Source organism: Melanotaenia boesemani, chromosome 19, assembly GCF_017639745.1.
Source record: "Melanotaenia boesemani isolate fMelBoe1 chromosome 19, fMelBoe1.pri, whole genome shotgun sequence".
Lineage (NCBI taxonomy): Eukaryota > Metazoa > Chordata > Actinopteri > Atheriniformes > Melanotaeniidae > Melanotaenia > Melanotaenia boesemani.
In genome coordinates, this window is record NC_055700.1 from 23,666,308 (window position 1) to 23,738,396 (window position 72,089).

General features: G+C 38.9%; 2 protein-coding genes and 1 long non-coding RNA gene across 3 annotated transcripts; 1 reads left to right on the plus strand and 2 right to left on the minus strand.

Annotated features, from left to right (window-relative positions):
- Positions 1-12,858: 12,858 nt before the first annotated feature.
- On the minus strand, positions 12,859-17,803 carry LOC121630459. Its single transcript, XR_006008531.1, has 4 exons — positions 17,728-17,803; positions 16,740-16,873; positions 16,325-16,388; positions 12,859-13,071 (listed from the first exon to the last, which is right to left on the minus strand). It is a non-coding gene; the product is annotated as an uncharacterized LOC121630459 (long non-coding RNA).
- A 2,956-nt stretch (positions 17,804-20,759) lies between these two features.
- tsc1b (TSC complex subunit 1b) lies at positions 20,760-58,141 on the minus strand. Its single transcript, XM_041970022.1, has 22 exons — positions 57,842-58,141; positions 49,187-49,402; positions 48,038-48,141; positions 47,627-47,779; positions 46,789-46,933; positions 45,394-45,548; positions 45,221-45,294; positions 44,944-45,122; positions 44,278-44,396; positions 39,198-39,363; positions 38,983-39,104; positions 38,632-38,725; positions 37,998-38,105; positions 35,110-35,743; positions 32,960-33,003; positions 28,745-28,911; positions 28,294-28,476; positions 28,055-28,165; positions 25,352-25,474; positions 23,420-23,607; positions 23,049-23,228; positions 20,760-21,823 (listed from the first exon to the last, which is right to left on the minus strand). Exons 2-22 carry the CDS (start codon positions 49,293-49,295, stop codon positions 21,142-21,144), a joined length of 3,840 nt encoding a protein of 1,279 aa, XP_041825956.1. The 5' UTR covers positions 49,296-49,402; positions 57,842-58,141; the 3' UTR covers positions 20,760-21,141.
- A 6,170-nt stretch (positions 58,142-64,311) lies between these two features.
- On the plus strand, positions 64,312-71,969 carry gfi1b (growth factor independent 1B transcription repressor). Its single transcript, XM_041971029.1, has 7 exons — positions 64,312-64,762; positions 65,103-65,203; positions 65,474-65,647; positions 65,745-65,974; positions 68,057-68,194; positions 70,939-71,104; positions 71,552-71,969. The coding sequence occupies exons 2-7, from the start codon at positions 65,110-65,112 to the stop codon at positions 71,728-71,730; spliced, it is 981 nt and encodes a 326-aa protein (XP_041826963.1). The 5' UTR covers positions 64,312-64,762; positions 65,103-65,109; the 3' UTR covers positions 71,731-71,969.
- The last annotated feature ends 120 nt before the right edge of the window (positions 71,970-72,089 follow it).

Sequence of the window (72,089 nt, forward strand, 5' to 3'; positions counted from 1 at the left end):
TTTCCTGTTCTCCGTCCTCCCCTTCTGCTCTCTTTGCTTCTTGCCTCTCCTGTGAAACTTTTTCTTTTGGCTCTTCCCTTTTAATCTCTTGCTTTTTTACCATTATATTTTTCTCATTTTCTTTCTTCTGTTTTTTCCTTTTTGTTTTATTTGGCCCTACTTCCCTCCCCATCATTTCATTCCTCAATTCGCTACCCTAGACTTTTCCAGTCTGTTTATTTAAATCCCCCTTTTCTGTTTATTTAGTTTGTACCTAATTTTATTTCAGCACATTCATTTAAATTGAATTTTTTTAATTCTTTTAATCTCAACAAGTCCTCCATTGTCATATCCGTTGTTTGCCCATACTCTTAAATACACTTCATAATTCCTTACTGTCAAGTAACGCCCCCGCAAGTAAAACAAGGGAAAGACGCCTCATGTGAGCGTTTCCACATCGGAGCAGACGTCATCGTTGAGTCCATCGTTTAACAAAACACAAAGTCCTCATAAAGAGGAAGGGAGGGTGTATGTTTGGATGGAGCAGCTCATTGCACTAATCACTATCACTTGGTTCGAGTAAGAAAAGGATCATTTTTCTTCTTTTCTTTATTTTACAGTGAGACTGTCAGTCATGGATGCAATCTTTACCCTTCATATGCAGTTTATCCCATGACCAGAGGAGGCTGTATTCTTTGAACATAGACCTAATTATAGTCTGTATCTGCCTACATGCACATACTCTACATAGGCATGTTTGTGTAGGAAGATCTTTTTTTTTATCTCATTTTCTGCTTTCTTGCTTCCGCTCACTTATTTCTCTCTTCAAAAAATGGTTCCTCTTATCCTTGTCCCCTTTCCTCACTTTGTTTTATTTCCATTCATCCAGTTTTGTCTCTTTTAATCTACCTTTCCTTCCTCGGTTGCCTTTTTATCCATTTCCCCATTTTTATGTGCCCCTTTTTCCTTAATCTCTTCTTTCTAATGAACTATTTTAATTTTTTTTTATTTCTTTCCCTTTTCTTATTTCCTTTCACCATCATCTACTTTCTATTTTTATTTACATTTCTATCCTCTCTTATCACTTTAATTAAGTTTAATTTGTACTTAATCTTGAGACACTTTAAAACATACATTAAGTACCATTTAATCCAATTAACTGAAGTCCAATTATAATCTAGTAAAAAACACACAAATTACAATAAACATCAAAATGACTTTTCAATTCAATACCCCCCCTGAGCACGCATGAGGCAGAGGAAGTAGTGGAGAGGAAAAACTCCCTTTTAACAGGAAGGAAAAACCTTCAGAAGAACCAGGACCATGATGGACGATCATCTATGTTGACAGGAAAGAGTGGTCAACAAGCATCTGATGCAGCTCCACGTTTTACTCTGATGTGATGGAAACAGAAGTTTTCCTGTATTAACCAACAAATGAACAAATTCTCTCATCTGCTGTCTGGTCTTCTCCTTTAGTAACTCTTGATGAATTATATTGCTATCATATTATTATACTATTTAAAAGATCCTATTTGTTTGAGTAGTACATTGTGAATGCAAACTCTGTCTGAAAGAATATTGCACCCCCCAGCTGAACTGAGTCCCCAATCGTATGAGTCTAGTGGACTATCCTGGTGTGAAAGCATGTGAAGGGATGGCTTAGAGTCACCCAAGCCAGCCCCATATAAGCTATAAGCTTATCCAGAAGGAAATTTTTAAATCTCTTCTGACTAATAGCCTAGAAGAAAATATTGATGAAATTCATCCTTTAAATTGGTAACATCACTGGCTGGTAGACATTTTCGGCTATAGTGAGATTTCCTTTCAGCCATTTTGTAGTCAAGTCATGTAATCTCAAAAGTTAAGAAATTATCAAACAAGACAGTGTTTTGATTAAATACGGTTACTGTCACTTTGATGCCATAGGCCAGAACAAAATCAATAGTATGATTGATTGGTGAGTCAATCTGTGTACATTTTATGAAAAGCCCACTTAATTTGGTATAGAATTAAATTCAATAGATAGGCTGTTATTTTCAGCATCTACATTAATGTTAAAGTCACCCAGTACGATGACTTTATCAGGTCTCTGCATTAACTGAGATAAGAACTCTGAAAAATCAGAAGTTCAGAAAAAGGTCCAGGATGATAAAGAACAACTAATACAAGTAATTTCTCTAATTTAGACAGTGGCTGAGAGAAACTGAGTCAGACATTTTAAAATATTATAACCAATCTTGGGCTCAGGATTGATAAACAACCCTGATCAGATGATATCTGCAACTCCTCTTTAGCCTGTGTTTCAAAGAACGTGGAAATTTAAATAATTAGGGGACTTCAATCATTAATATCAACATAATCCTCCTGCTGCACAGATGTTTCTGAAAGGGATCGTTAATGTTCCCTTTACGTACCTAAATAGGTATGTCAGTGTCAAAAGTTGTAACCCACATTTTCCCAACGTACGCTTTATTCTGGAATGGTTGTTAGGCAAAACATACGTAGTAAGTGCAAAGTTAATCTTCACTTTCAGTAGCATTATAGCCAACATAGCAATGGTAGAGATCATGTTAATGGACAGTCAAGACATTAAAAAGATGTTGCTCAGATGGAGCGGTCTGTGTGACCATTAAAGGGGTAGTGCACCCTAAAATTGTTTTTTGAGCTGTAAAGAACATAGTATGACTTTATTGAAGGGATTACCAAATCTTTTCCGTGAGGGCTGGTGTCCTGCATGTACTGGATGTTTCTTTACTGCAACATCTGATTCAAATAAAATGAATCTCCAGCAGCTTGTTAATGACCTTGCACAACTTCGTTAATGACCCACTCATTTGAATGAGGTGTGTTGCTGCAGGGACACATCCAATACCTGCAGAATACTGGCCCTCGAAGACCGGATTTGGTGATCCCTGCTTTACTGTGATGAAAACCACCTATGTTAAAATTTATATATATATAGTTTTTTAATCTGGATTTTGCAGGTCAAAAATTACTCATAACAACCCATACACGGTAAAACCAGGTTATTGTTTTTTTTACACTAGAACATGATGTAGAGGTATACTTTATGCTTCATCACAAGAAAATAATAATAATAATAATAATAATAATAATAATAAAACTCACAGCCCGCTCCCTCTAGATCAGGGGTGCCCAAACTTTTTGCCTCCAAGGGCCAAAGTGAAAATGTACCAGTGAGCCGTGCGGGAAACACAGCAATTATAAGGGTAAAACAAAAATAAATGTAAATCATAGTTCTTTTATTAAATGTTCATGTATGCAAATGCATTCTTTTCCACCAGTGCAAACAACACTCTACAAATGTCAATATGGCAAAATAACAACAAAGGCATAGTTAGAAGGATAACAAACAAGGGGCACAACTCCTTGTCTCAACATTGTTTAGATGATTTATCAGCTATGTAACATTAATTTAACTTCCAAGCTTTTCTTTCTCCTCATCCAATGTAGTCTTATTTTCACCAAAATAATTTCTATCCTCTTATCTAGTGTTATTCCATCTCCTTATTTCTTTAAGTCTTTTTTTTTTGTTCTTCCCCTCTCCTTCTTACCTTCCTCCTGAGGTTTCTGACCTCCACTAAAGGTACATCCCAACCTTGTGGTCTTTGCCCGCCCTGTCATTCATATTGTAATGAGACTTACCCCAGCATCCTATCTTTGCGGTGCTCTTCCTCCGCCCCATCTCTCATCCTCACTGGTACCCATCGTCACCCCCTCTACCTCCTGATTTCCCTGAGTCCCTGAGTGGCTCGCTCCATTCCGTTTCATCACACATCAAACAGGCCTCACGCTCTCCACACACGGAGGACCCAGGGACCAAAACATCTGCACAGGGAAGCATACGCTGGCGTCCGAGGGGGGGAGGACATGCTGTGCTACGAGCAGATGTCACTGAGACCTGAGCAGCAGGCTGGGGGGATGCCGCAGGGAAAGCACGATGTAGAGGGGGACCCACCCTTGAAGCCCGGCCTGAAGAGGGAGGATGAACCTGAGTCTCTCCAAACACCTCTCCTCAGCTCTCCTCTCCTCACCTTGCAGCTCAGCCACCCCCCCTCCTGCTACCCCTTTTGACAGTACAATTAGGTAATTAGTCACCCCGGTGCTAATAACCTAATCATTACTTGTCTCTGTGTGTTTCCTCTCCATTTCAGTATGTCTGTGTCCTCCACAGGCGTTCCCCAGAGTCCTGAATTGGAGGTGGAGGGGCAGAGGAGACGTACAATTACCTTTGTCTAGCTACTCCCCGTGGCACGAAGAAAGCCAAGGCTCTGATCTCGACCAAAGCGAAGGGCCTTTTTAATGGAGACAGAGAGCCTGCTCTTTGGAGAGGGTCAAGATTGTTCTCACATCTATTAACACCAGAGCTATTTCATCATTGCCTTGTTCTGGCAGGCGAGGGTTGTGGGGTACTGTGATCAGCCTCCGTCAAGCGGCGACGATGACATTTCCCCAGTTAGTGAAAGTGGCAATCTGAACCTTCCACTGTCAATGAGTCATCAAAGAGCTTGTTTAAGAACAGCTGCTGTCGTCAGTGTGATGCCACAAGCATTAAACCTTCAGAGATAGTAGGTAAAAAAAAATAAATAAAAGAAAATCTGTATGGGCATTAAGCACAGATCTCTAGCATCACAGAAATGTTATCTGTCATCAAACGGGGATCATCTTTTGACAGAATTTTAGAGAAATATGGAAAGACTGAGCAGAACAATGGATACTAATAATTTGGAATTTGTATAATCTTGCTTTAATGACTTATAAATCGATTTCAGCAACTTATGACTCAAGAACAAAGCTTGCCTGAAGAAATAGGAGGGATGATGATGAATTTCACTTCTAGGGATCCTTAATTTCTATCACTCTTACACTGTCCGAGTTAAATAACAAACTGGTTAGGAGTAAGTATTAATTCAACCAGGTTAGGATTGAGAAAAAGCCATGGTTTAAGCACACTCCTTGACAAAATGCTCAGTATGTGACCAGCTGGGAATGAGATCAGGCATTTTTGTTTCATAAACATTAACATTCCTTCATTCTGATTCATATTGTGCTAAAAAGAAAACTTGAATGGATTTTGAAAAAACAAGACGTACATTGAAAGTAAGAGAAACAACTTTGCAAATTGCACACAATCCCGTAAATGCATTAAATGCATTAATTAACATAGGTTTTTCTTTTTTTTTAACCAAAGTTCGTAGTTCCCTGGCTCTGAACACAGAGAAACCACATGCAGAAGCTCCGGTTGCCAACAGTTAAATTCCCAGAGCTAGAAGAGCTTCTCTGAGGGCTGACCAACTTTGACTCGCTACAGACTAATGTCAATGAGAGTTTGCAATGACTTGCAACGACAGTGGTGGACAGAACATTGTATTTCCACCTCTACCCCTCGTATTGCTGCAGCAGTGCATCTGATGTAAACAAACAGGAAAGAGCAGGTTTATCATTATGGAGAAGTTTTCTGTCTGGCACTGACAAATGAAAGAAAGAAGAAAAAGGACAGCAAAAAAAAGAGACCAAGACAGTGGTAAGTAGTGTAGACAATGCAGAAGCTAATTTAGCTCAGAGTAGCTCAGTCTGTCCTGATGAGCTCCTGGGTGTCACCAGGCTGAAAATAAAAACAGATAACCTGGATAATATTCATTCTTTAGTTGTTTAGTGAGTTTAGTTTAGTTTAGTTTATTGAGTGGCAGTGTACTGGATGACTCACTGATGTCTACTGAAGCAACAAATATACCATCCCCACCCATGAGTATACTAGAAAACAGCTGTCAAATAGGGTGTCGACTGTAGTGGACAATATGCATGAAAGGGATAAAACTGTCAAGCTAAAAATGCAAGGTTATAGAATTTATAGATATCATACCAGTAAAGGTGCATGGATGGAAGTTGTTGTACATTATGTTTTATCTCTTACCTCTAAATCTATAAGCTGTGAGAATCTAATCCTGCTTTTTGGCTTTTTACCTATATTTTCATATAGCAGTACTTTCACAAGAAAAGGACATTTTGCACTTAATGCGATTAATTGCAAAAACTTCATGCGATTATTCGCAATAAAAATTTTAATCACTGCCCAGCACTACTTAAAACCAAAAGAAATGTAGCCATTATTACTACCATCTTTTAAGAACCTAGTCTGATTTACACACACAAACACACACACACACATATAGATTTTTTTTCCTTTCCTTCTCAAAAATATTTCTTTAAAATTATTTAAAGCCAAACCAATTTTCCCATGACTGAAAAGTACATAAAAATCTAGTTCTCTGGTTCTCCATTTCGAGAAATTCTTGCTACAGTATGCATAACTACAACTTGAAACTTAAGGCAACACCAGAGGCGAGGCAATCAGCTTGTTCCAACACGTTTTTTGGATTATTTTTCTCTACAGGGTCCGAGTTTCTTGGAAGCCATGAAACATCAGCTCATCTTTTCTGTGAAACCACCCTCATCCATTCCTCATAATCTAGCTTCATGTTTTTGGTTTTGAGGAGTTTGGATAGCCCGCTGTGCCAGCAGCGACAGCTGTCGTGTCATCCTCTTTAATATTCAGGTTTCTTGGAGCCAAACAGCTGTTTTGCATAGCAGATTGAAGCAGAGCTTGTCCTGACTCCTGGCATTAGGTGACAGATAGAAGGACTGAAGCCTTGAATAACAACAGTGTAAAAAAAGATCTAGACAAGTTGCTATGCTGTAATTCTCAGTACACCAATGAAGAATTGCAAAATACCTTAGTTTTAAGTGTACTGTGGGAGTTATTTGTGTGAAATCTTCACAGTGCACTTCTATTCTTGTATATAAATCAAGTTTTGCAATGAATAAAACATCCAAACTTCACATGGTGGTATTTTTTAACCACGCAGGCAAGCGTGAAAGAACAGAGCAATAAAATTAATCGATTCAGCCACTAACAATATTCTCCTCCGTAACAAACTACTGCAAATGGATTTTGCAACTTCCTTGCCTTCATTAGACGGAGCTGAATGCATTGCTTTTGCTTGATGTCAAAGTTGCTGTGCTTTATCACAGTCTGAGTAATGAGAGATAACTTCCCTTCGTCTGCAAGAAGCCACTCCACAACCACTACCCTTGTTTTTGCTGCAGCAATTACTCAGACCTTGTTCATTTGTTTTATTTGAGAACATTTGCATCAGATAACCAGAGGCCTGCTGTAGGGCTAACCGAGCCGTGCTGCTGTAAATTATAAGTCTCAGGCTGTTTGACAACATACCGGAGGATTTGCTAATGGCCAAGCTGCAGCATAGGAGGTCATCAGCTCCCTTATGACATGAAGTGTTTTGTAAAAATCTTCTGTCAGATTAGTTTGGTCAAAACTTATTAATATTGTCTTTTTATACATACTATTCAAATTTTGTCAACCGTATCAACTAACAGGTTTGGATATTTGTCCTTAACAGTTTGTTGTAAAGTTCCTATAAAGTTTTCTGAGCAGGGCCAGTTATTTTACAGCATACATTAACCACCTTATTTAGTAAATTTTATTTTGTTTTGCCTTCATTGATTGGAAATAATAAATGTACGTGTATAGCACTTTTCTAGTCACGTTGACCACTCAAAGCACTTTAACACCACATGTCACATGTGATTTTGCTCTAACACACACATTCATTCCCTGATGTTCGCATCGGGTGGTAAAGTGGGGTTCGGTGTCAGCCCAAGGACACTTCGTAGTAGGAGAAAGCCAGGAATCAACCCACCGACTTTCACATTGGCAGACAACTGCTCTTCCTCCTGAGCTACAGCCACCTTCAGGCCAACAAATAAAGGAGAAGGCAATGACAAACTCGATAATAGAATAAAACATGGTCATCAGAGCTGAGTCAACCTGGAATTTGGAGAGCTTCCTAAGACAGTCTGTTAAATCGTTTTCAGGAGTTCCTAAGATGGCTTTTTTTGTAGATCATGTTAGTATAACTCTCAAACGTCAGCTTATTGTCTAAAATGGTTCCTAAATAATTATAGGACTCCACAATCTCTATATCCTGTCCGTCAGTCACTGAGCTCTCAGGAGAGATCCGGGGGCGTCTAAAATCTATACACTTCCATACATCTGATACACTCAGAGATTAAAAAAAAAAATTAAAAATCCACAAACAACCTAACATGATTGTTGGAACCCGCAACGTGCTTGTAGATGTAATTTAACAAGGTTAATGTGGCGTCCTGAGCCCCTCTCTTGGTCCTGTAGGTGAACTGCTATGGGTCAATCATCTCTTCAATCGTTTTCAAGAGTTCAGCTTTAATCTGTTTTTCAAATGACTTCATAACTAATGAGGTCAGGGCTATGGGCCTAAAATCATTACAGAACAGGAACTATGATAAATTGTCTCCACTGGTTGGGAACCTTCATCTGAGACCATGGTAAATTAAAAATATAATTTAAAAAAAGGACAGAGTTGTTCAGCACAGTTAGAGAGCATTGGACCACAGATATTATCAGGGTCTGCTCTTGTTCGTGTTTTACAGTGTTTAAAGGTTTTGACAACTGTGTGTACATCAAAGGGAGGAGTGGCCAATTGATTTGATTTTGATATAAAGTCCTTCAGCAGAGTGATTTCGTTATTAAAAATCATGCACATCGAATCTGGAGTAAAATGTACTTAGCTCTTGTTTCAAGACCTGATCTGATGTGAACCCATCTAGTGAGACCTTTTTCTTCTTCACATTGTCGGGCAGATTGACCATAGTCCTATTACAGTCCTTACTGAACCCAAGTTATTGTTGCTAAGCTTGACTTTAACTTTTGTTTATAGCTTAATTTACCCCTCTTTGATTTTTCATTTGAGTTCCTTTTGTATAGCAATAAGCTAAGTAAGTTTACCCTGTTTAAAAACCAGTTTCTTTTTATTAAGTAACACTTTCGAATGTCTGGTCGTCCAAGGTTTACAATTTGGATAGGTTTTAAGTATTTACTGTCCTCACAGTAAGTTATCCAGGAGTTGACCAAATCAGTGAGTTCATCAATGTCAGAGGATTCAATGAACTCCTCCTAGGCTGTGCTATCTAAACAGCCCTGAAGGGTTAGTGCAGCCTCGTTTGACCACACTTTGATATTTCTAGTCAACACTTTCCCCCTGTGAAGACATGTCCGATATGATGGAACCAGATACACAGTTATGATCAGCTGGGCCAGTGGGGGTAGTGGAATTGATTTATAGGCATTTTTGATGGACCCATAACACTTGTCAAGGATCCTGTCCTTCCTGTTGGGACACATACTGGTAAAAGCTTCTGAGGGTTTTTCCAGTGAGCAATAATTAAAATCTCCTAGAATCAAATTAGGAGCAACCGGAGATAAGGACTGAATTTTCTGTATGGTCTAAAAGACTAGCTCAGAGGCTGTTCGATTAGAGCCAGCTAGCATTTATATAACCCAATCAAACAGCGAGATAAATTAATGTTTGTACTTTTGTTCATTTAAGCTTTACAGAAAGCATTCACAAACGTTAACCAGTGTATAAATTAGCATTTTAAAAGTAGACTGCTGAAATTATGACATTAATTTTCAGAGAAAATTGATCCAAAACTCTAATCTGTTATTTCTGTAAAGATACTTGCCTCAACTATGTACCTGCCTCTTAATCTTTTACAGACCACAAGGCAAAGATGTTGGAAAAGAAGAGATGCACTAGTCCTAATATATATATTTTGCATTTTTCTCATTTATGAGTGAGTTTTGTGTACCTTCTGGAGTGCTATGAACCTTCCAGGAAGTTTAGATCATCAGGTGCAGGCTTGATTTCTATTCCCAGAGTTAGGACCAAACATGTTTTGATATACTTTATAATTGGAATAGGCTCCTACAGATCAGTCAGCTGAAACCCTGGCTTGTTTTCAATAACTTTTTAATACTTATCTGTTTATGGTTACATTTAACCAATGTTTTAATTTTGTTTTGTTATATATATATATATATATATATATATATATATATATATTCACTTAACTTGTATTTGTCTTCCTTAGAAACGCTGCTTTTTATGCACTAATCTTTACTTTAAATTGAGTTTCTTTGTGTGTATACATTTGCACCAGGTTGCTTTGTTTTAAGCACTTTGAGTTACGTTTTTCTAGTTACAATGTGAAGGATCAACAAGGATGAATGTGTAGATATAAATATCTGTTCCTATAATATACTGTATATACTGGTAAAACAGCCACAAACCCTCTTATTGTAATTCACTGTTTCAACAAAATAAAAAGTCCTAACGTCTAGCACTTCTGCTCTGTTAATATAGCAGACGTGAGATAGAGATAACGTCTAAAAAACAGTATCTCTCGTAGGACAGGGTGTTTAAGATCTGACTGACAGGCCGACTTCTACCCCAGTCAAGGTGTGGAAACCAGAGTGGCTGCTTCCTGGTGTCTCAAATTTGTTGTAATTGACAGGTGCAGCCAGACATTCGGGGGTCCTGACAAAGCTTTGCGCCGTTTATGCAGATTAACACGTCAAAAGTACAAACGAATAAATAAACAGGTGAGCACAAATCAGGCATTTAGCCTGAGGGGATGCCATCATTAACAGATTAAACAAAGTGACTGATCACAAAAACAATGTGCTTCATAAGTGGAGGAAGTTAAAAGACGCCAAAGTTTGGGGGTAAAAAGCTAAGCAATCTTAATTATTCAGCGTCAGGCAGACAAAGACATGAATTCATAATTAACACAATAAAAAATAAAAATATTAGTGAAAATGAACTGTAATTCTGCTAGCTACTGTACCTAAAATGTAGGTAGCAGGAGAATATATACAGGAGAATAAAATAAAATGCTAGAATAAAATGCTCTTGACCATGAAATTAAAAATTCAAACCAAAAGTGATCTTGAGGACGGGATCAGAGGGTTGGCACAAATTCCCCAAGCAGTCAAGCAGTGTGGGTATCTAAGGAAGAGGCCTTATGGGAATATTCTGGGTCAGTCTGAAGAGGAAGGTGAGAATACAGATAATGAACAAACAAGACCCTCATGGGGCATTTTGACACAAAAAAGAGGATCCTGCATCCTTTGAAACCCAAATGAGCCGATGCCTGTCCCCAGTCTAAACACATACCCAAGCCACTCGCCGCTTGAGCATGAATCATAAAACTAATCCTTTTCATGTTTTTTTAATGCATCTAAATATACATATATATCACTGAGACGACCCGAGCAGCCTTTACCTGAACTTCAGCTTCCTTAATTCCTGGACATGGTTCAGCTGTAAACACACCACTTCTCTAAAAACTGGCCTAAAAATGCTCTGGCTTCCAGACATCCCTGCACGCTCTGCAGAAACCAGCCTCCTTTGACCTTCATACCAAACCATGGCCTGAAACCTCAGCTATTGATTTTTCTAACTATCTGTTTACTCCTCGTCTGCACACTTTCCCAGCTGCTTGGAGAGCATCGTTTGCCCCGAGGCGATCAGCAGGGCTCAGCTTGTTCCAGTCTTTGATCATCGTTCAGCCAGCGGATTAACATATGCACACTCTCTTCCTCTCTTTGTCGCTGAGTGTGATAATAAATCTACAGCCCTTCCTCTATCTCCCTCTTTTTTCTCTCTAGCTCCAACATGGGACGAGCCATGAATCAATCACCCCGCTTTACGCCTCGTGTCCGACATGGATGCAAATCACAGAAGGATCTGCGGGTAAAGCTCTGCTTATTAAAACCCGATGCCTGACTCATTACATCCCGCTCATGCACATGCATGTCGCCAAGATGAACAGCAGGTAACACTCATGAAAAACAGCAACACTGGTGGAGATAAAACACAGACAGACAAGATTAACCGATTTCTAAGACTGTTATCTCAATAGAGGCCAAAACTAAGCCCCATCCACTTTGCCAAAACTAAAAAGAGAATTGAAAGCTAATGAAGTTAATTACCGAGTCATTGTGGGAGGTTAGAGCATCGTCTAAAAGAGGCTTAATCTGAGGGAGGCTGCAGAGCAGAGGCTCGAGTTCTTACCTGCTCTTGCTGTGCAGTAAGTGTACTAATTAAGGTTGGTTTGAGCCTACAACCATCCCAGTTAGCTCACTTTAAGGGCCAGGGCTTCTGGGGTTTAGAACAACACCTATAAGGACTCCGCAAGTAGGACACCGAGCAAACGCATAACAGAATGAGCAGGAAGCAGGGGATATGTGTATTTCCAAGTAGACAGGTGACTTTTTTCTTAAAAAGCAACCTATGTGGTTTCTCTAATGGCCACTGGTGAGACAAACCCTCACTCCCCATTGACTTTCTTATTTATTACGGCCTAATTATATCAGCGTGTCAGCTAACGCACCCAGCTCCTTGCCCTAAATGCTGCAAAGCTCTTGTGGCTCAGTTCGTACTTGCACACCTTATGTTCCCGAGCCGTGTACCATTTAACCACGGCTTCTCGAGGCATACGGGGTTGTTTAGCCCTGCATTTTTTTTTTCCAGCTCAGCCAATCAAGGATGCAACGGGTGAGGCAGAAGAGCACATGTGGTGAATAAAAATACAGTAGCAACACGAGCTCAGGACTGACAAGAGGAGGAGGAGGTGGAGTGAATTTGGACGAGTTCCCCTCCTCATCATCAGTGTGTCGGACTGAGCGGCCCTGCGAGGTGCCAGAGCTGAAGCCCTATTAAAAGAAAAAAAAAAAAGGAAAAAAAAAGTTGAAGGCCAGGTTGCCAGAAAAGATTCGTCCTCTCACCTCAAAAACACAACCGCCTCACTCGACCAGGCAGCGAGACCATCAGCCGTGTACCGCTTAGGTTGAGGCGGTGGTGACCTGGCGTGCCAAGACGAGGCCGGTTCTACACACTGATGAGTCCTTTCACAGACATCAAACGGGAGTGCCGCAGACCTCTCCACGACCTGCCTGTGCCATCTTGTCTCCTGCTCTCTGCTCTTTATTTGAAGCTGATACGGGCAGACAGATCGGAAAATATCGATCACTGTGCGCTCTGTAAAATTCTCCTTCCAGGTTTGACAGGTGATTACAGACTCTGGATCCAGCTGTTGCAGACTGTGTGTCAATGTGTGCACATTTAGGTTTTTCCTGATATTCTGTGGTTCGAATGTCTCCAATCATCTGCAGAAGAGAGACATCTTTCAGAAAGAAAAGAGAGGAGGAGAAAAAAATCCAGACAGGCAGACATGCACACTGTATAACACAGAAAATAGGTTATAAAGCAGGAAGAATAATGCATGTGAATTCCAATCATCGAAATTCAAATGATTTGGATGCATCCCCAGCCAGCCCTCCTCTCCTTGTCTGCCTTCTGTCGAGGCCTCACAACTCACCAATCGGATCGGAGGGAAACAGGCTGCAGATTCAGAAGGTTTGCATTAGGAATGGCCCGTTATTAATTAAGCTTGCAGAGAGGAGTTTTTTTTGACAGCGGCTCCCGAGGCGGGGAGCAGTGTGGATCTTGGCGCTGACCTGGCCCAGCAGGGGTATGGAGCACTGTCTTTGAGGTGGTGGTGGTGTAGCGGGCTAGAATGGGTGGTGGGTGGGAGAGAAAAGAGGAGGAAGAGGGGAGGGGGGGCTGGCTCCATGCCGACAGCCAGGCCTGCCACGTCTGCGTGCCCGCTTTGAAGTGTCACCTTGAGGGAAGAGCCGATGGCCGGGAAGCCGAGAGGGCGGGAGCTGCGGAGAGGAGTGGCACGGTTGGCAATGCCAGACATGGCGCTTTAATATTGCATGGGCTCCCGTCCATCTCTGTACACACTCAGGACATTCCTTCTGCTTGATTTAGTTTGAAAGTAGATCTTTGTTGTTTTTTCCCCCTCCTCTCTCACCATGCTGTGGCTCAACACCTGTGCTGGTTTTGTGCTCATTCCTGCCTGAACAAATGTCAAGCTCTGCAGTCAGAGGAACTTTAACTTCTCCTTTAAGATTATGAGAGTTGACACTGTTGCAATGGGCCAAGCTAAGTGAAGTTGAGCCGTTGCATCTGGCATCTTAAATGTCTTAAATTATTACAAAGCAGAAATCATTTTCATCTCATCTTACCAGACAACATTTTACAGAGAAATATTAACATTTAAAAAAATGTGTAGTGAGGATATGATTACATAACACATAAATAAATCGACTGCTTTTTTCCCCAGTGATAAACATAGAAACCAGAAGGGTAATGTTTAATTAAAAGGCACACTAACATTTCTAATTGCTAGCTTTTCCTCCCGCAATCACATCAATCTTGTTAAGAAAATGCAAGAGACAGGTTCAAGTCATTTTTTTAAATATGTCTGTAGGTTATTGGTAAACCTTGATGAAAACCTCTTAACGATACAAAAACACAAGCTGGTTCGTTTCCTTTTTGTTCATCTTTCTCTGTTTTTGCTCATTTCTAACGCTCTTTCATCACTTCCTAAAATGCCGCCTTCCTTTATGAAAATGAACCCATATTGTTGGGAACTGAAATTCAGCTTTTAGTATTTTCTCCTCTCCCTTCAGCGCCTTGCTCGCCTGACCTGCTGCCAACGCGGAAACCCGATGTGACGGAGAATTAAACATGGCGTTAGCGAGGAGATGCTTGCGAGGGAGTTTATCAACAGAGGCTGCAGGAAGGAGGTGTTTTGAAGTGAGGGAAAACGTATTTAAAAAAGAACCACTCACACTGCACGCACTTTCTACCCACTTTAACAACCGTCCCAGTTCACAAATAGCAGTTTTAACTCCCCTGATTAGCACTGACATCTGCAGCCTTTCATCTCTCCCTCCATCTTGTTTTTTTAATCAGATTAACCCAAACGGGCATCTATTAATGGCCTCTTTTTTAGGGAAGCTGAAAGAGGAGAGATAATTAAAATAATTAAACCGCTGGGACCGGTCTGCACGCTCATCTCTGGCTCTTTTCTTTTCTTCTTGCCTTTAAGTTTAGATTCCGCCTTGCTTACTGATTCAAGCAGCACAGAGAGAGAAAGGATCATCATCCTCACTTAATTGCATTAAGTTGACTCTCGGAGGTCCAATTTTTCCCTCCAAAACCGACAGCCAGCGTAGGATCTGATCTTTAGGTGCATGTCAGCCATCTAAATGTGGAAGTAGAAAGGGGGGAGGAGGGCGCCTTTCTAAACAGCCTTTATGGAGCATATTTATTTAGTCAGTGAGTTTATTTTGCATAAGGCCGAATATAAAAAAAAAGGGGGGGGGGGGGGGGAGTATCCTCTTTAATGATTATTTATTCATGGACTTTTAAGCTTTTAATGAGGACAAATGAAGCCGTTTTTCACAGTGTCAGTATGTAGTATGCTTACCAAAAATACTCTTGTTTAGCATTTTCTTTTGCACTGTGTGTCCGTGAGGAATAAACACTAACATTTAATAAATATAACTAGGAGTTTGGAGCAAGACTTTCAAGCAGTTTGTTTTGATCTTGCATAAATATCGAATTTCTAACACATTTTGATCAGACTCTGTGATGTTGATGATAATAATTTATTGATTTTTATTAATCCTTTTAATTGAGGCTAAACCGATGACCACTGCAGGAAAATAATGTACCGTAAGAGTCTAGAGATATATTCAAGATGAGAAATTCATCATTTTTTCCAAACTAGAACACACACACAATAACTTTATCATTCAATTACCTCCCTTAACTTGACAAATATAAGCTCCTTTCCATCAATTATTCACTCCTGTTTAATTTATTCTTACTTGTGCAAACACATGTCATGAGCTGGTACCTTCTATACTGACAACAGAGGGGAAAGAAGTGGGCTGCAGCGCAGCATTTGAGATATATTTTACATTATAGGTGTACACATCTTGAATATCATAATTATTCATCTACAGATGAAGTCAAACTTTACTTCCTGTCAAAAAAGAAACTGATGAATTCTTGAATGAGGGTTTTAGGGAGAGCAGCAGACCTGGCGTCCTCCTCGGAGTGCAGCCCCGAACTTTACACAAGCTTGGATGTCTGTCTGTGCCCCCCCCCCCAATCCCCCCCCAAGTCAAAAACCTCATGCATTTTCACTTCATTCAGATCATTTTCACATTTTCACAGGGCTTCATTTCAAGTTGTCAGGGAAAAAAAAGGAAGAATCCCTCTGCTGGAAATACTTAAGATTTATATTTAAATTTTCATGGAATCTTTGAGAACATTGAGGAGCAATTTCACATTTGCACTGACATCTAATTTCTCAAGTAGAGTCTGAAAGCACAAATTGCCAAGGATTCCCTATGTGCCCAATTATCCTGCATCAATTTCCTTGACCCTGTGGAATGCTGGTAAATTAATCATACCACTTTTTTTTTTTTTTGACTGTCTCTCGTGCAATACATATGCACACGTTTGATAAACTAATCACACTTGGTTGGTTATACTCACAAAAAAGAAGAATCAGTCCCAGAAGCAGGATGAGAAGTAGCACCAAGGACCAGAGATTTGGAGGCTGGGGAAAAAAAAAAACTCAAACTGTCATTAACATGTATGTACATGCATGCATACAAAAAATAACACAGAAATAAAATGATAAAACATTGTGAAAATATTTTTCTGGCTTTATACATGTAAGAATATTGCAAAAAAAAGAAGCAGTAAGTTTTAATCAGACAGTTTTAGTTCACCATTTGTGTGCTCATGGAAGGTGTTTCAGCTTTATCAGTATTTGCAAAGGGATTATTTAAATACATGCCCTCAAGTAAACCTGTATATTTTTTAAATATATGTAAAGTATATAGAAATAAACACTCAGAACCAGTAATATCAGTAGTCATGTCATACAGTAATACAGTATACTGACCTTCCAGCACAGCCAAAGCTCCTGAATCATCTTCAACCATCATCTGTGTAACAGCATATTTACCAGGCTGCTGTACCTGTTGATCCCAACATGGTTGAAGAGTCTGGAGTCAGTTTTTGGAGTAACAGTGACCTCTTGTGGAAACACAATAACAAAGCATCAAGTGCCACAAGAAAAGACAAACGACATAAGGGATTGAAAACTGACCAATAAGGTACTTCACTTTTGGAAACAAGACAGAGGAACGAGTTCCATTTATATATATATATATATATATATATATATATATATATATATATATATATATATATATATATATATATATATATATATATATATATATAAACTAGCTATTCTAGTGTGGAAAGTTCTTAAGATTAAAAAATGAATTCACTAAACCCAGAATCAAGCTATGAATTATTTTAACGTTGTTCCATTTAAACATAAAATCCCCAGCACTCAGATTATAAACTATTTCACGTGGTTTCTAATAATAACAATTATAGATATAAAATGTTTAAAAAGTTTTTATCCCAGTACAAGTAAACGCAGTCCAGAAATAACAATTAACATTTTTAGCTAAATTCAATCATGCTAATCAGCTTCGTTCCATTTTCGGTTTTATTTGTTAGCTTAGCTTAGCTTAGCTCGGTGTTTCTCCATCCAGGTCCTCAGGACCCACTGCCCTCCATCTTTTAGAGGTAACCCTACTTCAACACACCAGATGAAACGAATAGCTCGTTAACTTCTTCATCAGATTATTTGCTAGCCTGTTAACGAGCCATTCATTTTTAAAACCTGCAGGGCAGAGGGTCCTTGAGAAACTTTGGTTTAGCTTGTGAGAGCAGGCTCGAGGCCAGCATGTTTGCTACTTTACCGTTTACAAAATAAAAAATCACATTGTGCACACACGTGATTATTAACCAATTGCATTTGCCTATGCCGCTTTTAATAGGAGCTTTATGAGAGTTAGTCAGCGTCCCATTACCTTTGTGAAGTGCCACTGTTGTTTGAAGATGACGGCTTTCCTGGTTCTGGAGGTTTTTCCTCTCCACTGTTACCTGCTCAGGATGGCGGATTCAATAGAAACGATGACTCGATGCTATCTGTTGGTTTCCTAAGCTAAGCAATTATAATTATTATTAATTGGTTTATATGGAGTCAGTTTTCATAAATTAGAATATTACTTAGATCATAATTGATATGGATTAAAATTGGACTATTTTTTCTTTCTTTTACTAATGATAACATATATGGTTAATTTTTGGTTACATCTGGAAAATTGTCTGGGTTTGTATACCGCAAACAAAACACTCCACTATATTACTGCAACTAAAATCCCATTTGAGTAAAAGGACATTTTAGTATAGGGCTATTCACAATCAAATATTAGCTGTTTAATCCAGGTACTGAAACATCAGTGGTGAAAATGGATATATTTGTAGGTGCATGAGTTGAAGCAACTTTACATTTAATGTAACGTAAAGTTTTTATGGGAGTGTAGTGAAGCAGAAAACATTACGCAATTGTACAAGTTTCTACAGTGCCTTAGTAAATATACTTTCCAGATTCAGACTGAGAATTAATAGCAGTAATCAGCCCCTTTATGTATTTAACAAAATACCCCAAACTTCTACCTGATGGTCCATTAAATTAAATTTTAAGTGCACTAAATGCTGCATACACACTCCAGCCTTGACATTTTCAAATAAAGTCAAAAATGGTGAAATTTCAGTCAGAGCTGAGAGTAATAAATAGATTTCCCTACTATAACAACAAATATGTCCAAAAGTCTGCTGACATTCACCAAGGAAACAATGGAAAACTTTAAATTGTAGTGCAAAACATTGAAGACGATCTTTATTGTTCACAGTTAAACACAAGCCACTGCTTTAAGAACTTCCTTTTTCTTTTTTTTTCTTTTCGCCATTTCATCCCAGATTCTCCAGCTCCTGTCAGAGTCCTGGTTTCTTCCATTTGTGCTGATTGTACCTTCTGTCTTAGTTTGCTGTAGCTACTACTGTTGGCATTTAAAGAGGATTGTTGAACATGCTTTAGATAGTGAGGCAGAAAGAAATGACAGCAGAAGATCCTAGTGGACAACAGGATTTAGACGACTTTAACAATCATTTTACTTAAAAAATAAAAATAAAAAAGGTAGAATGGAGAAAAATAGAAAAGAATGAGGCCTATGTTCATTAGGCCTAAAGAAAGGAAACTGAGACATCATTAGATATGTTTTGACATGACCGGAATTAACCAGAAAACAAATACTTCTAAGAAAAAATTTAAAGATTTTTAGGGCTTCTGCTTGTTTTACTCAACAAGTATCATCCAAATTTATTGTTTGCACCTGTGAGCACACCTGCTGAGCAAATATAAAATAAATATATAAATTAAAAGCAGAAAAATTTGGAATCTAGAAAAACAAATAAAATGCTACAAGTCTGTTAACATCTTATCTGCTTTCCTTACTGCATCTTTGTCAGTGTGAGTTCTGAAGCCAAGTTTATTTGTTTTTCACCTTTTATGTATTTCAAGAAAAACAGTCAGTGAAGGTTTATATGGAAATATTTCTATTTAGGTATACACACTCGGAGGGAACTAAACATTTGCGTGTACCAATTACTTTTGCACACCAAGACGATGCGTTATCGCCCCACAGCGATAAAGTGTGACAGCACCTCCTCGACATTCTGGGACAATCCAGTTCTCCAACAAAACTTGCAGTTTTCACCCTGTAGGCTGCAACTGGAAGGATGTCATTTTCTGTGGCAGGAGGGATTTTGAAAACTTTTAAAGACAAAGATTGCTGTGGTCAGTCATGTTTATTTCTGTAGTCAGATTCTGGTGAGTCAGACTAGGAACGAACTCAGCTGTGGTAAACATGCTTAGACACTGACTGCAGTTAGTTTCTGAATATCAGATGATGTTAAACATTTTATTCTATTTCGTTTGGTTGTGGCTTTACAGATTTTTCTCACTTTGGTCCATTTTTATTGATGAATGAAGTAATTTTGTTCAGGTTTTAAAAACTAAACTCTTAGGCCTGGTACACTTCTGATGAGATTTTTTATCTGGTCGAGACCTCACACGTGAGGACAAAAAAAATCAGGCATGTAACAGCTGTGATCATACTGTGTGTGATGTGCTTAGATAATCTCATCACAGAACAACACACACATAACGATGCTGTCCCACAACCCAAATAGAATCTAGTCCTCCAAGCCGGAAATCTCACGTGACCAAACGTGATGTTACAAAAACATAGAAGAAGAACTGTAGCAACAACCGGCAAAAAAACGAAGAAGAAACATAATAACCAGACAACACATCTCCCAGCATGGAAGAGGATATACAGGACGAGGGAATGATGGTGGTTTTGCGACTATTGTTAGCAGAAAAATCCAGAACTGAAAAAATAACAGACTGGAGACAGCGTGAACATTGGCTTTGTCTCCTTCCTTCTTCCCCAGTCAGCTCGCTTTCTGATTGGCTACATTCTGTTCAGTCACCATCCACAGTCACAACTCAGGAGTTGTCGGCTTTCCTCACCCACGTGAAGATATTTCGTCATATATATTGAACATTTAATATTTACGATTGTCGGCCACGACCCGTTTCAGAGCCGGTTATCGGGACGAATTCGCTCATAACACACCTCAGACCAAATGAGGATTTTATAGGAAAACCTTATAAGGCTCAAGATAATCGGGGTTTGCCGTCCGTAGCCGGGAAGGAGCAAAATCAGGACAAAAACGGCCCGATAATCTTTATGTGTGTACCAGGCCTTAGATTTCTGCCTTCTCAGTAAAAATTTACTTTAAATTTTTTTTCTCCTTCTTTAAAGGGGATAAATTCTCCTTCAGGAAAGTTCTAACATAACTTTTTCTTCTACAAGAGATATTTTCTTTTTAAAATAACTGAATTATTTCCATTTTAAGTATTCCTAACAAAGTATTGCTGTTGTCATTGTATCAGACAGGAAGTGGGTTAAAAACAGGTGGGAAAATTTGTGACTTTTAAAATTTGGGGTTAACTGACCATGTAAACATGAGACTTGCTGTTTCACATGTAGGTTTTTAATAGCTCACTGACACCCTCTCAGTTCATCTTTCAGCAGTCTTAAATGTCTTGCATGTTTAACTGGTAACACATCAACTTTGTGTCTGCTGCATTTTCAGATTTCTTCAGGGTGATGAAATCGTTCTGAAGAAGAAAACACAAAGCAGAGAAATTTGGGGGAAATCCTGTTGTCCACTTAGAAGAATGGGACAAATAACACTGAATTCCAAAGAGTTGCTGACGTGTTACTTTTGTTGATAATTTGTAGCCTTTCTCCATGGTTAAACTTCAATCTCTCCTTTCGTTTGATCCTCCACCCCGGCTCAGTCTTGTGTCCTTAACTGTGCTCATGATGCGTTTCATTATAGTCCATAATCTTTAGCTGCTGCTGCCGGGGGCGGCCCGACCCCGCCTGTCCCCTGCCTCCGCCCTGTCCCATTCCCGCTTTTCTGCGGGGGCTTTCCTGGCTGGAGGCCCGCTTCTTGGGCTCAGACGGGTGCTCGATGGTGGGCACAGTGAGAGGAGTGGCTGGGACAGAGGCTGTGGCAGGAGGGGAGGGGGGGATGGGGGAAGGTGGAGGACCGATGGTGGCGATATAACCCTGACAAGGCGGCTCCACACAGAGCTCAGTCTTCAGGCTGTGGGCGAGGCCCGCCAGGCGCGGTGGGGGTTCCTCCTCGTCACACTGGCTCTCGCTCTTATTGCGGAAAAGCTCACGTGCTCTCATACCCAGGAAGCTCTTGGCACTGGGATAGGAGCCCACGGTGAGAGGCGCGTCAGACACAGGCAGGGGTGTAAGCGGGTTGGTGTGGGGACAGGACGAGGTAGGCTCCACCAGCAGGGGCGGGGTCAGGTCCTGGCCTCCGTTGATGGAGTTGGCTGTTGACTGGGAAGTCTTGGTCGCCTTTGGTTGGAGAGGCAATAAAGTGCTGCCGTTCCCCCGAGGGGAGTCATGTGGCAATCTGCTGTCCATCTCCTCGATGGTGTGAACTCTACCTGGTCCATCTGGAACCGTGACACTGGAGGACAAAGATTAATATTATGAACCAGGTCTGAGTTTGCCCCCTAGTGTTCAATGTAGGGAAAAGCATTTCTATTCAGATGAATGAAAATCTCACTGCAGCAATCATTTTAACAGTTTCTCCCATTAAGTTTTACAGACATGCTTGTTATTTAAACTAAAAGGACAGCTTCCCATATTTTTAATACTGCTCGGCTACATACAACAGAATTTTTTTAGTTGAATTAATTCTATCAATTACTTTAATTTATTAGTCTGTTAATTTATTAGTCTGTTTGCTACTTTGTTTATCCAAAATCTCAAAAATCTCTAATAAAAGTTAACATTTTTTCATCTTACTCAGTGGCAGTAAGTACTGAAGATGGGATTTTGCTTATTTGTGGTACATTTTGTGAATGAAAGTACAATGTGTCCATTCACAGGATAATAATACGTTGAGTTTATGTGCACTGTTCCAGATTTTGTTTTAATCATGATAATATGTAACCGCCGCAGTTCAAGTTTTATGACTCTTAAAAGTGCGGCAATTGTTTGCTTAATTTGTGCCAATGGATAATCTAAGATTATGTTTACACTGCAGGCAAAAATGACCTTTTTTTTTTTTTTATGATAGTCTTAAAAGCACAAATCCATTTTTTTTCCAGGCCCCTTTCACACGTGGTCCTAATCAGTTACACATCTGAAGTTTTTCAAAGAGATTTCAGTCTGAATGGCCAAGTCATGTTTTATCTGAACTTTAAGAGACATTTACATTCTGTGCTGGAGGCACAGAATGAGATGTGTGAAGTCAAGTCTTTGCACATTGGTCACATCAGGGTCACAGACTTTAGAATAAAGTCTGATGGTGGTCACATTCAAATTGAAAAATGAACAACCATGCATACACAAAATCAGATCTCAGCAAAAAAAAAATCAGAACTGAGCATTAAAAGCTGCAGTGTTAGCGCAGCCTAAGACTAAATTAATTTTTTCTACTTTTTTCTCTGAGAGAGACATGAATTTAAAAAACTAAGGTACATCAACAGCCATTACTATGTGTCTGATTTGGCTAAAAATGAGTAAATGGCTAACAACACAAATACAAAACTTAAATATAAAATGGCCACAAGTCAAGCACATTAAATGCATGCTAAGTAAAAAGTGAGTCATGTTCATAAAAATGTGACTGAGCAATACTTGCATCATACACTAATATGTAGGGTCAAAAAAGTCAAGAGTCTGACCTGGAGTCTGCAGGAGTAAGTGTGTCCGCTCTGCCTCCTGGAGGTGAGCCGGTGGTGGTGCTGCTGCTGGCTGGAGCCTCCATTTCTACTCGGCTGTAGAGCTGCAGGAGTTCAGTCTGCAGCAGTTGAGTGATTCTCCTCTGAGCCTGATATCTGCTGTCTGATGCCTGCAACTCTGTCCTATAAAGAAACAGAGAAAAGACAGTGTTCTATCAATGCAAAAAAAAATGGCTAGATGTCTTTTCTCATCCATATGTCCTTCTGAGTTAAATCATAGAGTGATGAGAACAATTACATAAAGCATATTACTAACAAAATATCTCCTTTTTGAGAAGTTCACTATTTCAACTGTCCTGTGATCTCATACTCACTTTGCTTGACATTTTACATCTTCGAGGAACTTCTTTTGTTCTGCAATGAGGTGCTCCTTTTTAGAGAGCTGAATCTCCAACTCAGCACTTCTCTGCTGTGCAGCCTCCAGCTTCTGCCCTTGAACCAGCAGACTTTGTCTTAGTGTCTCCACCTCCTTCGTATGAGACACCTGCAGCATGACGGCCTCCTGAGTGGTGGCAGAAAGAAAAAGTGTAAAATGGGTGAAAATCATACACATACAACCCTGTTTCTTCTCTGATTGGAAACACTGGTACCAGATAGTTGCATTTATGACTGGTACCTACAATTTATTCACTGGTACTGTAGCCAGAGTTATAGAGCCCAAAGCAGGAGGACCTGGTAAACTGTTTAGGCAATATTGCGTTGTCAGCACATATGCCTGTCAATGGGAAATGTGTTTGTTTTTCTTCTTTTTAAATAGACAATGCAAGAAAAAAAATGAGATAATTTAAAGAAGGGGTCATCACACAGTTTGCAGACAGGCTCAGAGTGCACAGTCTACACTACGATTGTCCTGCCTGCAGAACAGGAAGCAGGGTGAACTTCATAGCGGAGCAGATGTGGTGGAGACCAACGAACAAAGTGAAGCACACAAACAACCAGAAAGAAGAGTCAAATAGGAGGAAATACAAACATTACCATGTGGGCAAAAAAAAACAAAATTGTTTATTGCCCAGAGTTGAAAGACAGGTATCCTCATTTAATCTCATCTTAATTTGTGAAAGCAGTTAAATTCTGATTCTGCCTTCAGTTGGGGTTGTTATTCTAAACTAAGTATAATTTAAGATAAAAATTTTAGCCCCTAGTATTTCTGGATTTAAGATGGATTTATACTAAGGCACCGCGTAGGTTCACGGATAGTTCGGGTAGTCAGGATTACAACACAGATGTGGAAATGTAAAGGTCTATAGATTTAAAACAACTTCTAGAGCCTGAAAAGTTACCTTAATCATGATGTGAAATACTGTAATTAATTAAATGTGATTAAATGTTTTGTGATTTTGTAGGTCCACTGTGATCTGTAAGTTGCAATGCAAGTGTGACATATAAATGAAATATTTATATGTATGCTTGTCAAAGTAAATGCGTCAATGGCAAATTCCTTTTAACGGCACCTTTTCTTTTAAACACACTTAACGCACACGTCGTCCGCGTAGTTTAAGAAAGTGATGCTGAAATAACGTTGTGGTTCTGAAGGAGAAACAGACACAAAATATGTATTTTACATAGAAAGTTCAGCTTTAAAACTCTGCAAGATGGTTCTTTGGACAATAACATTCATATACACCATCCCAGCTGTAACGCATTATTGGCATGCTTGGTCAGAAACAAGATCATAACTCTCAACATGGACCTAACCCTTGATTAAAATAAGATAGGAAACTATCCATCGGGGGTATTGAGATCAAAAATGAAAAGAAAACAATAGTTTTTCTTTTTCCTCCCCTTTTGTAGAATACTCTATGAATGAGAATTCTGTATCCTTTGAAGCATCCTCCTGCTCGCCATTAAAGAGTTTACAGGTTCCAAGATTTCCCCATCAGCGTCATGCTTTAAATTGGGAGCCTGTATAGTTTTTTTTTAAATTTAGATGTTAGGAATATAAAAACTCACAGTGTTATAATTATATAATAAGCGATCCTAGCAGATCGAATTGAAGCAAAAACACAGTATATAATTAATTAGTTAATGCTACAGAATCTACATCCCCATTTATATATATACATTTATATTTACAAAGTCAAAATATCCTTAAAATTCAGGAACTTTGACTTCATCTACCTGAGCTGATGTTACAGCAAAGATAAAAATACTGAAGTGGGATAGTCTGACTTGACACCCAACAAGCCCAATCATCTTGCAGCTCGCTGCATCTGACATGCACACACACACACTCCCTCCCACCATACCTTTGTATTATCCGTGCCTGTGTGCTGTAATTCCTGCATGGACAGCTTATGTGCCTCCCCGAGGAGCAGCAGCTGCTTGTTCAGGAAGCTCATCTGCTGCTGGGTACTCTCGCTGTTGCTCAGCTGAAGGACAAACGAGACAAACGATGATAAAGGAAGGCAAAAAAAACACACACACTATAAATAAATGCTGTCCAAAAGTATTTGGGAATACATCCACATGAATTTCCTCAGCGTTTACAGTCTATTTATCAAAACTTCCCAAATTTCCCTGAGGGCTCTCTGAAGGGATTAATAAAGTATTTCTATTCTATTCTATTCTAAGATGCTTTATTTGTATAAATGAAGCTCTACTGCTAAATTACACAAGCTGATGACGACAATGGACATGACTTAAATTTTTTTGGTAACCTCAACACCAGTATAAAGAACACATTCTAGGGAGTAAATTGTTGTAAATTAGCTAAAAGCTAAATCTACTTATAAAAACAGTATTGTGTAACTAGCAATGTAGCTAAAAAAAAGAAGTGGATTTTATTTTAAACTAACATGAGGAAGTCTTTTCACACCGATGAGGACAGAACATGAATGATGACGATAGGCTGTTTACCAGTTTTAGCTTTAATAAAAGTTTGAACATTTTCTGGACTGGGTTCGCTGACTCTTAACTGGGCCTACACAGTGTTTATTTGAAGTTTACAATAAAGGACAAACAGTAAACAATCAAAGGAAAAAAACAAGGTGCAATTCTCACTTTTACAAAACTATTTAGACTTTTTTAAATTAAATGATTTAGCAAAACAAACTCAAGCTAAAGGCATATTTCTATTAATAGTATCAGTCCCTGCTGTACCCAACACGTCACAGAGCATAGTGCTCATTTATCTGAGTTTTCATGTATAGTGACATTTAGGTGTGAAATGCCTCATCAACAGTCCCTATTGAATTAGGATTTTGCCTTAGTCTGGAAACGGCTTCAACCAAACCCCGGGATGCAAAAAAATACCCAGACCCCCCTGTGTCATTGACCCAAAAATAAAGAGTGAGACAGCATCACCAAGGCAACCGAGGCCTGGGACAGTGGGCAGTCTACTGAGGGGTAGCAGGATGAGAACAGGGGCATGTTTGTCTGAGCTCCCCAAGTCAAGTCCAGTTCTTTCATTTACAAAATCGGGGGTAAACACAAAGGAATGTGTAAAAAAAATAAAATAAAATCTTGCCAATTTTATATAACCCAATTATTCATGTGGATTTGTCATTTGTATCTTATGCTCATATTTTTTATCTAATGTAATCTGATGATGAAAGGCCACATGGCATATTACACAATATTGTTCTTCAACAAAATCTAAGCCTGAAGGAGTGTGTGGAAAATTAAGTACATCTTCACTGCTTCCATAGTAATTTAAGAGAGTAAGCAGCAATCAGGTGTTTCTGAAGAAATGTACTTTATCAACTGATCATCATCAACATGTCTTTAAAACCAAAACTTTTTGCTGGTCTGAAGCATTTAGGTGTTTGTTAACACAAAGCCAAAGATCTGCAATCATCTCAGAGAAACAATTATTGCTGGGCATCATTCTGGGAAGAATTATAATGTCATTTCAAAACCATCTGGAATCCATCACCGTGCAGTGAGGAAGATTATTCACAAATGGAAAGCATTCCAAGCAGTTTCCAATTTTCCTAGGTCAGATGGTGCAAGGCTCAACGAAAACAAAGAGAAAAAAACTCAAACTACATCTCAGACTCTACAGGCCTCAGTTGGCATGTTAAATGTTAACATTCATAACAGCAAAATTAAGAAAATACTGAACAAGTATGACTTTAGGGATATAACAAAAAATCAACCTAGATAGATGCATCAATCAAAAAGACAATAGCATCAATCCAAATTGAAAATATTGATCAAGAATTGATACAGTAGTAATCTGTAAGACGCGCTTTAATAAAAAAAACATGCAGAGGTATTCACTTGTTTTTTCTAACAACCTAATTGTCTTCATTTAATTTTATGAGGAAAATATCAATATCCAAAGGTGTGTTTAACAATGATCAAGTACAATTTGGTTATTATAACCAAGTCTAAAATATATTTTGTTTGAGTTTTTCTTTTCTTTTTTTAATATACAGAATGTGGTACCGTCCACTTTCGTTTTTCATTCAAATGTCTGCTTGAGGAAAGAAATGTATATTTTCATATTTTAGTTGCTTTTTTGATTAATATAGGTGGAAGTGGTTATTTGAATTATCATGTGATTTAATTTAATATCCCATCAAACTTGTATCATGGCAGAGTTTGTGATATCAGAAAACAATGAATCATTATCCACTGAATCAATACGATAGTGTATTGCAATCATACTTCTGATTTACACGCCTAGAAGAATTGACACAAGCAAGCAACTTCTTAAAAAAAAACAAAAAAAAACCCCCCGCTGTAGCACTGCTGTATATAAGTGTACGTAATGTGGGCAAACATGGAGAATTACAATGATACAGAAGTACAAACTAGCCATAAATGAAGAAACTAATATGTAAGAGCAAAAGCTGTGAATATACAATTACTTACAAATAAATAGGAAATTAAGAGTTATAAAATATCACAGATGGCACCTCAACATTTGACATTCAACTAAAATGGTCTTCAATCCGATTTTTTTTTTTTTGCCTTAATAGAGCACTTTTCAAGTTAAACATTACCTTGACAGTCATCTGGTTGAGTAGGTGACCAGTGTGGCACACTTTGTTATTGGCCCTCTGAAGCTCTGCCTCCAGTTCATCCATCCTTTTCTGACACTCCTGTAACTTGCTCTGTAGAGAACAGATTCAGATGTTTTCTATCAGTGACTAAAATGTTGTCTAAGATTATGTACAGTTATGTATGCCTGTGTGGGAAGTTGACTGTAAATGAATCCTCAGAAGGAATGTTGTGGGTCTACCTGAAGCTCCTGGTTCTTGGTGTAGTAGTCGTCCCGACCCTGTTGCAGTTGTCTGATCTGACTATGCAGCCGTGTCACCATCGTCTCACGGTCATCCCACAGCTGCCGGTACCGCTGCTGCTCCACCTGCAGGCTTTCCCGCAGAGACGTTATGTCTACGCTCTGCAGGTTCAACTGATCCTTCTGCACAAACAAAAACAAACATGCACAAGGTAAGTTAAAAATGTGTTCAGGCTATTAGGAACAAAAAAAAAAAATATTTACCAGAAAATATATATTGCTTCAGGGGATTGGTTGAGCATGACCATCTGAGATGCATATTCACCTCTCAGTGCAATGGCTTTCCAATGTAAACAAACATCTTTGGCTTATTTGAAACAAGATTTCTGTTTCAAAGAGACTGTTCATGCCTAAATAAGCTGGTAATTTTGTGATCCCATGCTAAACTTGCCATAGCATTGTTCTGCTCCTCCAGCGCAGTGGCGTTGATGATGCGTCGGAGGAGGCGTCGGTTGCGGACGGCGTGTTGCTCCCTCTTGTAGCGCTCATACAGCAGCTGGTTGTGCAGCAGGAGCAGCTGGCTGCGCAATGTGTGAAGCTCGTCCAGCGGAGCTGAGCCTGAGTGAGTCACGGTAATAATCACAGAAATTAAAGCATTCATACACCCAACATGTGCAACTACAAAAAAAAGAGGTGGTAACTGACGTGGTCAGGATCTGTCTGGATACAGTGCTGTGCTTGTAAAATTAGAAGAAGGTAAAGCAGATTTATTAATTTTATTAATAAATTCTGTAGTGAGTTTGATTCAGGGCCTGAAAAGACTCTAAAACCACCAGCCACACATGAGGAGTGGAAACTTGTTTTAGGTGCAATTGAAATTAAAGCCGCAAGCGGCATCCATCGGGTCCGAGCTTCCTGGACCTCGCCACCCGATGTCGCCATGGCAACAGGTGGTGTAATGCGTTAAGGACCCAACCTGTATGAATCCTGTCAAGTTTGGTGCAGATCCCATGTATTCCTATGGAGATATGAGCAAACTGTGTTTCATGGCGAGAAGGCTTTTTCCATCGGTTGCCACGGTAACACGCTTTCTGCTATTAGAAAGATTTGAATAGCGTTTGGTCCCCAACTTGTCAGGAAGCTTCCCACCAAGTATGGAGTCGGTGGCACGAATCGCCTCCGACTAGTTCGTTCAAATAGAAGTGAAATGAAAGATGGCGGGCACCCCGTTGCCATGGCAACAGGTGTTGGATTGACTTCTTTGCTGGACTTGGGGTGTCACAGATATGAATACTGATAAGTTTGGTGCAGATCCCATGTTTTTCTATGGAGATATGAGAAAACCGTGTTTCATTGCGAGAAGGTCATTTTCCCTCGGTTGCCACGGTAACACGCTTTCTGCTATTAGAAAGATTTGAATAGCGTTTGGTCCCCAACTTGTCAGGAAGCTTCCCTCCAAGTTTGGAGTCAGTCGCACGAATCCCCTCAGACTAGTTCGTTCAAATACGATGTGTGTAAAGTGCCAAAAATGGCAAAAAAATGGCCGTATACGCCAAGATGGCGGGCACCACGTTGCCATGGCAACAGGTGTTAGATTGACTTTTTTGCTCGACTCGGGGTGTTACACGTGTGTGCCGAGTTTCGTGTTCCTACGTCGAAGTAGAGTTTTGGGACCCCATTCATTAGGGGAATTTTGGGGTGTCTAGGTGGCGCTGTTGAGCCAGTTTTGCATTGAAGTGTATGCGGACCTTATAATATCCGAGTTACGCGGGACTTGACGTGTGTGCCAAGTTTCACAACTTTTCATGGGTGTTTAGGGGGTCAAATTTGGGGTCGAAACGCTTAGAAGGAGAATTAAAGCCGCAAGCGGCATCCATCGGGTCCGAGCTGCCTGGACCCCGCCACCCGATGTCGCCATGACAACAGGTGCTGTAATGTTTTTTAGTATTAGAAAGATTTGAGGAGCGTTTGGTCCCCAACTTGTCAGGAAGCTTCACACCAAGTTTGGAGTCAGTCGCACGAATCCCCTCAGACTAGTTTGTTGAAATGGCAGTGAAATCCAAGATGGCGGGCACCCTGTTGCTATGGCAACAGGTGTTCGATTGACATCAATGCTGGACTTGGGTTGTCAGAAGTATGAATCCTGTCAAGTTTGGTGCAGATCCCACGTATTCCTATGGAGATATAAGCAAACCGTGTTTCATGGCGAGGGCATTTTTCGTCAGTTGCCACGGTTACACGCTTTTTCCTATTAGAAAGATTTGAGGAGCGTTTGGTCCCCAACTTGTCAGGAAGGTTCCCACCAAGTTTGGACTCAGTCGCACGAATCCCCTCACACTAGTTCGTTCAAATGGGAGGGAAATCCAAGATGGCGGGCACCCCGTTGCTATGGCAACAGGTGTTCGATTGACATCAATGCTGGACTTGGGTTGTCACAAGTATGAATCCTGTGAAGTTTGGTGCAGATCCCACATATTCCTATGGACATATAAGCAAACCGTGTTTCATGGCGAGGGCATTTTTCCGTCGGTTGCCACGGTTACACGCTTTTTCCTATTAGAAAGATTTGAGGAGCGTTTGGTCCCCAACTTGTCAGGAAGGTTCCCACCAAGTTTGGAGTCAGTCGCACGAATCCCCTCAGACTAGTTCGTTAAAATGGGAGTGAAATCCAAGATGGCGGGCAGTGCGTTGCCATGGCAACAGGTGTTCTATTGACATCAATGCCGGAGTTGGGGTGTCACAAGTATGAATCCTGTCAAGTTTGGTGCAGATCCCACGTATTCCTATGGAGATATAAGCAAACCGTGTTTCATGGCGAGGGCATTTTTCCGTCGGTTGCCACGGTTACACGCTCTTTCCTATTAGAAAGATTTGAGGAGCGTTTGGTCCCCAACTTGTCAGGAAGCTTCCCACCAAGTTTGAAGTCAGTCGCACGAATCCCCTCAGACTAGTTCGTTAAAATGGCAGTTAAATCCAAGATGGCGGGCACCCCGTTGCCATGGCAACAGGTGTTCTATTGACTTCTTTGCTGGACTTGGGGTGTCACAGGTATGAATCCTGTCAAGTTTGGTGCAGTTCCCATCTATTTCTATGGAGATATGAGCAAACCGTGTTTCATGGCGAGAAGGCGGTTTTCCGTCGGTTGCCACGGTAACACGTTTCCTGCTATTAGAAAGATTTGAACAATTTTTGGTCCCCAACTTGTCAGGAAGCTTCCCACCAAGTTTGGAGTCAATCGCACGAATCCCCTCAGACTAGTTCGTTCAAATACGATGTGTGTAAAGTGCAAAAAATGGCAAAAAAATGGCCGAACACGCCAAGATGGCGGGCGCCCTGTTGCCATGGCGACAGGTGTTACTTTGAGTTTTTTGGTCAACTCGGGGTGGTGCACGTGTGTGCCGAGTTTCATCTTCCTACGTTGAAGTAGACTTCCGGGGCCCCATTCATGTGGTGATTTTTGGTGACTCTAGGTGGCGCTGTTGAGCCAATTTTGCATTGAAGTGTATGCGGACCTTATAATATCCGAGTTACGCCGGACGTGACGTCTGTGCCAAGTTTCACAACTTTTCATGGGTGTTTAGGGGGTCAAATTTGGGGTCAAAGCGCTTAGGAGAACGAGAATAATAAACATTTCAACTACAATAGGGCCCCGCCATACTTCGTATGGCTCGGACCCTAATAAACATTTCAGGAACAATAGGGCCTTGCCATACTTTGTATGGCTCGGACCCTAATTACATGACTCCTATCAGTCGACCAGGGCAGATTATTGAATTTCACTGTAGTAATTACACACACAGTTTCAGCCTGTTTTTCTGGGTTTGTTTGTTTTTTTGGGAACTGCAGCTGGAGGACATTAGACTCTTGTGGCCTGGCATGTAAATAAAGACAGAAAAGAAACAGACAACTTTTTTCATGCCTGGTTAGAACAGGTATGGCTGTGGGAACCTTGTTTTGATAAACCTCAGCTAAACTAATTCCTGGTCCAACTTAGTAACACTTTAACATGCTGCTCATGTTTTAGAGCTTGTGACGTATCACTAGTCATGCTTAGATAATACAGCTTCTTTTATCAGTGTACCACTTTGGGGTGGGCGATCATGTGACCTTTTTTATTCTTTGGGTAGAAACACAATTCATAATCTAAATTCCATTCCTCCCCAAAGATTTAGCTGAACTTGTGTGGTTATATGACTAGTTGATCATATGAATGTCATAAAACAAAGTTGGCCCTGCATCCTGTTTTCACCGACGCTTACTGCAGGAAGCTGCTCTAAATGAAAGTGTCGCTTGTCCACTGAGTGACATCATCACTGCGTCATAGCCAATCATGCTTAGTTGGAGAGAGAAGTCTTCAACAATGATGTTATTTATTCTTCTGGAGCCAGAGTCTGAGCAGAGGTATGTTTTCAGGCTGTCTGACTTTTACCAAGATAATGCAAAAACTAGTGAGCTGAAATTTATACTTTGGGTGGGTCCATTAAATTTTAGTGCAGATCTGGATCACGTTCTATAAAACTGTAAGAAAGGCTGTTAACCCTGGTGTAGGACTGGGCTTTCCTTGTCCCCCTATAAGCTCCTCTGGCGACCAAATCATATGACAACCTAACATCAGCCATGATGTCATCTGATCACCCACCCTTCACAAAGCTGTTGAGTGTTTTACCTCCAAAATGTGTCCAGTCAGCTGATTTACTTGGCAACGGTAATCTGTAAAAAGAGAGAAAAAAACAGGTAAGGAAAAATAGTCTATTTTCCAGAGTGATTTTACAACCAAATCCTGAGCCGCTGCTACACAGGTTTGATGAAGTTTTTCCAGTTACTCAAACCAGCTTTTTACTCTTTACAACTAAAGCCCCACCTAACAAATGTGGGTTAAAATTATTTTGGTGGGTATAAATGAAAACTTACTGTCCAGTTTGTTAGGTAATGAATAAAGCAAATTATGATTATTTGTTCTGGGTTATGACATTTCCTATAGAAACTATTCTATGACGTAACGTGTGTGGTATCATTTGTGCGCTGTTGCCTGAACAAAGTGCAACTGAAAGAGGAGGAAAAATTAAACAAACATGTAGAACAAAAACAAAAATATAGCAGTGGTTGGACAGTGTAATAAACAATCCCAGTTACAAGAAAGTGGCATCAGAAACTATCAATGACTGTGGAGGAGGCAAGACAATTCAGACGTTTAAAGCAACACCACTGAACTTCGACAAACTTTCACACTTTGGTTCTCCCTAACGGGTTTTTGACTTTCCTCGTAGGGTTACACTATAAGCAAATGACAGGCAAGTGACAGTTCGTTCAGTTAAATCAACTGTTTGCAGTGTGTGAACCTCCACCCTTTAGGGTTGGATCGGGAAGATTGGGACCTCAACGGAAACGTCCCAAAAAAGTAGGATGCCTAGGACTGGATATTCTGGCACTCTTTTGCCTGTGGAAATGCAAAAGAATGTGTACCATCCTGTGCAGTATGGAGCCAGGCCTCTTGGCGCAAATAGGGCTTTTGATAAGTTTTAAAACACATTTACTAACAGTAGTGTCACATATGGAAACTCTGAAACTAGCCAGAGCATAATCTTGCCAATAAAATGAGACAATCAATTAAACACAACAGTCTACATGACACTTGGTGGATCGCATTTTGCTCCACCTGTTTGTAATTGACTCCTACTAAAGCCATGCCCATCCATAACTTTGGTCCACTACAGTCTGTACCACATCCAACTGCCATCCCTCACTTTATACAGGGTCATCACCTGAGGGAAACCCTAGAAACTGGATTTAACCCTAGTTTTATGAATTTGTGTATCCCTTAGCACACTGGAAAAACCAGTATGATGCTGGAAATGATGGATTCATTCATGTTCTGTAGTAATAGTAATGTATGCATGTTTTAAAATTTGCTTTAACAAGCACTTTAACAAGCATGATACATCCCTCATATTTCTAGCAATATGGTATCAGATATGGAAAATATTTAAAACCCCTAATCAAAAATAAGGAAGTGTATATGAAGTCTTTTCACACATGAACCTGGCAGATTTTCAGGAGAAAAGATGGACAATTAGGTTCAATATTTTTCATCAATTGCCATTCACTCAAGCATATTCTAGTGAGAGGCTTCCTGCTGGAGATATGCTGTCCTAGCTGGAAATGTGAGGTCTGAAATGCCAAAAACTGAGGTATATTAACAAAAGCAATGAAGCTTAGGAGACATTTGATTAGATATTTTGGATTCATACTGTTTTAATGAATAAAAATAGGAATAATTATGACAGTAAAAATAAGAATCCCAATAAATTTCACAAGTAAGAAGTTGTTTCAAGACATTTTAAAACTCCTCTTTTTGTTTTTTGGTTGTTGTTGATTTGATTCATAGTTTAAACATTAAACCGAAATAATTTCCACCATAAGCTTGTCAGATGAAGCCAGTAAAATGTAAAGAAGAGTCAACAGATGTGGGTAAGCTTTGCTGTCTGTTGTTGTGTTACTGGCTCAGAACACTGACTCACTGCATGAGAAGAAGGCGGTGGAGTTTCAACAATGTCATGCTTGTTCTAAAACTGGGTGTTTCCTTTGGACTGCTTTGCACAACAAAACACACTCCTAAGTTTTCTAAGTGTGGTTAACATGAGCTTTGTACCAACAAAAACAACTCTGACCCAGCCAGAGTCTTCTATAAATTCATACATTTAAAAATTACTGTCCAAAAGTTAAACAGTGAGGAAAGAGATAAAACAACAACAACAACAAACAACAAAAAGTAAAAATCATCCAAATTTGAGGCAGGGTTACAGTGAAGTTTCTTACCTCTTGAGAACTTTATCATGGACGTCACTTCCCTGCTGAACAAGGCGATCCAGCACCTCCAGTGGTGAAGCAGACACGACACCTTCCTCCTCCCCGTCCTCCAGACCCTCCTCTCGCTGCAGCAGCCTTTCCATCGCAATCTTGTGCACTGCCTCCGACGTCTTTTGGCCCACAAAAAGAGAGGCGGCTCTCGGCAAGGCCAGATCAAAAAATGACTCATAGGGCACCGGGGCTGGCATATTGCTGCACGGGCTCGGGGAGAGCATCCCAAACTTGCCCACCTCTTCATCTGGGGCGGAGGGGCTTCGATGCAAATGGGGACCAATGGGAGTAAAATGAGACTGGAAGGTCCACGACTGTTCCAGCGCCAAACCCCTGCTATCTCCTCCCGCTCCTCCTTTTTCGGTTCCAACACCGCTGCTGCCTGCCGTGTTCTCAGCTTTGTCTGGTGTGGACACAGCATGGTGGGTTTCTCGGATGGGGCCTCCAGGCTGGGTGTTGCTGAGGACCTTGTCTTGTGCCTGGCAGCCAGTCAGAGTCTCAGTGGTATGACAGAAAGGGGAGTCAATGCCCCTCACCCCCAATGGCTCCTGCTTATCTTCAGTAAGTTTCAGCAGCTCCTCAGTGATGGCAGCTGCAGCAGAAACATATAAAGAGGCTTGTGATGCATAAACAAGGAATGCAAACCAAGACCCTTAACACTACTGCCTAACCAACTTCAGATGTAAGTCGCTTTGGAGAAAAGAGTCTACTAAATGATTGTAGCTAGCTTTAACAACAGAAAGAAGGCAGTTTGGCAGTTTTTTGTTTTTGTTTAAAGCTGTTCACAGTCTTGTCTTTACTTAGTAGTTCAGGTGGCATTTACTCCAACACATATGCAGAGCATGTAAAACACAGAAGGGCAAAAACAGGAATATACTGGCACCCTGGGAATGTACTTAAAGAACAGGCACTAATACGCATGTAGCAACTGGCTAATAACATAATATCTGCTAATAACGTAATCATTTTGTCCTTGCTGAATGCAATAAAACCAATAATGTTTTTGTTCCTTTTACATTTCTAAATTAAGTTTGTTTTACATTGAGGTTAATTGCCATTATGGTGCCAGTCCAGTTAGCTACAGTTATAAATGAAGACTGAAATTTACCAGATTCTTTGTGAAATAATTGAAAAAAGTTTTCATTAAATGTTTTTTTAAAAATGCGGGAAATTTATTTGAAAAAGCAACACCCAACATATTTACATATCAAAGCAAATAAAAATATTCTAAATAAATATTACGCACAACAAATAATAACCGATTCTCACAACCTCAATTAAGGTGACAGAAAATGTGGCATAGTTCATATCCTCGATAAACAAATATGACTGCGCTATTCATTATACTTTTTTTATGACGAGCTGCACAAAAACAGCAAATATATTTTATTTACAAAAATTTCAGTCCTATTTTTTCTTTTCTCATTACATTATCGGCTGGAGTTACATTTTCAATGTAATAAATTATTACATTATTGGCAAGTTATCATGTTATTGGCTTTATTACATTTAAAGGGGATATATTATGAAAATCTACTTTTTTAGCCCTTAAATACAAGTTTTTGTGCACTACTAGTGTTTATGTATGCAGAAAATTTAAATACGTTCTCTCTTGATGCTGTGTATATATCTTTATATTCTTTTTGGGTCATATTTTTCAGTCTGTTGAGTTTTCTCTGTTACGTTTTCTTATCTATTATGTCACAGTATTTGCTGTGGGTCTGCTAAATAAGGTCATGGACTTCCTGGTATCCAATTTTGTGAATCAGCTATTTTTTTTTTTCCTCAAAGTGATTCTGTAGTCCACATTTAGTTATGCCAAAGTTACCAGTAGACAAGTCAAAATGTTTGGTTGTTGGGTTTATCAACCCACACAATTCCTTACATCGCCCCCCGAAATCTGAGCCTCTTCGAAGTGTCTGGTTGCATTTCAAGGACGAGTGCTTTAGATGTATTTGCAGAAAGACTGTGTCTGAATGAGGGGTCAGTTCCTTCTCTCTATGGAAACACAGCAAAGCGGTAAGCTCCAAATAACGCTAAAATTACGTCAAGCTTTGTTTTAGAAATGCATTTTGTGTGTTTGAGATGATGTACCAGTCGTCGTTTTGATAGTATTAGCATTGTGCGTTCTGCTTCTGTTAGTGCTGTGTGCTAACTTTTAGCTTCCTACCTGAGGATATAACTGTACTGTGTGCTTACTAACTAAGTGCTAACTCCTTAACAATTTCGAGGCCTTGTTTATCTTATTCATATTGTGGTAGTGTGGAAAAAGTAGTGTTAGGGGTGGGGGGACAGCAGGTGGTAGAGACAGCATGGGTTGATGAAAAAATACATGGAAGTGTATGGGAAACTTATCAGTGAGGGACGAAAAGAAAGGGAGAGAGGAGGAGTCGAATATGTAAGGCTGGACAGACACGTTTTCCGTTGTTAACATCTCTAGTAAACTTGCCAATAAAACGTTTCTCTGCCGGTTAGATAATCGTATCACTGCTATCAAACTACAAATATGGCTGAATGGGGTGGAGTGGAACTTTCTGCGACCTGGAGGGAGGCGGGGCATGAAATGCCTCATTCACATAAAAGAGATCATACCAAAACGAGTCAATCTAAAGACGCGGCTCAGAACAGGGGTTAACAAGGGGTGTGTGGAGCTAGAATAACCAGGGATTCAGACCAAAGCATTGCGGTTCTACTTTATATTAACCATAAAATAATGATTTACATGTGAAACAAATTATTTAAAATAATTTTTATTTGCATACATCAACCTGTATTTCTCTCATTTCTTTTCTTAAAGAAAACACCGTAAACATGACCTGATAACTTTCCAGAAGCTAGAAACTCACCTTCTTCCTTTTCCTTTTCTGTTCTCAGCTGAAGGTCCAGCTCCTGCTTCTTCATAAAATTTGACAGCTCCATCAACGTCATGGAGACGTTCTCAGCAGTTTTTGTGTCTGATAAGGTAAAGAAAAAAAAAAAAAAATCAACCACAGCTGTGGTTATGAAAAATACAAGAAGACCCCAGAAAACCCAAAATATCTCATACATAATTACATCAATGTACTGGATATTTGTGGAAAGAAGGACACTTGATTAAGAGTTAAATTGATAATCTTATTATTCCTGATTCAAGTTCTTGTGCAGTCCACTGAGTAAAGGTAGGATTTTTATCCCAAGCCTGCATGAATGGCTCAACGAGGACTTTGAATCAGCTCTGATCATGACATCTGCATTAAACACAAGATTACAGCTCATTCTAACCATGCCAGTGGGTTGATCAGTAAAGCTCCCATTGCTGGCTCTATATCAGCATCTCTTTGGATTTCCATATCTTAGAAACATCCTCAAGAGTTATAAGCTTCAATCCTGTGTTTGAAAACCAGTTTTAGTCAGGTTGAGGTTCTTTCTTATCCAAAACTGATGGCTTACTTTTAAAGTGACAATGACACATCATTATTGAAAAGACTCATCCTGTCTCACCTCTGTTTGTAACTGCCTCTGCACTCTTCTCCGAGTCTCTAACTGGCTCTTGTCTCACCAATGCAGGCTTATTGGTTTCTCCTTGCCGACGATCCTGTAAAGCCACATTTATTCACTTATTAATTCATATCAAGACAGAACAATTGCTAGCTCTGGCCATTTTTTGTACAATGTAAAGATACAAATCTTATTTTCCACCTCATTTACTTGAAGCATGTGTCACTCTCAAACTAGCTTAAACAAGTCAGTTTGTCTCTTGTTTCTATCACATAGTCCCACACAGTTTTAGAAACAGAAAGCTCAAGTGTTAAGCAATAAAGATGTTTTCACAACGGTGTGCAAATGGCATACTTTTCTTGGTGGACTGGACTGAACTGTGTTGGCTGGTAAAGAGATTATGGGGAAGTCATCTGATAGGGTAGGAGGTGGGGAGGAGGTGGTTGGAGTGCTGGAAGCAGGCGTTCCTTTCCCTCCTGCTCGGATCAAAAACAGGCAGTTAAAAAAAACAAAAAAACAATATAAACAAATAAGTGTCCTGACATGTATCAGAGTGGTGTAACATGTACCTGATGTGCAGTGGAAGCGGCTGGGAAGGTGTGAGGCACTGTGAGAGAGCTCCAAGTTGGGCGACATGCCCCTTGAAGAAGGGGGTGTAGCCATGCCACACAAAGAGGAGGGGCTCCACAGAGGGTCCTTCCCGCCACAGGAAGAATTTAGTTCACAGGTGGAGTTCTGCAAAGGCAGGGGGGGGGGGCTTAGTATTGCAACATGGACATGAATAATATGATTAATGTGACTTTGAACGTGGCATGGTTGTTTGTGCCAGATGGGCTTATCTGAGTATTTCAGAAACTGCACACCTACTGGGAATTTCACACACAACCATCTCCACATTTACAACGAATGGTCTGAAAAAGAAAAAATATCAGCAGCTGTCTGGATGAAAATATCTTTTTTATGTCAGAGGAGAATGGGCAGACAAGTTGGATATGAAAGAAAGGAATTAAGTAACTCATATAGCCACTGGTTCCAACAAACACTTCCAGCCTTCAAGCAGATGGACTACAGCAGCAGAAGACCGAACCGGGTGCCTCCTGTCAGCTAAAAACAGGAAACTGAGGCTACAATTCACACACACACTCACCAAAACTGGATAATAGTTTTGAAAACACTGCATGGTCCTATGACTCTCAGTTACAGCGCCACATTCAGATGGTAGGGTCAGGATTAGGTGGAAACATCATGAAAGCATGGATCCATCCTGCCTTGTTCCAACAGTTCAGACTGATAGTGGAGTAATGGTATGGGGGATATTTTTGGGCACACTCTGGGCTCCTTAGTACAAAGTGAGCATAATTTAAAAGCCATCTTCTGACGGCTACCTCCAGCAGGATGATGCACCATGTTCCAAAGCTCAAATCATCTCCACCTGCTTTCTAGAACATGACAATGAGTTCACTGGACTCCAAAGGCCCTCACAGTAACCAGATCTAAATCCAGTAGAGCAGCTTTGGGATGTGGTGGAATGGGAGATTCTCATTATGGATGCAGCCAACAAACCTGGAGCAAATGTGTGATGCTGTCATGTCAATATGGAGCAAAATCTCTGAGGAATGTTTCCAACATCTTGTTGAATCTGTTCCATCAAGATTTAAGTCAGTTCTGGAGGAAAGAAGGGGTCCAACCTGGTACTAATAAGGTAGCCTGCGAGTGTAAATTAACTACTGCCCAAATATATCAAATAAGCCATTTATGCTTCTATATTTACATAACCTAAAGTAGTGAAATCTACTACTGCAGACACATGTACTGCTACAAGTAATACTAAAGGAAGGAAGTTGTGGTGTTTTATAATGTAGATTAGAGCTAATGTTGATGGGGAGTTTGTTATCATTCAAGTGATCTGCAGTCTCAAATCAGTCATCTGAAGTTAATGCAAACTCATCTGCATAGTCACCTAAATGTACCTAAACTGAATGAATATCCTAAACATTTTCTTTTTGTTGTTACACTGTCAGGTTTGGTTAAATAGCAACCTTACATAATCCACTGTATATTGAAGAGTCTGAAAGCTGCAGTTTTTCATAGAAAGGCAGCTCTTCCATATTTTCCATCTGTCTGGGTCAGTGGGAGTCTAACACAGAGACAAATCCTTTAACAGACCCCAGGAGGCAGAAAAACACCCAGGCCCCTTCCTCGTGAGGCTGGCCCAGTGGCAGAAAGGAAAAGACAGCATTTCCAAGGCAACCAAGCCTTGCTGGTTCCTTACAGAGAGACAGTTACATAAAGATGAGGGTATGAGTTGTAATTCATGTAGCTTGAGTCTGAATTCAAGTATGAAAACAGTATAAAAAAAAAAAAATAGAGAAAAAAGGAGAAAAAAGGTAGAAAAAATGACAGGTGGGGCTCAATGGAGCATAAGCATGAACCTGTTTACAATAACTACGCTGCCTTATGAGTTTATTCATCACCTTTGACATTTCCCTACTTTCCTTCCACAAAATAAAATGAAGTTTTTGTTCAATTGTATCAACACAAAAGTACCATTTTTAAGCTGAAAAATAATGTTCACTATAAACAAGAAATAAGAAAATAAGCAGAAAATAAGAAAATAGAAGTATTCACTCATCAAAGTCATTTCCTTTTCACAGCCCACAGAGCTGGATTTTTTTGGAATATGTAAAAGTTTGTCTTATTTACTTATTAAAAGTTTTTATCCTTTCCTCAGTAAAGAAATGCTCCATGTTCGGAACCGGAAAAGTTGGTTCTCAACAGGCAAGAAAAACATATTGGTTGTTTATTACAAACTGTGACGTCATTGACGAGCAAAGCCTGGATATATAAGGATTCACCTTAACGCCATACGACAGCTTACTGGAGCCGGACCATTGCTGGCTGTGCTGTATAACATGCTCTGTTGGAATAAAGTTTTTTAAAAAGGGCATTTAAACAATAGACGAAATAAAAGATCAGCTTTAGAAAGTGAAGGAAGAATACTGCGACAGAAATAACACTTGGAGCTGAACATGGTGTTATATGACTACGTTTCCAGCTGCTGGACAGCCACCGCAGCAACCACCACCGAAGAAGAAGTTGACCGAGTACAGTCTCCCCCGTCTGGTCTTCCAGAGGTGAAGAAGGTAGAATGACTGTTTAAAGTAAACTTCAGATTGGCTAATTTAGATTAATCAAAAACTAAAATCTTTAATTTAGAGTAAAACCTGAATGTTGCTGTGTTTGTTGCCTGGCAACCAATATAAATTTTGGAAGGCGATTTATATAAGCTCGTGTTGATGTCGTAAAATTCTCAACTGAATTGTTTATTTTGCTGGGTGTCTACATGTTTTTACAAGTTAAATGTAAGACTTTTTAAGACTTTTTTAAGACAACTTGGCACAGAATTTAATGCCCATCTCACGGCCAGAATTTAAGAAAATGCATATATTTACATCAGTAGTGATTATTACAATGACCTGGGTGTGTATGTAAAGTGCAATGCTTCACTTAAACTGCTTTAAAAATGTGTATAGCACCTTGCAACACAAAGTAATTCAAAGTGCTTTTTATCAATCCAAGCACAGCCAGTAGAACTAGTCAGCGGACATGCAGCAACTGACTAATGTTGACAACTACACAGCGTTTTATTTATAGTCTCAGTCGAGAGAGAAGGTTCATACTGAGTTCTTTTATTAAAACAAAGCAGTCTGAAGTATGTCAGCTAAGTTTCTAAGTCGTATTACGGCTTAAAATGGATTCACTATTCTTTACAGGCTTGTTTTCTAAGATCTGAACTTTAAGAATATGTGCGGCAACTGAATAAAACAGATTAATCAGGACATTTAACAACTTTTTATTTTATTTTTTTTTCAGCAATGAAGTTTGGACTTTGCTACGTGACTTCATGGCAAGCTGTCATATGATCTTTATTTAGTCATTACCACATGTGTCATGTTAACACAGTAATGCTGTGATGAGTAGGTTACCTGTTCCAGAGTTCAAGAATAAATAATTCAGCAGTACTTATCTTGAGGTTGTTGACGTTTATATTCAGGTTATTAAGCCTGTATGTTATTAAGCAACACCAATAATAATAATAATAATAATAAAAAAATAGTAAATAATATTAAAAATAGATTAGTTACTTTGATATTGGCCAGCAGGTCCTGTGCTGTCGAGTGTCCCATGAGACCCCAGGTACCTTGAATGACCCTGTCCCTCATCCCAGAAATGAACGTGGACATCCAACTGCTTGGTTTTCGGGTTTTAACTCTCATCAAACATCAGGATGAAGGATGAAGATTAATTCGGTGTTAACATGAACTGCTAAGCCAGACTGCGCTATGTTCTGCGACTCCGTTGTTGGTCTTGTACGACGTGTTTGGTAACAGTGTTTAATGTCCATAGCACTTCGGCTCTCAGGGTTGGGGTACAGCCAAACGTCGTGTGGAGGTCGACTTTAGTTGATGTTGCTGCTGAACTTGTCACACTGCCAGAGGGGGTTTGCTGTTTCGCCTTTAAGACAGGGATATCCTTCGCTGATTGCTCATGTGACTCCAAAGCCTCGATCCTCATCGTTCTCAGCTTGATGTTCTACAACAAGCTTCGAATGGGTTCTCCACCGGTGTCAACCAGGCCGAGAATGACCCTTTGTCCAGCCATGTAATATTACATTTGCACTTTCCCATTTTACTCACCGTATCCACTAAATTCTCAAGTCACTGTCAGCCAGCTTTCTTTTGAAAATTTTCAAAAATAAAGGCTTCGTGTATGTTGGGCTAAATGTTTCCTAATCATTTCTCCCTGCAAAGTCAGCGATAATTGGTTCATAATTCCAATATAATGGTCGGGTTGGAACGGGAGAAAATTACTTCACTTTGCAGTTCAGACATTTCACAGACACATTTTAATACAAGATTCTCCAATTCTTCTGTGATTTCGTGATCTCGCAGATCCAGCTAGGTGGACTGCACCTGACATGCTCCCAGTGTGGACCGACGCGCCACGGAGGTCGGAACAAAACCGTGGCGCACACACACCCATGGAAAGAAGCGGTAAACCATCAACAATATCCAAGCTCTTTATGTTTTACTTCTGCAGAGTAAAGTCCTCCCACTTTGGTTCTGGTTGAACTGGTGTGAATGTGGGCTGGTTTGCCAGAAAGCACCAAGGTTTTGAGACTCGAGAACTGAGCCAGTGCCAGAACCAGAACCAGAACCGTGCCTGTGTGAAAGCCCCTACAATGTAATGGTAATATTGGGATGAGAGGTCTTGAGTTTGTGCCAAATTCAGGGTTTTCCTTGATGGCCAAAAAAATTATGTGCTCCATGAGACCTTCATAGTTTTTATTATTTTTACAACTTAGACTAATCAGTACCTTTTCAGAACTTTGTCCTCTGTTTGTCCTTTGGTCTTATTTTAAACTTCTCTTTACCAAAGTAGAACATTTTGTAAAGGTCCATTTTTATGACATCTGAACATATCCATATAAAGTCCAGGTTGTTAAGCAGTAGAACAGGAAAAAGCAGGTTGAATATTTCTGTAAGGCATCGTAGCAGCAAGTAGAAACAGAGAAATTATGCCCTGACACCATCTGATCACTAATTACTGAACAATCTAGTATCCTACAGCAACATTTGGACGTCTTACCTGCCGTCTGGAGGTCTGTGGGCTGCGGTAGGAGGTCTGTGTCCCTGAAAAGGTATGTAAGGACAGGGGTGGGGGTAATGGCTGACGTGGAGTTGAGAACGGGGTCGAAGAGGAGCTTCCTGTTGTCAAGAAGACAAGGAGTCTGATCAATGTACAAAAAGATGCACAGAACATCCGGAATCTCTTCACTCTTCCAGACATCAATAACTAAAAGCTTTCCTTTAGCAAAACAAATAAACTGAGGATTTTTAAGGAAAAAATATGTGGGAAGTTTTTTGTTTTCTCGTACCTATTTATTACCCTCCTGTTTCTTATTTTCATCTAAAGGAGACTGATAAAGAAAATACTCGTCTCCCTTATCTTGTTTTTGAGCACTTGCAAATATATCTGATTAATTTTCAGGAAGAAAAGAGTTGCAACACCAAGTAAATTACAGAGTATAACCACTATACAACAGTTTAATATTTCTGTCCAGTTCCGGAGTTTTTTCTATCTATTGAATAGATTTTTTCTGTTTTCTATCACAGCGCACTAACTCAAAAACATGTTTATGGATGAGAAAAACCATGCCAAATATACAGAATCCCTTCAAAATATTGGCCAAAGATCCATAAAAAATTTTTTTAAATGCAGCACTATTTAAGCTCTGTGGAAGTGTTTTCTGACCATAGCTGCTCTGGAGGTCTGTGTATGGGCTTGAAGTGCAGTCTTGTGGTCGCAGGTGGACTTGGGGGTAAAAATTCTCAGGCATGGTGGCGTAGCCCTCCTCACAGGACGCCTCCTTAGGGTCTAGAGACACTTTGGCACATTCAATGACGATATCGTGGATTTCATACTTTTTCCACCTACAGGAAAGCATTAAGAAAAGTGATGCAGTGGACTTTTAAAAGATTAAACATGGAAATTCTTCTATTTTTTTCTGGCAGAGAAGGATGAAACTTACCTGGTGGGGTCAAGTTCATGGTCTTTAGTACCTGTCACCAGTTCGGGGTGTATACGGACATGTTCAAGCATCGGCTAAAGGGTAAAAACAGGGTAAAAACAAAATTAAAATTAGTAATACGTTTTAAACAAACTGGGAGCAACAGAGCATAGTAGCATCAGTGATAATCTCACCTTTACTACCTCCTCAAATGTTTCCATGTTCTCCTTCATGCTGTAATGGGAGCGTAGGTAGGACACAAAGTTGCATGGATACATGCCGTACAGCCTGTGGAAGAGGGAGTAGACGCTGGCGTGCAGGTGGATAAGGTAAACCTCTGAAACATGCCCTGGAAAACAGGTTTACAAAGTCAACTCATAGCTAAGAAAACAAGCAGCTGATTGTTTTTTTAAACTGTTGGAATTATTTCAACAAGTCAACTCTTTTCGACTACTGGTAGAAACAATCCCTTCAACATCAGATAAAACAGCATCACAGCCACAAACCTTCACGTAGATTATGGAAAGTTTCTAACTAAAAGTGTAATAAAAACATTTTTCTCTTGGTGAATGGAGGACATCTAGAGATTTAATGTTTGACAGAGAAGTTCTCAGATACTTGTGCAGAAGCTCCACCAGAATCGTTGCACAAAGAAAATAAAAACTACCAGCAAATCATTCTCCTAACCTGACATGCCAGATAGTTCCCACTTAAGGGTTTCATTCTGGGAAGCGCTTAATGGAAATGGTCTGGAAAGGGGCAGGTTAAAAATATAAAAAATAAATAAATAAAATGAAAAAAATGAAAAGAAATTTAAAAAAAAAGAATAAAAAAAAAAATTTAACAAAAAAATAAAAATTTCTTAAAAATAATAATTGAAATTTAATTCGTTTTTAAACAATTAGCAGGTGACTGGATGAAGTGAAAACCAAACTCCAACTTAGGCATTAATGATTATAAAACATTAGATATTAGTTGCCATAAAAATAATTGTTTATGGATTTGTCTTATTATTTTTATGTGAATACTATAGTATAAGTCCCCATAATATTTAATATTTCAAATAATCCTTACAAAGACTACCAATCATGTTTTGAAAATAAATATAGGAGTATTATCTTTAGGCTCTCTGAACAAATCTGTAAACGGCAGACATGTCACATCTACAAAATAAACCGTTCGATATCACTAAAACATAGAAATCTATTTTCAGTATGTTGTGATGGGAAACAAGGTGGAAATGTGATATTTTTCTAAGAAAGCTTTTATCATAGTTATGAAGACATAATAATTATCTAAATTATATGATTTCTAAATGTGACCGGCCTAATTTCAGATAAACCAAACAAACCGAACAGGCCAGTTTGTATACGGGAGCTGTGAGTGTTGATGGTTGTTACACCGAAAAACCACCTAAAACAACACCAGTTAGACAATAATTGGTCTAGATTTTTGTGTTGCAGCCACATGAGGACAGCCTTGCAAGACAAATTCTCAATTATTGAGCTTACTGAGTCAAAATAAAACTAATTTTACTTTAACAGGAAGTTGAAACATGTTACACTGATTTCTTTAAAGAAAGCTCCTACCTGGATTCTTCAGATTCCAAGATGCCAGACGGCCAAAGATATCGAAGTACTCCAACAGGTGTTGCTTCCCAGCTTGAGGGATCATGGGCAGCAGTGTGATCAGCACCAGAACTCCAGTGATGAGCACTACTACATCTGTATCCGTCTGCCAGGAGAAAGAAAAGATTTTAGTTTAAAGTTTACGACTTAAACATTGAGAACAATTACATTAAATATTCAATCAAATGTTCACCACAGAGAAATTTACAGGTAGGAACTTAAAGAGTCTAATATATTTTTCTTCTTGTTTTCCTTCCTTTCTGTTTTGTAGTACAGAACATCACATGGTGGAAACTTTATTTGTACTGTAGTGTACACATAGCAATGACAGTGATACAATTGTTTAAGCCTGACTACAAGGCTGCAGCCAAGCAGAATTATGTGAGGCTGTTTATGTGTTTCTAAATCAAAGTAAATTAATTCTGAGCTTAATAAGAATGCAAGATAAAAAAAAGTCAAGAATATTGAATTTATTATAATTCATTCAGAGAAATTAATATCAGATAGAAAATTTAGACCACAGCAGCATAAACACCACCCTGTTAGCTTGACTAAAAAAAAAAGAGATTGACATCTCCTCAGATATGTAAACAACAGATCTGAGGAGATATAAACTTCTCTTCAGTTTGAGCATTGACAGACAAAAGCACAGCAAATGATTGCTTGTACCCAATTAAAGTGCCAGCTTTAAAGATCAGAGCACAGAGGTGGGAAGAAAATAAATAGAATAAATAAATAGATAAAAAGCTATTAATTAAACCCCCTGCTGCTGCTTTGTGAGTCATATCTGGGTGGTTACCTTCAGGCATTTCAGCAACGAGAGCAGCAGTGGGTAGCGAGCGATCTTGTGGATCCAGGACGGCTGCTTGCGGACTACATTGCCAAGCAGTGTGAGGGTGGGCAGCCGGCAGGCCTGTTTGGTCATACAGTCGTTCATTTTGTCTAGAAGGTGCTGTTTGGGGGAGGGATGGCAGCGTTAGCTCTGGATCAAACACAATCAGCACTCAAGTTGTTGCACATTGTAGCACTTTGTTGTTTTTAAAGTGTGTTATAAATAAAGTTGCAGTTTTTGTGGGTGTGGGTTTAATGTAAACTGCTGCTAACACCTACAATTAGCAGGTCAAATTTGGTTCATTTGAACATGCAAACAAGAAAAGGACATGTTTTCCACTGTGTCACCTCATTAAGGTTGCATAAGGCTGATTCTCACCTTATCATGTGGCTCTCTGACAGAACAGAGGATATGCATGGCCTGGCTGGAGTTGGTTTCCAAAAAGTAATCCACCAGCCCGTTCAGCAGCATGGAACCTCGCTCTTCACAAAAACAAGACATGAACAAATATTTAAAAACTTAAAATTTAATTCTTTAAGTAAAGATATTTTTTAAAAAGGAAAGTTTACCAAACTGCAACACGGAGACACAATGAAAACTTATCTCCATAATTATCCTAACCTCTGAAACACATATTGATTTTATTTTTTGTCTACCTGTTTTTTTTATGTAAAAATGCATGCAGAACTTCAACCCTTTTAAACGAAGTCAACATAGAGACATTATTTTTTTAGGACAGCCTCAGATTATGAGCCTTAAATTATTGTATCTGTAGATAAAGCACCATAAAGGCCAATCAAAATAAAGTGGAATTTATTACATAAATAAAGATAAATAAAGATAAATAACACACAGATTAAAGTTAAATAAAAAAAAGGAAAAAATATTGGCATTGAAACAAACACACAACAGAAAAGACTAGCATCTTTACACTTTTTCCTCCAGGTGTTTTTAACCATTTACAGTTTTATACGTTATTATTTCCTTATTACTCTCACAAAACCAACTCCAGCTGTGTTTTTGGTGGGTCACAAATGTTTTCTTAGCATTGAGGACCATTATTTTTGTTCTTTTCAGACAGACACATAAGTTTCTTATCACTTGTTGAACTTTGGCCGCTCCTAATTTGATATCACCATCAATTTAATCTATCTTACTGGTTCATAGTTTGAGAGGAAGTGGCATCATCATAATTTTCAGGTCAAAATAGAGGTCTCTTAAAAACATAGCACTGACAGCGATTTTTTTATTACGTTCTTAAATGTGATAAATTATGTGATAAATAATTGTGTTTACCACATAGTCTTAGAATAAACACAGTTTGCGGCTGGATTGCAAACCTCCTGGATGGGATATAAATACGTGGAAAACTTCTGTAGATCACCTAAAGGGTGAGCTATCATCACAATTTGCCCCACAGTTACACATCACCGTTCCTGGGAAATTGTTGACAATGTTGGTGATAGCGCTTCGAGGCGCTACAATCTAGCAATATTTTCAGAGTTAAAAGAGCCAGATGGAGCCTACCAGTGCTGAGCTGCTCATTGATAAGGCCTCGGATCTCTTCTAGCTGGTGGAGGTCGGAGGTCTCCAGGAGTGGGAGTAGATCCCCCACATTGGGCTGCTCCCTGGCCATGGTGGTGGCAGTGCTGGAGGTGGAGGCCTCGTCTCTCTCACAGTGTCCGTCCCTGCTTGCCTGGAGGACTCCTGGGGCCCACCCACCAATACAGTCTCCAGGCACCTCTGCCAATTCACAAACATTACCCAGAATTAGCTAAAGAGTTCAGATGAAGGATTAGTGATCAGTAAGGAGAAGCACGGTTTGCTGTAAAGGCATTTCCTTTGACTGCCTCTTATAATTCTTAAAAATGACTGAAGCACACATAAACTGGATTTCCTGTGAAATCATGAATAACGACAGAGGCTCTTTTTTATTCTTTTTTATGTCATCTATGGGTGTAACAGACAATAATGAACACAATGTTTTTCTGTGGGGAAATACAGCGTTACTGAAATCTGCACACCATATTAGCCAAAAACAAGCTGCTGAACACAGTACAACATTTAACAGCTAAAGAGCCACATATTTCCCTCAGGTGTTGGTGGAGAATAAAACAAGTTAAATAAAAAGGTACTGTTTGCTGCAGTGTCTACATGAGGTTGTGTTTGCAGGTTGCCAAGCTGCACCTGTGAACACTCTACTGCTGAAGTTGCTCTGTAAAAACAACATTCATTTGCTTGACAGTTGGTGAACCTCTATAAAAATGTACTGTAACTTGATTGTGAACGACCAACTTCCAACATAACATTTTCAGAAAGTGTTTATCAGTCCTGCTCATCAACTCGGAGGAATTATTCAATTCTTCCTTATAAAACAGCTCATGGCTTTCCTACCACAACATCTCTATTGGATTAAGGGCAGGATGTTGACTTGGTCATTCCTAAACAATATCTTCTTTTTTTTCTAAACAGTCTAAGAACCAGACAAATTCAAGTTTGTGCCACAGTTTCTCTGGTATATTACAGGCCCAGAATACATCTGTGATATGTTCAGAGAATATTAACCTATTAGGGCCCTTAGATACAAGGATTCAGGTCAGCTAGTTCAGACCAGAGTCCAGACTAAATATGGAGAAGCAGTATTTAGCTGTTGTGCTGGAAACAGGTGGAACAAACTGCCACTGGAGATTAAACTTTAACCAAATGTAGACACTGTTAAATCCAGGCTAATTGCATTTAATAATTTTAGTAATTCTAAAAAAATTTCCCACACTATTTTTATTATTCCCATTTTTTATCTTAATTGTGTCAGTGTTTGTATTTCTCTTCATGTTCTATTATGTAAAACACACTGAATTGCTTTTATGTATGAAAAGTGCTATGCAAATAAATTTGCCTTGCCTCAACGCTGCAGAGAGAAATGCTGCTGGGGCAGGTTTATTAAGGCAATGTCTCACATTATCATAGCTCTAACTGCCTTTCCAAGCAACTGTCTTCAGATCTACTTTGAAAAGAATTCACTGATAACACCTTCCACGTTTTATAATAGAAATAAGCAAAAAGGTAGAAGATATCACAGCAAAGGTACACATGCTTTTATGAATTACAATAACTGGATAAATAGCTAGACTTTTTTTTTTTATTGTGCCTTGTTTTTCGTGTCAGACGTGGGCAAGTGAAACATGTCATTGACTTACTTGGTGGGCAAAAGGCTAAAAAAACTAAATGTCAAGGACTGGTGTGTCCTCTTGTACAGGTGCAGATTGTACAGACTTCATGTCATTTGTGTATTTTTTGTGCAGATACTGGCAACACATGGAGGCCCAATACTTTCATTACTGCTGGTTCTTCACATCTGTTTGGAGTATAAGAGCCTCTAAACTTCTAACTGTGGACAAAAAAAGGCAATGTGATTTTATAACCTTTTCTAGCATGATGAGCGTGAATAACTCTTCATCTGAGTTTCTAAGAATTCTCTTTAATTCTTGCCTTGATACACTTTAACACAAGTGTGCTGTGAAGCTCAGACTTGCATAAAACAGGATGCCACTCACGTCGGAGCTATAATCTTTAAATTTCCTGCTGATCCTCAGTAAGTTGTAAATGTAATCTTCATGTACTAAGCACAATTATAAAGGATTTTTGGGCTCTAGTAGCTTTTATTTAACAGTAACTTGACAGAAAAGGGAATCACATGGAATGACATGCAGCTAAAGGTTCCAAACCTCAAACCTGGGACAGCTGCACCAAGGAGTTTCAGCCTCTGTACATGCAAGCTGCTCAACTAGTTGAGCTACACACCGCCCTGTACTGAGCACACTTGTGAGGCTGTTCACACATGGTGCTAACACCTAAGTGCTAACATCTGTCCTGTGTGATCCAATCAAAACAGCATGAAGTATAGGTGCATTCATACCAGTCCTTCTAATTTGAATCCTATCTTGCTTGCTCGGTCAGCTTCAAGTGAAAAAAAACGCAGGAAGCGGACTACAACATATGACTGTGGATACAACACAGGGCCCTGTGGATAACTGCAACAAAAACATGTGCATGTTGAGGGCAGTAGCAGGAAGAAACGGTCAGCTGTGGAATAATCCAGTAAAAGTTCTGATAGAAATATGATCAACCTAGGATCGCTAGGATCTTTTGCTCTTATATGGTGGGAACAGAAAGTGTCCTACATCAACCAACAGATGAGACACTTTTCAAATCTTTTCAAATAAACCCGTACCCTACGCCACACAGCGAGCTGTTGAGCTGAGCAACAAACCAAACAGCAAAATTGGTCACATTCATTATGAAAGGATTACCAAGAATTTCAATAAGATAAATTCTATGATAGATGTGACAGAAATACCTATTTAAAAGGCACTCATCTAATGGGTACAAGTGGGTGTACCTGCGACATACTATTAGAAAGATAAGATTCTTGTAATTTGACTGATGCAAAGTCCTTTGAGATATCAGCAAATATAATTAACACCAATAAAAATATAAAACAACTCATAATATAAGACAACTCAACACATTTCTAGGTTTAAAGCCCCCTAACAACCATGTGATAAAAACTATTTCTTTTGTTTTCTTGAAAAGAGTCCCCGGTGATCCAGGTCAAGAAAAACTTCTCACCCCCACAAAAATGGTTTCTTCAAGATTCCTGTTGCATAATTCTTCCAAAGAGCCAGCAGCTTCACCTAATCTTTGATATCATTGTCTGGAGAGCATTTAAACACCCCTGAATGATTTTAAAATATCACCAGCATAATTAGCTTTTGACACCTCACTTGAGACTGTAGGAGCCTCCACGTTGTGTCCACGGGCTACAATAACCAACTGTGCAGCAAGTTGTGTATGTACAGAGCCGGCTGTAAACAAGTGTGTTTGGCCGAGGCCTGTTAAAAGGCGACTCCCGGTACTCACAGAACAGATCTGAAAGTCTGAAGCCAGGCTCACAGCTGCTTTGTTCAGTGTGTCTGCAGAATTAAAAATCAAAGACGAGCAGGTTTTCTGTGAATAATCATTGTGTGAGTTTTCATGCTGCTTTTTGATCAATGGACTGCTATCTTTCGGTGCCCAGGTGGACAATAACCTAAGTCTTCCAGGCCCAAGCCCACCTCTGTAACCACTAGGCCACTACACTCTATTAGACATTTTCTAAATGTGTTCAAAAGAACAAGACACAGTGAGATGTTTACATAAACTGCTGGCTTTGCCATGACCTGCCCTGGATAACTTTTAACCAAGGCAATAAACCATCAGAGCCAAAACAAATAAATTGTCCAGTGGAGTGGGGCATTTGCCAGTTTAAGCCAGTGATCAGTGTTGTTTCTTGGACATTATAATGCAGTGTTTTAAGCAGACCAGGCAGCAGATTACTCATTACAACTATAAATGACTTGAGAACGTTGGTGTTTGCGACCCCCACCACGACACGACGACTTAGCGATTAATTGTGTGATGTATCAAGTGGATCATCTTGCAGCCATCCTCTAAATGTAAAGCCTACATGCCCGTAATCAGCATCTCTCCCGGCGATCATGTCAAATTCAGATTTTTAAAAAATGAAGGTACCAATTTAAAAGATTTATCCCTTCATTAATGGCTTAATTTTGACAGCCCTGGTAAAAATCCTAAATTTATTTAATAAATGTAAGCTATATATTTTTTACAATTATCTGGCAACCCCCTGAAATTATCTTGTGACCCCCATGGGGGTTCCAACACCCAGTTTGAGAACCACTGCATTAGAAAGACTCCTGCAGGTGTTTACCTTCTATTCACATCAGGCCAAACAGGATGCCAATGGTCAGTCAAACTCTTAATATTTCTATTTCAGATTATATTTCAGATTATTTGAGCCCTGTTCAAGTCTAATAAAGCCATTAAACCCATGCTGGACCCGTGAACAGCTCTGGACAGGGCCCTATGATAATTATGGGCAGGGAGGTTGATTTTGGTCTTGAAAATGGAAACGTCAGTTGCATATTAATTTGCATATAAATAGAAGAAGACAGATATAATCAGAGATACAAATGTAGACACTTTCTATTTGAAGGTGTGATCTGATGCACCCATCACTGAGTTATGGAAAGCCATGTGAATGACAGGTTTACAATTTCATTAGCATGAGTGACACTGTCAGGTTAATGTCAAATTAGAAAGTAAATCTTTTGCATGTTCATTGTACTAATACTGTAATCCAGTGATCCATTCTGACAAATGTATTTTCCTTACTGTGACATGTCAAAACGTGAAGGTGGCCTACAGTATACAACTTTTCTCAGATAAGAACAAACTGCAGGTTCTATATGAAAACACATCTAGTAAATCAACACTCAACATGTATCTAAATTAGTGTCATATCAAACCATAAAACTGGTCTGTAATGATTGATTTTCCACACCAACTCTAGCACTACATTGAAAATAAGTGTCACTCAACATTTCACATATTTATTGACAAACTAAACAACCATGCAGAAAGCATTGATCTTTTACTGAACATCAATGAAGAGAATCCAATTAAATCCTCTCCATTTCATTCAGGACCTGGACTTAATGTGTAATATGGCCTTGCAAGGCCCCATTTCAGATTATTGGTTTCTTTATGTCATCCACAATACAGTCATTTAAGCTAGACAGTCATTCCAAGCAAAGAAAGCCATGGGAGCCCTGCAAATCTCTATCTGAAAAACAGGCATAAATAATCCTGATAGGCAGGTCATTAACGTCAGGTTGTCTGAACCCAGCAGCTTATTTGCAAACTGTAAGAATGAATCAGCAAGATCTCACTTCAATACTATGGCTGCAACACCTAACATTCAGACAAGAATCCTATGGCCTTTTTAGTAGCTCACCATTACACGACTACAGAACAAAGAGTCCTTAAAAGAACGAGTCACTTGTTAGAAAAACCAGAGGAACAGGAGTTCATCAGGAGCAAGGCAAGAAGAAATAAAATCTACCCAAGTCAAAACCCCCGTCCTCAGGGAGGAAACATAACAGTGGGCTCATCGAGGTACCTTTATTCATTGCAAACAAATACAAATATTCTCTCATCACAGTGCAATTGTCTTGTCGTTACTGAAAAACTGCTGATTCATGGGGTTGGGAGTTTGCAAAAAGTGGATACAAAACATGAGTGTCTTGCATGGACAGGTCAGTGGCACATACATGAGCCACATTCACTACAGTGTGATCTCAGACAGCTTGGGAATGCTTAGGGAGAACACAAAGAACCTTTATGCAGCCTGAGCGCTTCCATATACACACTGGAAATTACATTTGGCTGTGCACGAGCTGTTATCAGCAGCTTTCTGTCCACCATCGTACCACCAGCACCATCATAAAAACAGGCAAGAAACAAGTTCTGACTATTTGAATGAATTATTTTTGTTAGCTTAACCACCCAGTTATCAGGTGGTGAGCAGACAGAGGATAGTTGCAGAGGTTTAGCAGGGCAATGGCTAACATTATTTATGTTATTGAATTATCTAAATGTCAAACAACAGAGAATAATGGCCATCACATTTCCCCAGAGCATAGCAATATTTGGTTTTGTTTTACCAACATATTAAGCGGTAGCTATTTTTATGAATAGACTAATAGTTCAGTGTTTAAAACAACAGAAACTAGTGAAAACTGTCAATTCTTTCCTCTGCATTTGACAAACGACAAAAAGTATAATAAACATTGTTTGCAACAGACTCATAAGTTTATGCATATAATAATGCTTGAAAAAAGCCTAGTAATTTACAAGACTTGACAAAAGGAAAAGTGTAACATGCTGGGAAAACATGGAACAGAACTATGGCTCACACTTCTGTGAAATGATTAAAATAAATACAGATGAATAATAATCATTTGATTTTTCAAAGAGCTACACATTAAAACAGCCACAGAAGCTTCTGGTAATCTGCATTAATCTGAAAACCCTATACACTCTAAAAATCCCACAGACTGTCTCTCAGCCTAACAGGCAGCTTTAGCTGGATATCACCTTGGGAACAATGACTCTGATAACAAGGTACCTGCTCTTTTATAGACTGTATTTTATTGGTGCTAGACTCTTGTAAAGCTGCTTAAGCTCTGATGTTAGCTGGTAGATTCCCTATAATGTGAACCTACAGATGGTTTCACACATGAATGCCTGATTTTCTGTGAAATATGCAAAAGAAAAAAACAAAAGAAAAAGAAAAGAAAATGAAAAACTATGTTATGAATGGTGGATAATAAAAGGCCTGAAGAAATAAATAGTGTAAACCAACAACCCTTGACGTTAAACACACTCAAGTAATATAAATTCTCCATTACAAAACTTCCTCCATTCACATAGAGTCTCAGTTTGTCATTTTCATGGAATTACTACTGGAAAACTGGCTGGGTAATCACCACAGGAAGTCCGGTGCAAATGTTGTTGACACATGCCGCCCCTTTCAGAACATGTCTGGAAAACTCTGGTTTGTCAAAGCTGTAGCGCACATGTGAAAATTGTTTATTACATTACGTCTGCAACACATTTTTAAATTTGAAAGCCTCCTTTATTGCAGGTTTACTTATCCAGGTTTCACCTTTTCCTTGATTTTTCCTTCTATACTGACTAAAACATGCATTTTCTCAACCATATTTGTTATTAATTTTCTACTTTGTTGTCTTAAAATAGAAAGGTCCAGTTTTAAATAACATGGATCCAAGAGTTATGGCTGTTTTTTTTTTATCCATTTAAATGCATATGCTATCTGTATAAGCAATTATATGCAAATAGTTACTTGTACTGAAAGAGTTTCAAAACTTACTAAATGCTTTCCTCTGAAGTGACCAAAGTCTGCCTGGCTTGGTGTAATTTGTTATATTTTGTGGTTTGGGTGCAGCACTGATGCTGAATTGCGCTAGCATGGCTGTGATCAGCCATGGCAGCCCAATCTGACCTTAAACATGGCAGACACTTGTAGTAAGTTCACCATTGTTGCACAAATTTGCCATATTAAGTTAACTGTAATAGGAATACATCAGACTGGTGCAATATTAACAAGAACAGGATCAGAAAAACCTGGCCTCAAACTTGAATTTTTTATTTAAAAAATCCCAAAATAATCCAAAGCCCTACCAAGCACCGACATTCAGGCACAGTAACTCACGTATTACTGAGGAGAAGAGTGCAAGTCTTTAACTATTTGCACTCATTTAAACAAAGTACTTTTGCCCAACAAATAACCTAAGGAAATAGTTTTTTTTTTCCTCTCCATTTTAACAAGTGCATATTTGGCAGCTTTAAGACTCCCTTTGAATAGTTAAAGAAAAAAAAAAGAACGTAAATCAATGAATAATAATATTCCAAATAGGCAAGTCTGTCAAACTGTGGTAATGTGATAAGCTGGCATTTACAAAATCCCGAGCACAGCACAACCTATAAAGTGTTTTCACAGGAAAATGTTTCAGACATGGTGACACAGAGATGGAGGAGGTCAAACTGAAAGAGAGCTGTGGGTTAGCAAGCTAATGTAAACACACCAGCAATAACCTAATATTAACATTGGAAGCGACATAATGGAAAAGCTGTTTTGCTGTTCTTAGTTATTTGCATTTTGAAGATAAACGCAGGAAACACTGAAGAAAGATGCAAATGCTCTTCAACTTTGCTACATAACGAGCCGTCGTAAAAGAAGATATGAGCCAGATAGGTTCTAATAATAGTCTATTATAAATTAATTCAAAAGGAGGTGTAGAGAAGAGTTCGGACAGGTTAAGGTCTGGGGCTGCGAAGCAGCTGCTGTATGTGGAGTGACCACTGACTGCTGCCTGTCGTAAACAACTCGCAGAGAACAATGGGGAGGGTTGGGTTTACTTTACCCGCATATATAAATATTAAGGCTTCTTTTCTGAGGCAAATCGGCCATCGTCTTTACAACTAGAGTATATTCACACAAATATGACGATGACATTTTTAAAACATGAACTAAATCTATCACCGGGTCTTCTCAAAAACAAGTCAACCCCATCGCCGACAGCTAACATTAGCTGGGAGCAGCGACCCACACTCGGTGAGGGAATTAATTTTGCCTGTCAATGGTATTTAATCGGCGAAAAAGCAAGGTGAACACTTCGTGTTTAATGAAACATGCCATATGCGTTGACATTCGCTGTCAAGAAATCACATTTTGCGTAAATAACCAGACCTGTTTACCTGTTAGAGTAGATGCACTCCACAGGGCGCCGCCATCTTGAACACCTCACAGCCCATCCCACCGCAGTCAGCCTCCGCTGTCAGACTGCATGCAAACTAATCCCACAAGTTAGCTCCCTGCGCGTCAGAACAGCAACTTTCACAAGTCGTTCATACAAACATCTAAAAGTTGGTTAAATGACGTAAGGCGACATGAACATTCCTCTTTTATGTTAATTCACACGGATTCTTAATTCTACCGCAAAGCTAACATTGTTTTTCCCATAGCTGTTGGTGGAGGGATGAAGTGTGCGTAATGCGGTTTCGCGTGACCTACATGCAGAGAGCGCACGCGCAAATTAGTTTTTATTTTTTTGCCAGGTGAATAGAAAATCTGTATGGAAGTTCAACTCTGTCTGAAAAAAAAATCAAACGTTAGCAAGAGCAAATATGGAAATAATGGTAAGACAAAGCTCTGATATAGAAAGCCACAGTTGTTACACATTAAGTTTTTGTTTGTTTGTTTTTTATTATTATTTAATTTGTTATCCAAAAGTATAAGAATAGTCAAATGTATGTTTAATAAAGTTACCAGATAATATTTCAAACATCAAACTAAAAATTAGAAAACCCAGCTTTTCTTTTTATTTATAAACAATGGCAAACTTCTCGGGGTTAGAGAAAGGTGGAGGAGAAAAGGACAAACTCTTGGCAAGGAAAATTTTATTGCCCTCACTCTAGATCAGACATGGGCAAAGTCGGTCCTCAAAGGCTGCAGTCTTGCAGGTTTTGCATGTTTCCTGAAGCAGCACATCTGAATCATGGATCAACTTGGCAGAACTTGGTAACAAGCTGAGGAGAGGTAGTTGATTTAGTGATGAAGAAGGAAAAATATCTAAAACCTGCAGGACTGCAGCCCTTGAGGACTGTAGTTGTTCATCTCTGCTATAGACTGAGTTATGGGCCTTGTGCATTTTCACCATGTGTTTCAGAGCAGTTTTTTAACCATGCAAAAGACATATTATTATTTGTTTATACATATGATTACCTACTTTCCTCATTAATGACTTGACCCTGATTAGAGGCAACATTATCTCCTTTTCATGTCTGCCACTTGGACACTTCCAAGTTTCATTCCTTATTAAGAAGGATTCTTAAGAAAAAATGTGGGGGATGACAAAGAAATTGTATCAAATTTGGCTGCAAATGTTGTTGGCAATACCTTTTCTTTTTAGCAACAAAAACAGCATTTAAAAGTGCTGCCGTTCCTTTGTTTGATTCTTTGGTTCAAAACACATTCTGGTGTAAGAAATGTAGCACATGAAAGAGGTGGCCCTAGCATCTGTTTTTAAATTAAGTGCAAGAAATGCATGTCGTCCTATGCTTTGTGTTACACTGTAGGCAATAAGCTTAAACCTTATACTTGCACACTTGCACCCCATAAAATTTCCAGACATTTTCAGACATGCTCCAGAGGGACTGCATGTGAGTATGCATAATGATGTGCGATATCTCTCATTTTCTTTTTGATCTTATACAAAACACCAGCCAATATCGGTGATACCGATCCAATACCGATACTTTGTACAGAAACTTAATGTGTCTATCAAATACAGGCTACACTAAGGAAATGATAGTTACTTTTTTAGAATAGTTTGGGTTTAAACTGAAATTACCAGTAAAATGCATAAATTAATATATTTAAATGCCACAATAATTGCAAATGTTTATTTAAAAAAACCCACAATATTTAATGACACCAGCCTCTGCAGCATCCTACCCACTAAATCTAGACCTGTTGAATAGTTCTGAGCTGATCTCAGTGACACATGTTACTCCAAGCTGAACTCATACAGATATTTATTGCAGCATTTTCTTATTTTATAAGCATATTTTATATTGTACTTAACAAAATAAGATGCAATAGTCTTAAGAATGGGGAGACCTTATGTTGTTTGAACCTCAACTTAAAACACTAAACCTAGCAGACAGGTTTGAATCACTTTCCCAAATTTTAGCATCAATGGTATGCAGCTCCACATTTTCTTCTTAGCCTGCAGCATCAAAGGACTCCGTGAGGGATCTGTCTCATCCTTGCAGCAATGTCCTCCTCATCCTCATCATTGTTATGTTTGACTCTCAGATGTTTGAGGAGGGTTGTGGCGTTGCTGCAACATTTCTATGCGTGGCGCCATTGCTGTTCAGCTCGTGATGCTCCTGAGAGGCACCCTGTACCACTGTGGCATTTCACATAAGTGTTGTGCTGAAAAAAGTAACTAGTTACATTTACTAGTTACGTCACTCAAAAAAATAACAAATTTTTTTATTACTTACACCAAAAAGTAACACGTTACTGTTACAAGTAACTTTAGTTACTTTTGTAAAAGAACATTCTTCAAAATTTTCACATTAATATCCTTATTAATTAAATATAGTCTTGTATGAAATACAAACTCAAACGCAAAGTAATTTTTGAAACACTAATTTGTTTAAGTCAGGCCAGTAGATTATTTGAAGAAATATTAAATAAATAGCAAATATAACATCTGTTCAGAAATTTCTGCATGTTGAGCTCTCCAATGTACGCTAATATCTTTCTCTTACTCTTCATTATATATTTTTTATTTACATATTTCCTTAGTTATTTGGGGTCTCTCTCTCTTAAGCGACGTTGTGCCGCGCGCATGTGGGAAGGGTCGCAGTAACCAGGGAAACGGGGATGTGAACGCCAGTTCCTGAAAGAAAAAGAAAGAAAGAAAAAAAAAAAGATTGTTGCGTTGACTTTTCCCGTTCTGCATCCAGGGGATATTGCTTTACTGTGGACAGCTGAGAGAGAATCAGGCGGGTTTCTCAAAGAGAGCAAAGGAAGGCCAAGTAAACAACTACACAAGAAAAAAAGCCCGAAAACCTACAACGGACGATATTTAGGCTACAAGCGATTTCACAGTAAAACAAGCCCAACAAGCGGTCTTTGCAACACTGCTCATGTCGCGCTGCATCACTGCTGTGAACAGGAAAAGCTCACAGCTGCTAGCCAAAATGTATTCATTTAGCTAGTAACGGTAACTGAATTACTTTAAAGAGTAATGCATTAGAGTATTAGTTACTGACTAAATGAACAGCATTAGTAACACATTACTACCTTGTCATGTGTAATTATGGCAGGCGGAAGAAAAAGTAGTTCCTTCTAACTATAATTTAGAGAAGATCCTGCTATTAGCTATTGTTATTTTCCACTATATTCAAGTTTGTGATAAACTGCATTTTAACCTCAAATCACTAAATATTGATATTTTAACATGAAAATCGATTCTAGAAAATAACAGCTGGTATCAGAAGTATTGATATTTTAGTATCAACCCGCACGTCACTAATGTGTAGACCGTGTATTAATTTAGCAAGGGGGTTATTGTCACAACAGGCAAACATAAGTACTAGTAACAGTTGATGTTTCACACTCTTTCTCTGTTGACCTGCAGGTTGTTTTAGATTTACTTTTGGATATTGCAGATATGTCTAAGTACATGTGGTTTAGATGGTATTATAATTTTCAGGTCAAATAATCCAACAAATATTGCACTGTGTGTTGCAATTTTTGAGGCCAGCATGAGAGCCAGATTGGTTCACTTACATGTTCATTTACAACATTGAACATCTCTTTGTCTTTGTTTGTCTGTTTATTTGTTTTTAGATAACCTTTCACAAGCATCAGCCGAGAAGGATGTGAAATTATGTAAAAGGGAAATGTGACAACTTTTTAAATGAAAGCTCTCACATACCAGTTAGAGTTTGAAAATATTTTATTTTCTTATAGCAAAGTTTACTTTCTTCCAAAAGTTACCAAGTTCTGCCTTAAGGCTTTTTATTGGGTACATGTTATGATCAGAACCAGCCCACTACCGTGGTAGTTTTGAGGACTTTGGCTGACCATTGCATATCTGCATTTTTATCTCTGCAAACTGATTTAGTAAACAAAATTAGGGTCCCACACAACAAACATCCTCAACATTTTAAAAGTATGCAGTTGTAATCAAAATCAGTGCCAATTGTGAGAATAACTGTGATCAGAGAAGTCAGCAGCATTGTTGCTGGTTGTATTCTATCTTGATGTGGATCTAGTTTTGGTGAAGACTATGTCCAAGATCACCAGGACTCCCTTGCCCTCTCTGCAGAGTATCTACCAACGCAGAGCCCACAGGAGGGCTGCCTCCATCATTAAAGACCCCACCCACCCCCAACACTGTTCACCCTCCTCCCCTCAGGCCGGATGTACAGGAGTCTGAAGTGGGCAACATCCAGACTTGGGAGCTCTTTCTTTCCCTCTCCCATCAGACTCCTTAATGGCTGACAGGAGTCTAAAATAGCTAAATTGACTGTTTATAGTATCTCTGGCACTTTCTGCACCTATATAAATATATCACACTGTTCCTCCCAGACAGTATTGCAAATTCAACATCTAATTTATCTCAGGCAGTTTTGCACACGCTGTATGCCATCTACCTCTGACAGTTTTCACAATATTGCAGATGTTGCACACACACACACACACACACACACACACACACACACACACACACACACACACACACACACACACACACACACACACACATATATATATATATATACACTTTCAGTTTGTATATTTACTTTTATACTCATCTTAGTTCTTGTACTGCTTGTGGAAGACAAAGTAAGATTTTCATTGTGCAGGGAAACCTGTTTCCTTACTGTACACATGCCAATAAAAGCTTTGAATTTGAATGTAGTTTTATTGTCTTGTAAACAATGTAACTGTTCAATGTGCAAAGTAAATGTTAAGTCCATTGTTTTCAATGAACTGTTGATAACATACTGTATATTTTATGTGTGCTCTAAAATAAATAGCAGTAAATTGAGAACATTTTTTTAATCTTATTTCTTATTTTCTGTCCATTTCTTGAACCAAAAGAATGGTGAATCGTCTGTGGTATGTGCAGGACAAGGAATTTATCATTTTGGTTCCCTAGGACCACCCCCCTGCAGTTTTGAGACACTTCCCTGCTCCAGTACACAACAGCTTTTTGTCAAGTTCTACACAAGCATTTAATGACCCATCCATTTAAATCATATGTGTTACAGTCACAGCATCATGCTGTCATACCATGCTTCATAATTGATGGTCAAAAAGTTTAGTTTTATATTCACCTAACCAGTGTCCTTTCTTTCATATGTTTTGGGGAACCTCTGTTGCTTGTTTGCAGACTCCAAATATGCTTTGCCCTATTATTTAAGCAACAACCACTTTTCCATAAATATTATATTTGTGTATTATTTTTGTGGAGTGTACAGCTGCAAGTGGTCCTGTAAGTGCACAGTCTAGTCTCTGCAGTGAAGCTTTGCAACTCCATCAGGGTTCATTGTGGCCTTTCTTTTCACTTTTCCAGATAAATTCCCTCCTACTTGGTTGTTCTGTTGGTCTTGGTGGCCTGTTTATGTTGCGATGTGATGTGTTTTGGGTTTTCAAATCTGGAAAATGCAGACAGTAGTATAAAAGCAGGGCTGTGTATGCATAATTTACATCTGTGATGTTATACTGTAATATTTAGTCATTATTTGTATTACTTGTGTGGTTTTTATTGTGCGCTGCCAGGGAACTGCAAATATTAATTAACCTAAGGATAACTCTGGTATGGCGCATCAAAAGTAAACATTTATGTTTGAAATTGTACACGATGCCTCTTAAAAAATAAACAAATAAATAAAGGGAGAGAGAGAGAAAGAGAAAAAGAGAGAGAAGGAACATTGCCAGGGATTTGGGTATATTTTTAGGAAGTACTACTCACATTTCAAACCGTGTTGCTCATCCAACAAATGCACAATCTACACAATTTACACTTCATGGTAAAGATGACTAATCAAGCTTTACAACAACATACAACATTACCAAAGGGAAGAAATAATCAGCCAAAAAATTTACATTTTTTAAAGAACAGTATTATAATTTTTCAGTCAGAAGATAAAGTAAATTTAATAAAATATAATGAAAATGTACTTATTGTCCACCAGATGGCGCGCTTGTACTCCTTTAATCATAAAACACTCTTCTTAATCTTCTTCTTCTTCTTCTTCTTCTTCTTCTTCTTCTTCTTCTTCTTATCATTATTATTATTATTATTATTATTATTATTATTATTATTATAGTTTTAAACGCTGGCTGGAAAAAGACTCAGATGTCAGATGTAAATATGTTCAGTCGGCTTGCGCTCAGATAAGAGTAGTTAATCACCTGGACTGGTTTGGTGTGTGTATCTTTGGAGGTGCAACAGTCTATATGATCTTTAGGTCGTTTAAACCTTGCACACAAGCTCAGTCATCCAACGTTACTTCAAGTAAATCATGTAAATCAAATATCCTGATATGAAGACTTTTTGTTTGATCCTTTGTTTCAAAGATTTTTTCTCATTTCGTTGCATTTTTCCGCTTTTTCCGCTTCATTTATTTGGTTTCAAATAAGATCAGCGCAAAAAATGGACAGATGAAGACAAACTAATGCCATTCTTTTTATTCTTTAATTACTTTTTAATTTTATGATTTTTAATATGATCTATAAAACATATTTAAGCCTTCGGCCCAGACACTTTTTCATCCCCCCACAGAGTACCGTGTGTTTTGTATAACTGTTCCACGGGCCGTGTGTTTTTCTAAGCAAATTTCCACCTGCAGCTCATTGGCTGAAACCACAGTCAGATTCCCCTGCGAAGTTATCTGATTGAAAATCAGGGAGGGGTGAAAAAGACAGCTCAACAAGTGTGATGCTTTTACACTGCTTTGCTTTCCGAACTTTTAGGAAAGGATTTCTTTTCTTTTCGCCCCCAGACTGACTTTCAGAGAACGAGGAAATAATAACTGTTAATTATAACAACGCGTTTGATTTCGGGACGGGAAGGTGGTCAGTTAGCGGTGAGTTAACAGAGAAACTTTTACATCACTTTAAAGATAGCTTAATGTCAAGTCAGAGTCTGTTTTTGAAAAAGAGCTGGTAATATTTTTGGGTTGTTTAATCCTGATAAATAGTGTAAATACATATTTAAATGGGCCTACCTATGGATTATATTTGGATTAGGCTGCCTAAATTAAATAATGCAACACATAGTCATGAAATTAAAGACAAAATAATTTGTTAATTTTGTTTATTTATTAATTTAATTTATTCATTAGAATGTAATTTGAATAGCTGTGAAATTTTAATAAATAAACTTGAAGCTTGACTCTTTTACTTTTGTTTTGTTTCCTGCTGTAGGGTCAACATGCCCCGATCATTTCTGGTAAAAAACAAAAAATGCACATCATTTAATTTCCATCGATCTTATGAAGAACAGCCGGCGGCCTCCATATGTAATGGTAAGAACTTTTTTTCCCTTATAATCTGAATGTTGGGGTCGGTTTGCTTCAGATAAACAACTTCACAGTCGATTTTAAACTGCTCCCAAATTTCTCATTTTTGCATGTTTTTGTTTTTCACAAATAAAAAGAAAAAAAGAAAAGAAAGAAATATTTTGCTATAGTACATTCTCCATGTTAAGCACTGATGCATTCTGTTCAAACATAGACACCCTGCAGAGTTTAGTTTGTTTATTGCATGTATTAATCACACTTTTATTTGATGTGAAGAAGTTCCAACAAAGACTCAGACAGATACACCAGAGAGGCTTCAAAAAGAGGAGCAGCCTTCCCCTGCAGATATCTGCCCACTAAAACAGGAGCCAGGGCTTCATCGTCCGTTACCTGTTCAACCAGGGCCAACCACATCTCCTGCAGCTCCCACACAGCCATTCTACCTAAAAGGTGAGCTGTTAAAATAAACCAGCTTGCTTTAAAAACTTCATTTCAAATCTTTTATTTATTAGACTTTGTTTGTATGTATGTATGTGTGTATGTTTAGAGCCTCATATGGCCGAGTTTCCACCTTATTACAAGCCCACCTATGGCTGGGAGCCAGTGTCTTCCTCCTACGAGCTCCGCCAGCTGAGCTTCAGCCCCACAGTGTTGCAGCACACCAGCAGTTTTTACGACTCCCACATCAGACGCAGTCCACAGTCACAGCAGCCTCTGGACTGCAGCACACACTACTCCCCCACCTCCAACACCTATCACTGTATCACCTGTGACAAGGTAGGCCCCAACGTTTTTGTGTTTTTAAAGTGTTGTGCCTCTCATTTTCTTTGTATTTTCAGGAAAATGGGAAATATGTGCAGTAAAACGCATGCAAATACAAATAAAAATACTGTTTGTCAGGCAGAAACAGAGTTTATACAATTCTTATGAGCTTTAAAATCAATATTCGGCATTAGACCAGCTTTCTTGTTATTTAAGTATTTCGGGAATAGTTCTCCAGGCTCCTTGAAGGACTTTCCAAAGTTCTTTGGATGTTGGCTGCCTTTTGCTTTGTTCTCTGTCAGGATGATCCCACACTGCTTCAATAATATCTGGGCTCTCCAGAGGTTGCCACTCAGTCCCGTTCTTGTGTCATTTGGCATACCTTATTTTTTTTCCCCCTCCTGGTTTCCCTTGCTTGAGTCGGGCTTCTGACAGCCACTTTTCCATGGACACCTTTGTGATATGGCTTTGGTCAACAGCAGAAGAATTAAGATCCAAACACACCTTTTGGGTCTTTGCTGCATTATTTACTATTTCTTAAGAATATCACTGATATTGCTCTTAAAAAGTTAGGGATATTCAACTTTTGAGTAAAATTTACATAAAATGTAGAGTTCATGCTACGCTGATGTTATATCATGAATGTCGGGCTTTTTAGTCTAATCATGTAATGAGAAGTCCTTCATTTCCTTGTAGCCTCTTCTGTGTTTAGGCCTGTTTTTTCTGCTTCCTGTTGAAAATACCCAAATGACATGATTATAGCTTCACACCTACAATGGCTGTATCCTGGTTTCAAAAGAAAGCAGCGACCTGTGAGATTACAGGTCAGAATCAAGATTTGTTTTACTGTGTCAAAGTAAATTCACCTGGAGCACAGTAAATGTTATCTCCTGTTAAAGAAATCCACATTTTAAGTGTAAAACAGAGGATAACTGCCCAATTCATCTAGGGATTAGTAATGTCAGATGAGGAGCTGTGCTAAAATAGAAGTTTAAAAAAAAGTGTTGGGCAGGTAAATATCTCAGGAACCCAGCAGCTGATGTTAATGATGGACACCTGCATCAATGATCAGTCAGGAGAATCAAAGGATAGACTCCAAATTTACCTTACCTAACAAGAAGTGAACCCAAGGATAGTATATGATAGGAAGAGTAAATACTCTGTATAAAACCTTCATCTTCATGGAAACTAGCAGAACCTTCATGATTCAGTTCAAACCAGGCAGAGTCTTAGGAGAACACATTAGCAGAGTTTTCTTTTTTAGAAGACATGTATCTCATGTTGTACACTGTGGGGGCTTTCGTTTAGGTTGTCATCAAGGTTAAACAATTTATTGAAAGAAAAGTTTACAGTGGTGGGTACATCATAACATTAAATGCCAGTGTCTCAATAACTCGTCATGCGTTACGTGTGGTCTTAGTCTGATAAATGTGAACAGTATGATGAAGAGAACTGTTAAGATACAAGCTGTCGTTGATCTAGAACCTGAAGTGGTGCATTTATTGTTCAGAAACTTCTTTTTAGTTGCTAAACACTTTATTGTAGAACATGTTGTGAATTCAGTACTTAAACATTGTACATGTGTGTATATATAGGTTATAGTGTGTTTTAGGTACATCCTGACATAAAAGATTTGTCCTCTACTTCACCAGTGTGAACCCTCCACATGAAGAATATTTTAAGGACATACTTCACATATGCCAAATTTTTAGCTAATAGCTTTTTGGGAATCACCTTGTTGGAATAAAAATGTTAAATGGCTTCATATTCTCAATTAGGTGTAGATGCAACACTGATTCATTCCTTGAGTTAGGTGACTTTTTTATGGTTGAATGTCTTATAGGTCAGTGTTAAGTGGCTTAATAAAGAAAAAACATATTACCTTAAAAATGGACAGGTACAAGGACTGAACTAAAAATAAGGGAAAACTATGAAAGATCTTCAGAAAATCTAGATAACTTTTGCTCAAAACCACTTCAAAAGATTATAAGAACATCTGGCTGCTTGGAAGCAGAACACACACAAAAAAGATTGGTACATAATTCTTTTAGTTTAATTTTGCTAGTTGCCTCCATTGATGTGCCGGCTGTGTTTCAGGTGTTCTCAACGCCTCACGGACTGGAGGTTCATGTCAGGAGGTCGCACAGTGGAATGAGACCTTTTGGCTGCAGCATCTGCAGAAAAACCTTCGGTCATGCCGTCAGCCTGGAGCAGCACATGAATGTCCATTCTCAGGTATGTCCATTACTCTCGAAAGCTGAGCACAAGTATTCTCAATGTAAAGGGTGTTACTTCATATATTCTAATGATTGATTTGCATCCTTCTAATTTAGGTGAAAATAGGAGTGTAAATCACAAGATTGATCCCATTTAGAGCCTCAAACCAAAATTTTTTTAACCAAGATTGTACAGTTTGTGTTTTTCATAGTTGTACACCACATTATGGAGTCCATTTGGTGACATTGATTGAAAATATTTAATGTAATTTACAATTCGTAACTTGTAGCCGCACATTAGTTATGCAAGGGAATTTGTCTTTAGCACAAATTTTATATGGATATTTGAATTTTAATTTAATTTATTGGTTTATTTGACAGGAACATTGTACATTAATAGATATTACTGTAAATGTACCAAAGTACAAAATGGCGAGATAAACTCTCACATCTTGGGATGACGTATGATACTGTTAAAAACACAACAAAAAAATCTGGACATTTACATATCTATTTTTAGTTCATTTTATATGTTTGTCTAATTGAGACAGTGCCTTAACGTGTTAAGTACGATTAATTACAAAAAAGAATAAACAAAAACAAATAAATAACTAAAGTGCTAAACAAAAAAAAAAACAAACAAAAAAAAAAACACGCATTTAATCGCAATTTGAATTCCAAACAACTCGGAACGTTTGTCAATGCACGAGTTCCTGGTACACCGATTATACTGGTGCACATGTCAGAGTTTGGCTAACAACTTAGGCACTATATTTAGCGAGTTTTCAGACCACTGTAGCGACTCTTTAAAAGAAAAACTTTCTGGTGATATCCGGCACATTTAGAAAATGACTTGAAAGCATGTAATGTTTACTTTTCTCTGCGTCGTGGCGCTGCTGCAGACCGCTCCCTTGTTCAAAAGCGCTCACAGCTGCAATCAGAACATAAGGCGTTTACCTTTGCTAGTATGAAGTGAAGACAGATAATTAAATGCGCAAAGCTGACACGGAGCCCTCCTTGGCTTACCATCATATGTTAATGCCTATTTGTCAGGAAGGAAGCGTGGAAGGTTGAGATGTGGACCCAAATGCAGGCAGATGAGGCGGGAGGCAGACAGTGCAGAAACGAGGTTTTAATAAACAAAAACAATGAACACTAGATCACATGAAGAACAAGACGTGATGCTAAGACAACAAATGGATGAGCAGAGAAAAACTGAAACCAAGAGGTATAAATACACTGAGGAACTAATAGAAAGCAGGTGAAGAGAATCTGCTAATTAAACCAGGTGAACTAATCACGGGAAGCAGAAAGCAAAACAGACTACACAAAGGAAAACCACGACAAAGAAGAACATAACATGGCAAAACCACCTAACCAATCATGACACAATTAATCAAGTGTGGATGAAAACATAAAAACAAAAAAATTAAAAGTACTGTAACATGTTCTAAACTCATATTCAGAGAAAAGTAAAATTGTACTTTGACTTTAGGTCTGTTCACTTTTGGCTAGAAATATTTCCTATTTCTTTTTCTTCTCTTTTAGATTAAAATGTAGTTAAATGCATTTTTCCAGACATTACTAGAGCTTGAGTTTACTAAATTAATGTCTGTGTCTATTATTTGATTTAGTCGTCCACTAAAACCTATTTCAAAATTTAGCTTTTTGGGGCAAATAGTGTTATGCAATTAATTAATTACAAAGCCTCAAATTATATATCGAGATATTGAGCCCCACCCCTAATATATATATATATATATATATATATATATATATATATATATATATATATATATATATATATATATGTAATGCTGGGTTTACACCAGAAGACTTTTAAAAGATTTGCAAAAGACTCTAGAAAACTACCAGCTCACATCTAAAGACAAATGTTTAGAGTTTTAAGTCTCAGCCTATAGTCTCAGACTGAGATTTGACAAAGACTGTGAATCTTTTGGGTCACTATTTACAAGACTACAACTAGATTCTTTTAGCATTTTTTGTGATATGTTGGACAGTTGATATAGAACATTGCTGATCTGCCCACAGCAAAGCAAACAAGGGGAGAGTTTCCCTCCAGGAGGGAATTACACATTAAGTGTGCCTTTGCATCTCCACCAGGTGTTACACCATCTCACCAGCATCTGGAGGGATGAATGAGTTTTCTATTCTTCTCTCATTTGTAAGATCATGATACTGTAACACATAAAGGATCCACAGCAGACATTTACTTCTTAATAACCATCCACTCCTCTTTCTGGACGGTCCACCGACGATGTTTCATAACCGCTTCTTGTTTGTCTTCTTTTTTTTTTTTTTCGTCTGTTTTTGCCGGTGGTCTGTCTGTCAGGATTCTTGTTTCTGCTTTTGTCAGAGCTCATCTACAGGTTGTGATGGTGATTGTGATGGTGATTGGTGTTTCGTCACTGCGACTTGAGATAATATCAAACACATTTGATATTGTCGCAGATCCAAGACTAGGGAAAGATTGACGTTAAACAGTGCAGATTACCAGCTTACACCTAACGACCGAGATGACGGGAGCGCGCTGTGACTCCAGTAAAACTCCTAAGATTTGCTAAAGACTTCCGTTTTTAGTCTGCGACCGTAAAAATCGTTGAGGCCTTGAGGACCAGGGTTGGGGACCTCTAGTTTAGACACAAAATTTCCAAAACTGTCATTTCATTGCTTCAAATTGAATTCTGAAGCTCAATTTTCTCATTGTCCTTTAACTATTTTTGTACTTTTGTCCTCAATCAGGAAAAAAGTTTTGAGTGCAAGATGTGCGGAAAGTCTTTCAAACGCTCTTCCACGCTCTCCACGCATCTGCTCATCCACTCTGACACGAGGCCGTACCCCTGCCAGTACTGCGGGAAGAGGTTCCACCAAAAGTCAGACATGAAGAAGCACACATACATTCACACTGGTAATTATGTCAATGACTTAGTGCTCATATTCATGCCAAGTGAAAAAGGTCCTAGCTCTTCTTTCTGTTATCTATTTTCCAGGCGCAGCATATATTGTTTCCTGGTGTAACATAACTGCTGATAAATCAGAAAAAAAGCTTAAGCAAATATCCCGTTAATTTGTATATCTGGTTTTCCTGCTTGACATGGAGCGCTGCAAAAAGGAAGTCCATGCAGTTGGTATTTGTTGCCAAAATATGGTTGACAAATCTGAACAATAGCACCATTCTTCGGTTTAGGGTATCAATACAAACTTTATCTTTGCAGCAAAAAACACCTGGGGCTGCTTTTAGTGATGGAAAATTAGGTTTTTTGCAGAAGCAGCAAGAAGGAAACTGTACTAAACAAATCACTTGTAAATCATTTGATTTTTTTTTCTTTCTTTTTTTTAATTTCTTTATTTGTAGGGGAAAAGCCCCATAAATGCCAAGTGTGCGGCAAAGCCTTCAGCCAAAGCTCCAACCTGATCACCCACAGCAGGAAGCACACAGGCTTCAAGCCATTTGGCTGCGACATTTGCTCAAAGGGCTTCCAGCGAAAGGTGGATCTCCGCAGGCACCACGAGAGCCAACACGGCATGAAGTGAGGTTGAAACAGGAGCACAAGGCTTTGTACATATTAGACATGTATGAAAACAACAAGCTGAGTTTGATGTAATCTGAGTATATGGTGTATTTTGGTCAGGAATGAAGTTTAACTTCAGAAAACATGAAAATAATCACTTGACTCAAGTGTAATATATCTGAATAAATTGTTTAAAGACATGTGGATAAATGGGAGATGTACTGTTGTCATTTTGATTCATTAAAGACGACGAGAACATTACATTTAGTCATGCATTTGTTGGATAAGTGCTGGAAAAAGGGTGAGATGTGACGTTTCTTTTTCAGTTAGAATAGTTGGATAGTATTTGCTGAGGATGAGCACTGTAAAAGCTCTTGTTGT

What these genes read in the sequence shown, in the direction of transcription:
- tsc1b (XM_041970022.1), bottom strand. Translation starts at nt 49,295, where the DNA reads ATGGCCAGGGAGCAGCCCAATGTGGGGGATCTACTCCCACTCCTGGAG. An exon ending in CATGAACTTGACCCCACCAG is followed by an intron (nt 45,123 to 45,220) that starts GTAAGTTTCATC and finishes GCTTTCCTGTAG; the next exon opens with GTGGAAAAAGTATGAAATCC. An exon ending in AGAGGCAGTTACAAACAGAG is followed by an intron (nt 38,106 to 38,631) that starts GTGAGACAGGAT and finishes TTACCTTATCAG; the next exon opens with ACACAAAAACTGCTGAGAAC.
- gfi1b (XM_041971029.1), top strand. Translation starts at nt 65,110, where the DNA reads ATGCCCCGATCATTTCTGGTAAAAAACAAAAAATGCACATCATTTAAT. An exon ending in ACTGTATCACCTGTGACAAG is followed by an intron (nt 65,975 to 68,056) that starts GTAGGCCCCAAC and finishes GCTGTGTTTCAG; the next exon opens with GTGTTCTCAACGCCTCACGG. An exon ending in ACATGAATGTCCATTCTCAG is followed by an intron (nt 68,195 to 70,938) that starts GTATGTCCATTA and finishes GTCCTCAATCAG; the next exon opens with GAAAAAAGTTTTGAGTGCAA.